The following is a 72,089-nucleotide window of genomic DNA, read 5'->3' on the forward strand; positions in this document are numbered from 1 at the left end:
GATAAATGGTCTACTGAGTTACAAGAACAAGCAAAGAAATATCTACTTCCTAGGTTTAATGATGAACTAAAAGCAGATTTTAAACCTAGGGTAAAAGTGGATAGAAGCAGATTGTCGGAAGTTGGTTCAATAAATAGTCAGGGAAGAAGAGAGGCGCCCATACACAAGGAAGGTTTGGAGAAAGTTATAATTGCTGGAAAAAATTTAGGTATGGGCGAACAAACCACGCCGCTAATTTCAGGGTTATCGAGAACTATTAGACTTCCATTAGGGAGAGTGGATTCGTTAACTGACACCAACCAGCTAGACGAGGATACTATTACAGAGGTTGTTGTTACACAGCTTTCTCGCAATCCACAGCTAACTACTATGGAGGACACAATTATTTCATTGAATAACAACAAGGAGGCTCTAATGTATAATAATGTTGGTCGTGAGAGGGAACATGTACAACAAAAGAAAAATGTCCATATGAGGGTGGAAAACTCTATAGTCAAACCAATAGATCCTATCTTGATGGATGTTACTGATGATGAAGAAGTTGGAAGGCAGGAGAAGAGTTTGGTAATAGATCCTTCAACAAGACTAGAGCAAATAATAGTTGAACACAAATATGACAAACATGCAGTAAACACTAATCAACTAACAAAAGGGATAGAGGAGATGGTGTTTGATATGGGTATGACATCGACAAGCGAAGGTAAAAAAAGGGTTAACTATGGCCTTAAAGCTTCTTCAGGTTCGATGAAAAAGCTAGTAAGAGGAAGTAGTAAATTAGCTAATCCAGCTGGTAGTTCTACCAATAATAAGAGAAGCAGAGAGTTGAGTCTAATGGATGAAGATATATATTAAATTGAAGGAGGAACAAGAGATATAATTATCAAAGGTAATTTCATTGATAGACTTGGGTACATATTTATAGAGATTACAATAGGGTTTGTAGAGAAATAATAAATAAGGAAATATTACAAAGAGGAAACAATTAAAATTACAATTGCTATATTATGTATTTCTTTCTATCTTGGGGAGATATCTTCAAGATATCTTCCTTTTCTTCAATATACTTCAATACCCCCCCGCAAGTTGGAGCAGGGGAAGGAATCCGAATCAAGCCCAACTTGGAGAGTAACCGATGAAATGGATCTGAACCAAGTGGTTTCGTAAAGATGTCAGCTATCTGATCGGCAGAGCGAAGGTGAGTCGTTTTAATAAGACCAGATTCAATTTTCTCCCGAACGAAATGGCAATCGATCTCGATATGCTTTGTACGTTCGTGAAAGACAGGATTGGCGGCAATGTGCATAGCCGCCATATTGTCACAGAAGACCTGAAAGGGTTCTGGAATTGAGACACGAAGGTCTTGAAACAAATATTTCAGCCACTGCAGTTCCGCAGTGAGTGTAGCTAGAGCCCGATATTCTGCCTCAGCCGAGGATCGGGAAACAGTCGGTTGTTTCTTGGACTTCCAAGACAACGGACTTGAACCAAGCATAGTGAAGTAGCCGGTGGTCGAGCGACGGGTGATGGGACAACTAGCCCAATCAGAGTCGGTAAAACCAGAAATAGTTAGAGTGCTGGACGAAGAGAGAAGGATGCCATGATTCATGGTGCCTTTCAAATAACGAACAACTCGAGTAGCCGCATCCATATGATTGGAGTGGGGATTTTGCATGAATTGACTAAGGTAATTCACAGAAAATGAAATGTCAGGACGAGTCACCGTGACATATAAAAGTCGACCAATAAGACGCCGAAACGAAGTTGGATCGTCTAATGGCGTACCATCAGTAGGTAATAACTTTAAGTGTTGTTCCATAGGAAAAAGACTTGGTTTAGCTCCGAGGAGACCCGAGTCGCGAAGAATGTCCAACGTGTATTTGCGTTGACAAAGGAAAATGCCTTTTGGGGAACGAGATACTTCGATTCCAAGAAAGTATTGAAGTCGTCCAAGGTTTTTAAGAGAAAAACGTTTCTCGAGACGTAATTGAAGAGATGAAATTTCCGAGGCATTATTGCCGGTGATAATGATGTCATCTACGTAAACTAAGACGTAAATGGCAGTCGGACCATCAAAAAAACAAAACAGTGAATGATCAGAAGATGACTGTTTAAAACCTTCAGCTTGTAAGCCGGTAGAAAATTTGGCAAACCACTGTCGAGAAGCTTGTTTTAATCCGTAAAGGGATTTGTGCAAGCGACATACTTTGTGGTCACCAGTCCTGGAAAACCCAGGTGGAATAGTCATGTAGACTTCTTCATCCAAGTCACCTTGGAGAAAAGCATTATTCACATCCAACTGATGGAGGGGCCAATCTTTAATGGCAGCAACGGAAAGAAGTGCACGAACAGTGACCAATTTGGCGACTGGGGCGAAAGTATCATGATAATCGATGCCTTCTACTTGGGTATAACCCTTGGCAACGAGTCGCGCTTTATGACGTTCAATTGATCCGTCAGAGCGGTATTTGATTTTGTACACCCATTTACAACCAATTGGTTTCTTTCCAGGGGGTAAGGGAGTTAATGACCAAGTTTGATTTTGTTCAAGAGCTTGAATTTCCTTATCCATTGCAGCACGCCATTCTGGAAAAGCCTTGGCGGCGGAATAGGATGTGGGTTCTTCCGTATTGACAACAGAAGTAAGAAATGCTCGATGGGAAGGGGTGAATTTTTCAAAACTGACATAGTCAGTTAAGGGATATTTGGTGGAAGTCGTAGGTGTAGTAGTACAAGAACAAAGATAGTCAGCCAGATGGGCAGGACGTCTCGTTGTACGGACTGGTCTAGAAGAAGGTAAAGGTTCTTCGGGAGAAGTAGCTGAAACCGGGGTGGTGTCAGAATTCGAAGGTGAAGGTTCTTTCGAAGGAGAAGCACCTTGCAGAGGGGAAATACCTTGCGAGGGAATAACAGAGTCAGAAGGAAGCTCGGGAGATTCCTCCGAGGAAGAAGCAGCGGAAGATGAGGAGTCTAACACAATAGGTGGGATGGGGGTCGCGTCAGTGGAAGAGTGTGAATGGTCGTCGACCAAAGACGGGAGAGTATACAAGTCCGGATGAGGCGAGTGGGTATCGTCGATGGGACTGAAGTAATAGGCGTCCGATGAAAGCGGAGTGAAGGAGGTAGGTTCAGAGAATGTCGATTGACGTTCAGCGAAAGGGAACTTATCCTCAAAAAAACGCACGTTCCGGGAATCATAGAGATTGTGTGTCTCTAAATCGTAAATGGTGTATCCTTTCTTCCCAGGCGGATAACCAACAAATATTCCAGGTTTAGCTCGATGATCGAACTTATTTTGGATGTTGGTATTGGTTGCAAAACATAAACAACCGAAAACTCGGAGAGCTAAGTAGTCCGGTGGAGAATCATATAACATTTCATAAGGAGATTTGTATGAAAGTATTGGAGTCGGCATTCTATTGATTAAATAGGTTGCCGTTTTTAAACATTCCCCCCAAAATTTTAAAGGGAGATGTGCTTGAAAACGCAAAGCGCGAGCAACATCGAGTAAATGACGATGTTTACGTTCGACGACACCATTTTGTTCGGGTGTGGAGACGCAACTGCGTTGATGGAGAATTCCATGAGAATGGAACCAAGTTTGGAGATCATTGGATAAGAACTCGGCTCCATTATCAGAACGAAATGTTTCAATCGGGTTTGAAAATGTATTTTCAGGACTCGAGGATATAGATTTAATCTTCTTATGATATTGCTTAGAAACAAACTGAAAAAAGAAGTTTAAATGTGTTTTAGTCTCAGACTTGGTTTGCATAAGGAATGTCCAAGTAAATCTGGAGAAGTCATCAACAAGTGTGAGGAAATAACGCTTGTTGGTTAAAGATGGAACCGGAAAGGGTCCCCAAATATCAGCATGAATAAGTTGAAAAGCAAAAGTACTAAAACTACTACTTTTATTAAAAACCAACTTAGATTGTTTTGCCATAGGGCATACAACGCATTCATGCGACTTATTAAAGGAAATAAACGGGAAACGTTCTGATAAAGTACGTAAACGGCCTAAATTAGGATGTCCAAGTCGACGGTGCCAGACGTCGATTGACTTATTCAAAGCAAGTGCAGTAAAATTCCTACGGAGAATGTAGAGTCCATCAATAGCATCAGCCCGACCAATCTCCTGATGATTTGAGATCGTCTGAAAAAGGCAATGAGTTGAATCAAAATAAATACCAGATTTCAAAGATTTACAAGTCTGATTTACAGACATCAAATTAAATTTGAAATTAGGAATGTAATAAACTTGGTCAATAGAGAGAGAGTCGGAAAAGACGACTCTGCCAATGTATTTGACTAAGTAAGTCGCTCCATCAGGAATTTGAACATAACAAGATGGTGGTGCTAAAGCATAAGAGCTAAAAGCATCTAGAGAGAAGCAAACATGGTTTGAAGCACCACTATCAACAATCCAAACAGAAGGGTGAGATAGGGAAGTACCTGACATCATAGCAGAACTGGAAGGAGTTTGTGCATTGATAACTGCCATAATGCGGTCATAGTCTTCTCTGGTAAGAGTTGGAGCTGCAGAAGAGCTGGAACCCTGAGAAGTGCTACGGGCACCACCTGGACGAGGGGGGCGACCATGTAGGAGATAACATCGATCAACAGAATGACCGAGACGTTTGCAATGAGTGCACATTACATCTCTGTTACAAGTGTCAGCAATGTGTCCATGAAGGTTGCACTTAGTACAATAAGGACGAACTCGCTTATTTTTCGGGCGAGGTAAATCACTTTCTTTCAACTTGTTAGCAGCCGTGATCTTAGCGTTGAAAGCGTGAAAGTCAAAAGGAGCATTGATCTTATTTTTCTGCTCTTCTTGAATGACCAAATTATATACCTTGGCCAGAGAAGGTAGTGGTTCCATGAGAAGTATGTTATTGCAAGTTGCAGAATAACGTTCATGAAGACCCATGAGAAATTCAATCGTACGCGAGGTAAGATGATATTCAATAGTTGTTTTGCCAACAGGGCAAGCACATGAAGTGGGTGGGATGATAGCATCCAATTCGTCCCAATAAGACTTCAACTGAGAATAATAAGCTGAAATAGTCTGGTGCTCCTGAGTAAGGGCAGAAATCTTTTTCTTCAGCTGATAAATGTAGGTAGCGTTAGACGTAGCAAAACGCTCCTTCAAATTCTTCCAAAGATCAAAAGCAGAAGCCGAACGTCTCGTGCTACGTCGGATTTCCTCGCTGACAGAATTGGATATCCAAGCAGCCACCATGGTGTCACAACGGGTCCATGCATGAAGTTGCGCAGGATCCGTCGGTTTAGGGAGCGACCCATCGATAAAACCTTGCTTATTTTTAATGATAAGAGCATCGTGCATACTGTGAGCCCATTCAGCATAGTCTGGACCGGTAAGAACGGGATTAACACCAACAGAAGTGGCATTATCCGAAGGATGCACATAATAAGCCTCACATATTTGAAGAGGAGGAGTAGTGTCTGTCATCGGTGGAGTGTCATCTGAATTCGAGTTCAGATCACTGATGTTGGCAGATTGTCCAGAAGTCATTGTTCTGTAAAGAATAGAAAAAAATAATCTATTTTAAAATCAACGTCACAATAATATGTAAGGGACGGTTCAGAATTTGCACAACTAACAGAAGTGTCGGAAAGAAAAAAGGAAGTAGGTGCTGTCTCAAATAGTCCAAACAGAAGTGTTAGGAAATAAAAGGGACAGCCCAGAATGTCACAACTTAACAGAAGTGTTGGGAAGTTAATATGACAGTAGATGCTGTCACAAATAAGCCAAACAGTTTATGGACTGTGGGGAAAAAAAACGTCACAAACGTGAGGTGTCACAAAAAGAAAGTCAAAAGTCTGGGTCAGTCAAAGTCAAAGCTGGGTCGGTCAAGGTCGGCTGACTGTAGTCAAGTCAACAGAAGTAAAGTCACGGGTCAAAGCAACAGGGTTGAGTCAAATTGGTTTGACTCAGTTGCGTCAGTTATCGCCGGCCAAATTAGGGTTCCGATGAAATCTCGCCGGCCAAAATTAGGGTTCCGATCAAGGAACAGGGAGGTTGATTTCCGGCCAAAAATTTAGGGTTCCGAGTAAAAAAACAGGGGCTTTTGTGAGGTGATCGAAGGGACAGGTTTTCGCAAAGAGAGATGGCTGGAAACCGAGATGGTGGGTTGTAATTTTTTTAAAAAAATCCGATCGAGAAAAACTAGGGTTTCCGATCAAGTTTTAATGGTGTAGAGAGAGAAACGTCGGGGGAAATAATATCTCGGTTTAGATGAGGGAAAACCCTTCGCGGTCAGACGTCGGAGACTTTGCTTTCCTTCGTCTGTAACCTAATTCCGGCGGAAAAACAAAAAAACCCTAGAAGTAGTCACCGGAGAAGATGAAGTTGGTGTCGGGAACCAAAAGTGATTTTTTGGTTCCGATCGGGAACAGAGTTTGTTGTGTTCCGGGTTTAGTTTATACACTGGTATTGGAAAATACCAGGTTAAGTCTATTCTGGTATACAAGTATACCAGGTTTTCTCTATTCCGGAGTAAAGATGTACCGGATTAGGTCTGTTCTGTTTTTAGATAAACCAGAACGGAAAAATTCTAATCTGAATCGGAACAGGATTAATTTTAACCTAATTCTGGAACAGAACTATTCATAACCTAAAAATAGGTTAAAAAAATCGAAAAAAATTCGAAAAAATTTGAAAAAATTCAGAAAAATTGTGTTAGTAACTGACCTTTGAAGATGGAGTTGGGATGCTCAAAGTATAACGATAATAAGAATCCGTAGAGCTCCTTAGAATGAATAAAATCCGAATAAACGAAATAATTATTATCGAGTAGAAATCCCAGAAATATCAACTTTGCTCTAATACCATATTAAATTGAAGGAGGAACAAGAGATATAATTATCAAAGGTAATTTCATTGATAGACTTGGGTACATATTTATAGAGATTACAATAGGGTTTGTAGAGAAATAATAAATAAGGAAATATTACAAAGAGGAAACAATTAAAATTACAATTGCTATATTATGTATTTCTTTCTATCTTGGGGAGATATCTTCAAGATATCTTCCTTTTCTTCAATATACTTCAATAAATTGTAAGAAGGCAGTTTCTAAATTTAGAAAGAAGATGGCTGTGGCGGTTTTGTGTACAAAGGCGGTTTCAATTTATTATTTCTGAATGGGTGAAGGCAGCCAACCCTATAAGGCCGCTCCCTCAATGATAATACAAAGTTGGAATTGTCGGGGTGTGGGGAATGACCCGACGATTCTGTCCTTGAATTCATTCCTCCGGGCGATCAAACCTTCTATCGTTTTTTGTCAGAAACTAAGTTATCACAAAGTTCTACGAATAAGTGGATTCAGAAGGTGGTGTATAAGAATTCATTTATTGTTCCGGCTATTGGGTTGAGTGGTGGATTATGGCTCTTATGGGATGATGATGTGAAACTAGAAATTATCTCACATTCGATTAATCACATTCATGTTCGAATTGAGGAAGTAGGGATTTATCACAAATGGAGTTTATTAACAGTATATGGACCTCCAAGTACAAATGATAGAGAGGATTTCTGGAATTTTATGAGAAGATTTAGCACACAAGTGGGGGAACCTTGGTGTGCAATTGGAGACTTTAAGCCCATCTCTATGGAATCTGAAAAATGGGGTGGTTCCGGGTTTAACAAAAAGGCGGCTAAATTATTTCGAAATATGATTATTGATTGTAATTTATTAGATATTGGGTATTCAGGTCCGGCCTATACTTGGGCTAATGGGAGAAGATGTCAAGATCATATTCGTGAGAGATTAGATAGAGTTCTGGCTTGTACCGACTGGAGAGTCAAATTTCCGAATGCTAATGTGAAACACTTACCGAGATTCAATAGTGACCATGCACCCATTATCTTGAATACTGAAAAGATGAAATCACGAGGTAAGATGCCTTTCAGATTTGAGGCCCATTGGACGATACATGAGGATTTTAATCAGATCTTGGAAGAGAGTTGGAATCAAACTCAAGGAAGTTTTACACAAAAACTCCCTCATATTGCGAAGATGCTGAAAGAATGGAGCAAATTAAATGTGGGACAGTTATTTGTTCAAATTAAAACAGTTGAGGAGGAGCTTTTACTTATTCAGAACCGGCAGCCTAATGAAGCTAATATTGCGGCAGAACAGATTGTTCATGATAGATTGGCAAGATTGAGATAGATGGAGGAGGTTTTCTGGACTCAGAGAGCCAAAAAACATTGGGTTACTGATTTGGACAAGAATACAAAATTTTTTCATTTGTCGGTGCTCAATAGAAGACGAAAGAATAATATTAATGTCGTAAGGTTAGCTGACCATTCTTGGTCGGCTGATCCTACAATTATTTCTAACATTTTTGTAGATCATTTTTTCAGGGTTTCAAGGGCTGAACCAATTGAGGCGTTCCCAGAAGATCTAGCACTGACCGATCAACCATTGCTAGATACAGAGAATGAGCTATTGTCCGTTCCTCCTTCGAAAGATGAAATCTGGAATGTCTTAAAAAATATGAAGGCGTGTAAAGCTCCGGGACCAGATGGGTTTTCGACAATTTTCTACAAAAAATGCTGGAATATTATAAGTGATGATGTTACTTCTCAAATTCAGACAATTTTTATGTCAGGTCAGTTACCAGGTAATCTGAATCATACATTTATAGCTCTAATCCCGAAGATTCAGAATCCAGAAACTCCAGTTGATTATCGACCTATCTCATTATGCAATGTATTGTATAGAATTATTACAAAAATTCTGACTTGCAGAATCAGGCTGTTATTGGAAAAATTATTCTCACAAGTACAAAATGCTTTTGTGCCGGGAAGACAAATATCAGATAATATTATCGTGGCACAAGAAATCTTTCATACTATGAATACTATTACCGCAAAAGAGGGAGCCTTTCCTCTTAAGGTTGATATGGCAGAGGCTTATGATCGGGTGGAATGGAATTTCTTACGAGAAATCCTACTTCGATATGGTATTAAAGATAAATCATTACTTCTTATTATGAATTGCGTTACTTCGGCATCTTTCTCTATTTTATTGAATGGAAAACCTAAAGATTTTTTCCATAGTGAGCGGGGGTTAAGACAAGGATGTCCGCTAAGTCCTTACCTTTTCATATTATGTTCCGAGACTCTCACCAAGTTAGTGGTTCGGGCAGAAACTGATGGGTTATATAGTGGCTTAAAACTGAATAGGCATGCTCCGAGTGTCAGTCATTTAATGTTTGCTGACGACTTATTCTTTTTTGGCAAGGCTTCGGAATTTAATGTTGTACAGCTGAAACGGATTATTGATTTTTATGCTTCATGCTCGGGGCAACTTATAAACTATCAGAAATCGTCGGTTAAACTAAGTGGAAATTGTGATTCTATAAAGAAGGAAATGGTTATTCTTGGCCTAGGAGTAAAAGAGATGAAAGATGATGACAAATACTTGGGGAACTTTCTACTTAAACCTAAACACAAGATTAAATCTTATGATTTTATAGTGGGTAGAATCGAGAAGAAGCTTTCGGGTTGGAAAAGAAAGACACTTTCACATGCGGGGAGAACTATTCTTCTCAAGAGTGAATTGTCTTCTATTCCTGTTTATTTCCTCTCTACTAACATTGTTCCTAAAGGGGTGATTGATAATATTGAGAAACACCAAAGGAATTTCTGGTGGGGACATGATACGGATTCCATGAAGATGCACTATTTAAGTTGGAATAACTTACAGGGTAGTCAAAAAGATGGAGGACTAGGTATTCGCAATATGGGATTGGTGAACAAAGCTATGGTTGGGAAATTGGTATGGAGGTTTATTACTGAACCCAATGCATTATGGGTTAGAGTTTTGAGAGCAAAATACCTTAAAAATTCTTACGATTTTTGGTTACATGAGTCTAAAACGTCATGTACTCAAACGTGGAAAGGTATGTTACTAATGAGAGAATTCATCAAAGAAGGTCTATGTTGGTCGGTTGGAGATGGTGCATCTATTCGTATTTGGGATGACCCTTGGGTTCCTAACTTAAGGGGTTTTAAACCAGGAAAAAGATTAGAAAACCAAGACATCCTAAATTTATTTAAAGTCAAGGATTTGATAACCTCTACCGGAGAGTGGAAGAAGGAAATTATAGTATATATTTTTGACGAGTTATCCGCAAGGGCTATACTTCAAATTTAGTTGAATACTAGAGGAGGTGAAGATAGAATCATATGGGTGCATACAGAGAAAGGTAAGTTCTCGACTAAATCACTTTACAAATCTTTAGAGAAATCTTTCCCAACGACGTCACAAAGTGGTAATACAATGTCGAACTTCTCTTGGCAATCTTTTTGGAAAAAATTACATGTGCTGCCAAGAGTTAAGTATTTTATTTGGCGGTTACTTCGGCAAGCTCTTCCTACAAAAGATAGAGCATTGAGATTTAATTTTGTGGTCTCTAAGTTATGCCCTTTCTGTGATAGGGAAGAAGAGACTATTGATCATTTGTTTAGGAAATGTAGAATTGCAATGGAAGTTTGGAGTTGTTCCTTATTGTCCCTTAGACTTGATGGAGATATAGAGTTCAAGGAAGTATTGTTGGAATGGTTAAAAGAAGGAAGCGATGCCAACAAATTGAAGTTGAGAATATACACCATTTGGTGTTTATGGAAGGCTCGAAATAAACGTATCTTTGATAATACCTTACCATGTGTAAATACCATTGTTCAACAGGCAGTCAAAATGTTAAGTGACGAAGAGAATGAAGGTGTGGAAACAACTGGGACTGAGCTACAGTCGGAAGATAATTTGAGCGGTTGGTGTCCTCCTTATGTAGGTGATATTAAAATAAATTTTGACGCGGCATTTAATCAAGGGATGGCAACAATTGCTGTTGTGGCCAGGAATCATGAAGGGTCGTTTTTAGCAGCCAAAACTAAAGTTATGGTGTTATCGGATGCAGTGGTGGCGGAAGCCATGGCAGCGAAAATGGCAGTCCGCTTGGCAACAGAATTGAAGCACCAACAGGTTATTATTGAGGGGGATTCATTGCAAGTTATCTCGGCTTGTATAGCAGTTAATGAACAACCACCGGAGGATAGAACATATAGTTTCGGATGTTCAGTTGGTGGCGCAAAATTTCGATAAACTAGAGTTTGGGTATTGTGCTCGAATCATGAATAATAGTGCACACTTACTTGCAAAATTTGCTTTTATAAATAATGTAACTCAAAGTTGGGTGCATCCGAACATCCCTTCTTGCATTGTAAGTCAATTGGCGACTGATGTAGTCAATATTTCGTCTTGATAAAATGAGGCCAAGGCCTTTTCCCATAAAAAAAAAGGGTTCAAATCATTAAGGATAAAAGAGGAATAACAATTAATTTGAAAATTCATACTTGATTTTAGTAAAGAAATTACATTTTTAATTCAAAAATTTAATGCTTATTATATGCCCTAAGGACACGTGGTAGAAAACCCTAATTTTAATAGGGGGACAACTCTCTCTCTCTCACTCATCATCTCTTTCTCCTTTTATGAACATCAAATTCCTTTAACTCCTCATCCGCTTGAAGATTCAATGGAGTTTCAGATACTTCAAAGTTTTCCAACAATAAATCATCAACTCGATTTTTCAAAAGATTTCAGTGTTTTGAAGATCATTTATTCATATACAGAAATGTTACATACATGGAGGATTGGTAATAACCCTAACATTGAAAACCTAAAAGGCTAAATTAATTTAATTGATACAAAGAACATAGGGTTAATTAGGGTTAATTTAGATCAAGTGTTCAGCTAAGATAGGGTTACCGCTTTCTCTCTCATCATCATCATCATCATCATCTTCATTCCCATGAATCTCCAAACCTTGCATGCCATCAACACAATATCTTCCATCTCCATCAGAAGAACTTTCATTAACATTTGAATCATTTACTTTATCAGACCCCTCCTCACATCCGTTCTTTCCCACTACCAATAACTTCACTTCCATGAATTTCCGGCATAACCCCTCCTTTTCCGTTCGAACATGATCCTAGTCGGTCAAAAATTGGAGCAATTTCGATGAAAACTACCATTGTTAGGATTTTCCTTCAATACAGCTTCCATCATTCAAGAATTTTGACTAATAGATTATAATCTTCTAAATTTTACAACTTCCATCATTCAAGAATTGTGGCTAATAGATCATCATCTTCTTTCCCATCTTCATCATTCAAGAATTTGAATTGGAGAAACCCTAATTTTGTAGATTTTTTGAGTACTGTTCATTATAGTTGTCGTTCTTAAGAAGGATTTGAATAGGAGAAACCCTAATTTTAAGAGAAACCATGATTTTGAATCGCCTCAAACCATGGTTGGATTTTTTCTTTGATTTGTTGTTGTTAAGAAAAGAAAGAGATGATGAGAGATAGAGTTGTCCCCCTATTAAATCGAAGTTAATTAAATCAGAGATTGTTGACTTGTACCGGATCCGAAAATAGTTGTCCGGATAAGATATTTGGTTGTACGTGTATTGGCCACCTTTTCTTTAAGTAAATGGAGGAATTTCGTCAATACATCTCCATCTTTTTAATTGCTTTCATCGAATTACGACTTAATAAAATTTATTTTTGTCAACACTTTTTTATTTTATTGTTCATGAAAGAAAGACAAAACAACCTTAGATGCAGAACACATTTACCTTAAAATTTACAACTACGTAAAGTGTTCCACAAATTTTGTCGTTCTGAAGGCACGGGCTATAGTAATTACACAAAAGCAATTTTCTATAATTCGAGCATATCTTACCAATTGTAAATTTGTAATGCCCAAAGGACGTAGAAAATGTTAAAATTTGTTTTCAAATCTTACTCTTTTTGCATTCTAGCTAAAAGTTATTTCCATCGTGACCTAAATTAACATTAACATTAGAAAGAAAAGTTGAGGATGTTTCTTATATGGCCCACTTATTGGTGATCAAATTCTACCGTGGTATTTCTTTACGAAATATCGAGATGATCTCCTTTATGTTTTTAAGTTCAAGCACAATAAATTTATGATTCAACTGTTCCCCAACCGTGTTAGATAGAAAAATGAAAATATGACCATCTCAGCATTTCTTGATTAATTAGAAGACAACACAAGAATGTTGTCTCAAGTAGGTGTTCAAAGTCTCAACAAAAAAAAAAAGAAAAAGTAGGTGTTCATATGGGAAATAAGCCCCCATTTCAACAAAAAATTAAAAGTAGATGTTCACATGCCACATAACCCAAAATTGCTAACCTGGGAAGATGTATTTCATAGATTGGAGTATACATATGATGTACTAATGATATCTGGTCTCTCTTTTGAGGGTGGAGTCCAATCAGTTGGACCTCTTCCAATAAAAGATGAGCATGCTAAACAATACTATATTATGTAATTCTATGAAAAAAAAATACAATCTTTACAGTAACTATTGAAAGAAAACTAATGAAATGAGAAGTAATAAAGAACTTAGACGAATCGACAAGTCAATAGTTGAGGCGGATGAGTTTCCAATTGAAATCGAAAAATGTTTATCCGCCAAAGAGAGATGTTGGGTTGTTGTGATGGAATTCGGATCTGGTGCCCCACAATAACCAATACCCGTATTAACGGATGAACCGAAATCCTCTTCATGCACATAATTTGTGTCATAACATAGACCCGAATTATTAAAAAGCTTTAACTTTCTACCCATTTTCCAAACCACTTCTCTCTTTAATGGAATAGGACCCATTAATTGGTTATCATTTAGCCTCAACTCACTCATTTCCTTAAGATCTTGAAAAGTTTTTGGGATTGTACCATTAAGACGATTGCGATCTAAATGAAGAACACGTAAATTAGGTAATTTGCCAAGCCAGTTGGGTATTGGTCCATGTAATGCCATATCAGACATGACCAAAATCATCAAACCCTTAAACCCATCGATAGATGGTATTATTGTCGATTCCATCCTATTCCCTTTCAAAATTAAAGCTTGAAGAGTATTCAAACTCCCAATTGTTGTTGGAAATGGACCTGATAATTGATTATAACTAAGATCCAAAAGAATCAAACTCTTAAGACCCTTTATTGATTCGGGTATGGATCCTGAAAACCGGTTCCTGCTCAAATCCATCTTTACAAGTAAAGGGCAATTACCTAGGCTTTTAGGAATGGAACCCGTAAGGTAATTCTGATTCAAATCCAATACATTCAAAACCGGGTATTTTAAACCCGGAATCATTCCGGATAGTTTATTGCAACTCAAGTCTAATGACTTTAGATTCTTAAGCCATCCTAGTGACACAGGAATTGAACCGTTAAGATTGTTCTTGTGAAGATCGAGGACTTTTAAACGGGTGAGATTTCCTAACTCAGTCGGAATAGGGCCCACGAGTCCGTTGTCTCTAAGGACCAATGTTTGAAGTGTGGTTCCCAATTGACCTAAAAAGGACGGTACCGGTTGTGGATTATAACTAAAACAACGGTAAAAGAACAATGTTTTTATGTGAGGAAGTTTAGTAAGCGAATGCGATAAAAAAGAACGCCTCTGATCGCAAGTGGGAAAAGCTGTGTCGTCAGAGAGAGCACCAAATGAGAGTGAGACCACATGGTAGACTTGATTTTTATCTGGCATACACTCAATGCCATGCCATCTGCCACGACAAACATCAGGGATGTCAATAGCCCAATCATTTCCGGTTGCCTTCATAATGTCGTAAACTGCTCGTTGTTCATGGGGATCGGTGTGGATATTGTTCTTGTTCATGCTAAAGCCAGTTTGCGGGGCATCAACTAATGCTGACGGGACACCCGACTCAGACACGACGACAGTGTACGACCAGACATAAGGAACACAAATTAGGGTTAGAATTAGTGTTTGCAGGAGAGAAAGACTGGCGTTCACCATGGTGAGAGATGTAGGAGATCTAGTTTGGGTTCGTTTATATTTTTGGTGGTAGGAAGAAGTATTTATAGGAAAGCATGAGAATGAATAATAAAGGTGTCACAAGAAGAGATAGGGGTTGTATTTAATAGACTGACTTTGTGCATTTATGTGTGTCACGGGAAATTTCATACGAAGTACTAATATAGTTCTTGTTACTAGTTCCTTTCATCATAAAAAGATTCTTGAGTCGGAGTCAATGACTGATTCACTCAGTTCTATGCAGAAGCAATCTTTTTGGGAAATAAGCAAATTCTTATTTTTTCTTTTGCAAAAACAGATGTTTGGTTGGAGTTACCGAAAACTCTACTTTTCTCTGCGTACCTTGTATCGGATATTCGGATTCTCCACACTTTTTTCGACTGGTTCGCAATTTAATAGTCCAATTTAGCATACCAGAATAGTTAAAGTATGTCTAGATGTCAAAGTTATAGTGTTTTTCTATTTATTGATTCTTGTTTTGTTTCATAAATAACGTGTAATTTATTGTTAAAGTTTCATACTTTATTTCATTTTTTTATGTGTCATACATAACACATTATGTATCAACAATGTTTCTTCTAAAAGAGAAAAGAACCAAAATCATTTTTTCTTGGAAGATTGGACCTTAATCCCTTTTTGAATTTTATTTTGGACCTAAGACTCGTGGACCCTTCTTGCTTGGGTTTCAGACTCACTGTGAGTTGGTACTACCTAAGAGTGGAAATCCATATCAAAGGCAAATATAAATAGTTTAACTTGTATTTGGTGAAAATTAGTTCCCAGCTTCAAAAAAAAAAAAAACTTATGTTTGGTAAAATTAGAAGCATATTTTGGACTGGTGAAGGTATTTAGGGTCCTTCAGTAGTTAATTTTTTTTTTACATTATAGTGAAAACTAGAAGCATATCTTAAAATTTGTTTTCGACCTGACTTACTTTGGACCTTAATTTGCAGGTTGGGCATGAAATTTCGAAGGCCCGAAACGAGTTTGAAAAATGGGGCTCACACGCGTTTCACAAGAAAAAAAATTGTATATCGAAATTTTCTACATTTTCTTTGCACGTAATGTGAGGTATCGACTCGGGTTCTAGGAGAGCCCTCGTCGGTCCTTAGACCTTCCGATCAAGTGGTTAGCGTATTCAAAACTTGGCGAGTCAGTAGCTTGTTCCGTTTCTTCTTCTTTTTATACCAAAAAAAAAAATATTAGAAAATATTTTTTAGAGAAAATAACGTAAAGAAATTCAACCTTCTCTTATTTGGTGCTTATGGTGACAGTGTTGATTGTGGTTTGATGGTGATTGCAGTGTGGAGGTGTATTGATGGTTGTGGTTCGAGGTTTAGTAATTGTGGTGGTACTAGAGGTACAATGCTAGAAGAGTAATGGCGGTGGTGGTAAAAGTGTCAGATCCAAGTAAAGTAATTCAAAAAAATACATTTTAATAAGAAAAAAATGTTTATGCTTGAGATTGAACCTGGGTAATTGGATAAAAAAAAATTGTTTTGTTTTCACATTGTAAGAACTCGTTGTTCAGAAAAAGAGCGACACTAATTTAATCGAGATATATTTGCAAAAAACGAACTAATCTTCATCCGAATTTTGCAGTTAGAAATTCTATTTGATTTAGACTTGTTTCATTTCTTGCTCTGATTTACTTACAAATTTACCAAAAAGATAAACTTAGTAATTATACTATTTTATAGTAATACTTTTTTAACAGATATTCATTGTATTGTTTAGATGTTATTTCATTTTAACATAATAGAAAATGGTAGTAAGAAAATAAAATTATGTAAGTGCCCTAGCTTTTTTTTTTTTTTTGACGAGGAAACATTGCATTAATGAAAAACGAGCGTACAATATACAAACAAGACAACTAAAGTAGAACAGAAACAAAAGAAGGTACATAATTCCACACTTTTCGATCCTCATTTCTTCCTCCCCATTTTGCAAGCGCATCTGCTGGAGCATTACAGTCTCTAGGTACAAAGGTGAACATGATGCCCTCGAATTTATCTATCATGGATCTAACTTGTTGCATAATCTTTAAGGATTGCCAATGTAGTCCTACACTTTGACCATTGATGAATTTGACAAGAGCTTGATTATCGCTTTCTATGTGAGCGTGAGTGATGTTCAATTGTAACGCCCATTGTATACTTGAAAGGATGGCTAGTCCTTCACATTCTTCCACGTTTTGGAACCGCACCGAGTCTGCTGCTGCTATAATGAAATTCGACTCTTCATCTCTAATGATACATCCTATTCCGGCCGGATCTGTAGCGTTGGTAAAAGAGGCGTCGACGTTCAACTTTAAGTATGGTGTCGATGGAGGTCTCCATGTTTGTTGCTTAGTGTTTTTCCTGCATTTGTTAGTGAGAACAGTCTCAATCTTGAGAGGAGTGATAGACGCATTATTAATTCTGTCGATTATTTGTCGCGGGTTTTGTTTGTTCGTGTTAAAACAATTTTCACATCGGGCTTTCCATATGAACCAAAGGATATATTGATTGGTGATATCCTCATTTAGCTCTCTCCATTGTTTAATCCATTGATTAGTAGAGCTAATTTGATCCGTTCTCACCTGAAAATGAAACCATATTGCTTTTGCAAACGTGCAATGAAGCATCACATGATCTAAAGTTTCGTTTTCATCACAGTTAATACAAGAGAATTGGTCTCCAATGAACTTGCCGATTTTAGCTTTTACAGGTAAGCTATTAGTGCAACACTTCCAAAGAAATAGTTTCACTCGCGGGATAGTATTCATGTTCCAGATAAAGAGCCAGTCGTTTTGATCCTGCATGTTGTCCGTGCTTCCTGTTCTTAAATAGTTATACATAGATTTTTTGGAAAACTACCGGATTTAGTTAACGTCCACAACGGTTTATCCTCTTGATTATTTTGGATGTTGATGCTCAGGATAGATCTGCATATCTCATTATTAAAGCACTGCTGTAAAATCTGCAAATTCCAGCTGTTATTAGTAATAAGTTGTGATACCCATTTAAGGTTAGACCCAGTTTGGTTAGTTATGAAGTGCCCTAGCTTTATACATTTCAATCAGTGAAGAAATATGATAAACAAACAAAAACACAAAACTCAGAAAATGATTGCAACCCATTATCAATATCAACTCTTTTTAAGAAACGTTTGAATCATGAGTGCTAAACATAAGAAAAAAGATTTAAAAAAATCAGACATTTGATGATCTTAACTATTTGACCTAAATTATAATATATGATGTGAACTATAATATTTGGTGTAGTGCTGAAATGAAGTCTTAATGTAAAATGAAGAAAATGTTAAAGATTGTGAATTAAAAAAAAAATGTGAAAGAACTTTAATAGTGTTGTTGGAGTAACTAGTAAGGAGGTGTGGGGACTTGAACACTGTCTTTTAGGACATTGAACAAGGACTAATCCTCGGTGCTAAACTTTGATGTTTAGATAAAGACCTTTCTTTATACGTATGTTAAGGCTACCACATTCCACCTGTTATAATTAAAAGGTCGCGGAAGCTATCGAACCTATCGTAGAAATTGATCCGATTATGAAGATTAATCGAAAAACTAAGTCAAAATCAAATATGCGAACAGAATTTAACGAGGTTCGGCTTTAAAGCCTACGTCCTCGGGCGAACAAGAAATCTTTATTGAAGGATAGATGAAGACGACTCACACAACCCGCAAGTTCGTCCCAAGATGGTACCGTATAGTAATAACCTTCTATACTAAATCTTCGACGACCGAGAAATTTAACACCGCTCAAAAAACTATGAAAATTTCTCTCACTCTTTAGCTCTCTCTCTCTTTAGCTCTCTCTAAAGAAGAGTTGTTGTTGCTTGTGTTGGTGATTATACATTGGCCCTTAACCCCCTATTTATAATAATATAAGCCGGGTCCAATTTGTGAATCCAATTCACAATTAGAAACTGCCACAATTAGAAACTGCCACAAATTGGCTCCATAAACCGCCATTGGACAAACCGCCATTGGACAAACCGCCACAAGTCACCTAAACCGCCTCTCACAATTCTCCACCTCGTACACAATTTGATACACTTCAAATTTTGGACGAACACCAGGATACTCCTTGTAAGATATATCTGCTTCTTGTAACTTCATCCGACTGCACCATATGACCATGGCTGCCTACGTACCCTTTTACAGGATCAAGCCTACCGTAGTTCTACCAACCCTTCACATAAAGATTACCTTGTCGCCATTACGCCCTTTCGGGCAACTTAACACGAGCCGATTTGCAGCAATTCCAGACAATGCTGAAACTTGCTACACGTCACCACTTTAGTCAACATGTCTGCGGGATTCTCATCTGTGTGTACCTTCATGAGAGAAACATCACCTTCCTCTATGACATCTCGTACAAAGTGATACCTGACATCGATATGCTTAGTGCGAGCATGGTGAACCTGATTCTTCGCCAAGTGGATCGCACTTTGACTATCACACCATACATCCACGCACTCTTGCTTAATCCCTAGATCATCCAGAAGACCCCACAACCACAATGCTTCCTTCACACCCTCGGCCATAGCCATATACTCGGCCTCCGTAGTAGATAACGCAACTGTAGATTGTAACATCGATCGCCAACTAACTGGAGCACCATGTACCTTAAATACATAACCAGTAGTAGATCGCCTTCTATCTAGATTGCCAGCATAATCCGAGTCAACATAACCGCTTACCTGACATGTGTCTCCACCAAAGCACAAACCCGTATCAACGGTACCCTTCAAGTACCTCAAGACCCACTTCACAGCTTCCCAATGTGTCTTCCCCGGGTTTGTCATAAACCTACTAACCACACTGACCGCCTGTGAAATGTCCGGACGAGTACACACCATAGCGTACATCAAACTGCCAACTGCACTAGCATACGGTATACGATCCATATGATCCTTCTCCACCGTAGTAGTGGGAGATTGTTTTCCCGAGAGCCTGAAGTGTGGTGCCAAAGGTGTTGACACCGCCTTCGCATTCTGTATCCCGAACCGAGAAACTACTCGTTCGATGTAACCTTTCTGATTCAAGTACAGTTTCTTACTTGACCGCTCTCTCTTAATCTCCATTCCCAGTATCTTCTTTGCAGCGCCCATGTCTTTCATCTCAAACTCTTGACTGAGTTGAGATTTCAACTTATCTATCTCCACCATGCTTTGAGAAGCAATAAGCATGTCATCCACATACAAAAGGAGATAAATAAAGTCACCTTCGCGAAGCTTCTTGATGTATACACAACAATCATAGTCACTTCTGCGAAAACCATGTTTTATCATGAAAAAATCAAATCGTTTGTACCATTGGCGAGGGGATTGTTTTAATCCGTAAAGAGACTTCCTCAAACGACATACTTGATTTTCTTTGCCCTCAACCTTGTATCCCTCAGGTTGAGCCATGTAAATTTATTCTTCCAAATCTCCGTGCAAGAAGGCGGTTTTAACATCGAGTTGTTCCAGCTCAAGATCCCTGTGAGCAACAATACTCAATAGCACCCGAATAAAAGTATGTTTCACGACCGGTGAGAAAATCTCATTGTAGCCGACCCCTTCTTTCTGTGCATAATCCTTGGCCACTAGTCTTGCCTTATACCTTGTACCATTGATCTGGGAAGAATCCTCTTTCTTCTTGTACACCCATTTACAACCAATAACAGACTTACCTTCGGGCAATGGGACAACCTCCCATGTCTTGTTCTTGTGAAGAAACTCCATCTCTTCTTGCATAACAACCAACCAACTCTCTCTTTCCTCCGCGCTAATAGCTTGTTTGAAGGTGACCGGCTCGTCGTCTTCCACCGAGAGTGCATATTCAACCAGATTTGCCTGCCCGTAATGCCTAAGAGGTTTGTCTGACCCTAACCTCTGTACCGGCTTATATAACCGTTTTGGCCTAGTGTGTACCGAAACATCCTGCTGTTGTTGTTGTAAAACTTGTGTACCTTCCCCTTGAACCTCCTCATGATCGGGTTCATCAATTTCCTCATCCTGAGTATTATCCTGATGCTCCACCGGATCATGATTCCTAGAAACCCGTTGGTCTTCGGCTTCTACTTCCACTACTTGAGCTTTAGTAGACCCAACATCACCACAACTAGGCACCGTAGCTTTCGCCATAGCTACAATAGATGACTCATCAAACACCACATCTCTGCTGATTACAAACTTCTTGTCTTCCGTACACCATAGCCGATAACCCTTGACTCCTGTAGCATATCCTAAGAAAATTGCCTTCTTTGCTCTATTGTCAAGTTTGTTACCTTTAACATGGTAATAGGCCGTACAACCGAAAACCTTAAGTCTCCCGTAATCTGCATGTTCACCTGACCACACCTCGTAAGGTATGCCGCCATCTAAAGAAGAATGTGGAGACCTATTCACAATATAACAAGCTGTAGCAACAGATTCTGCCCACCATACTACGCCTAATCCCGAATTGGAGCGCATACATCTAGCCTTCTCAAGTAGTGTACGGTTCAATCTCTCTGCGACTCCATTCTGCTGAGGTGTGTTTACTACTGTCCAGTGCCTCACAATGCCTTCGTGATTACAAAACTCCTTGAATGCCCCATCCGTGTACTCGGTCCCATTATCCGACCTTAACGTCTTCAGCTTTCGACCAGTTTTGTTCTCAACCATTGCTTTCCACACCAGGAATGTGTTGAATACCTCATTCTTATGCTTCAGAAAATAAAGCCAGACAAATCTCGAATGATCATCAACGAATGTAACAAAATACCTGGAACCACCCTTGGAAGGTAACTTTGCCGGTCCCCAGACATCGGTGTGTACGTAGTCTAACACCTCTTTGCTCCTGTGCTTTCTTGTAGAGAACGTCACCCTGTGTGCCTTCCCGAACACACAATGCTCACAAAACTCCATGCAAGGCTTCTTCATGTCCTTCAACAAGCCTTTCCCGCACATCAAAGATAGACCCTTTTCTGACATATGCCCAAGGCGCATATGCCAAAGCCTCGTACTAGCCGTTGGATCCCTTCCACTGATTCCTACTGCTACATCTCCCGTAATTGTTGTCCCCAAAAGTTTGTATAAATTACCGTAACGAGTACCTCTCATTACCACCAAAGAACCCTTACCGACTTTTATGGAGCCATTCTCTATAATTATCTTACAGCCGTTCCGCTCCAACACACCAAGGGAAATTAGATTTTTCCGCAAATCGGGTATGTGTCTTACGTCCGTCAATGTTCTCACCACTCCATCGTGCATCTTGATCCATATTGTTCCGAGTCCCACAGTTTTACATATACTATCATCACCCAGTATAACTGTACCACCATCTATACTCCTATAGGTAGTAAACCACTCCCTATTTGGGCACATATAGTGTGACGCCCCTGAATCAAGCTTCCACTTATCGAAGATCTTCTCAAACACCTCTGTCACCGAGAAACATTCGTCCGCCTCTTCTGACACATATCCCGCCTCTTGCATCTCTTTTTTCTCCTTGTAGCCTTCGTTCTTTTGCTTCAACTTTCTCTTTGGACAAGCCGCTTTAAAGTGGCCAAGCTCACCACAACTAAAGCACGTTTTCTTGAAAGAGCCTCTAGATTTGGATCAAGATTTCCCGCCCTTTCCCTTTCCCCTTTCATTACTCCTCCCCCTCGTTACAAACAACCCTAGTGCTTGATCCTTGTCTACTCCACCCGACGCCATACTGCTAGTAGCAACCTTACGAAGGTCATCCGCTAATAGCGAATTTCTCGTCTCTTCCATGCTTAGACTATCACCAACAAGAATCAAAGTTTGAACAAGGGTTTCATAGGATTTTGGCAATGAAAGTAACAATATGAGGACTTGGTCCTCATCCTCAACCTTAACATCAATATCCTTCAAATCTGAGATAATCCTGTCAAACCTATTCACATATTCCTCAATAGAAGAACCCTCTTCCATTCTACATGTGAATAATTTGGATTTTAAGTAGACCCGATTCGTTAAAGTTTTCGTCATGAAACTGCTTTCTAGTTTTAACCACACACCCGCCGCCGTTGTTTCTTCGTCTACTAGGAACGCCACGTCCCTCTCAAGACACAACATAATGGTAGCCCGTGCTTCGAGATCTAATTCTTCCCAATCCTCATCTGACATATCTCCTGGTTTCTTTCCCGTCAACGTCTTGTGTAATTTCTGCGAGATTAACAGATTCTTCATCTGCATCCGCCAATAAGAAAAATCGTTTTTCCTATTGAACTTCTCTATCTCATATTTCCCTGCTTTGACCGTACCACTTCTCGATCCCATCTTCTCTTCGTTCAATCTCAACAAGGCTCTGGTACCAATTGTTAAAACTAAAAGTCGCGGAAGCTATCGAACCTATCCTAAAAATTGATCCGACTATGAAGATTAATCGTAAAGCTAAGCCAAAATCTAAATATGCGAACAGAATTTAACGAGGTTCGGCTTTAAAGCCTACGTCCTCGGGCGAACAAGAAATCTTTATTGAAGGATAGATGAAGACGACTCACACAACCCGCAAGTTCGTCCCAAGATGGTAACGTATAATAATAACCTTCTATACTAAATCTTCGACGACCGAGAAATTTAACACCGCTCAAAAAACTATGAAAACCACCCTTCTAAGCACCTTCTGAATTTGGTCTGCTTTGGGCTAGGGGCGGCCCTCTAAGATACAAGTCTTATCTCTCAGATATTCAGGTGGTTTTCGAAGCTTAAACTCCATATCTTTTTAAAGACAAGATGTCAGATTTACAAGCTACAAAATAAAGAAAACTTCACGAATCAAAGGTTTACTATGCAAATCTTCATTACTGTAATTTTAATTTATATCCTGTAATGTTAACTATTTGCTGTTTAAGGCCTCATTTGGGAACACGTATAGCTTAATTCAATAGCTTTTTTTTCAGCGCTTAAACAAAAGTGCTCTATAAAAAGCTATCATGGTTGTTTGGTATGACGAACAAAAGCGTTTTTTCATCTGCAAAAGCTATTGCGTAGCGTTTGGTATAAAATAGCTTAACTATATGATATTTACTTAACTGAAACTTACAATAAGATTGTGTTGGAATCGGAGCCAATTTTGGCTCGACCCGACTCGTCAAACTCAAAAACGAAACGTGCCATCGCGTTCGTCTCGTCGAGCTCTTCAAGTTAGAGCCAAGAATTACTCACATCCGATTCCGGATGAATGAGAAATTCAAGTTTAAAGTTTAGAAGAAAATCGGTTAATTTAGGGGCCAAATCATCAAACGGGACAAGTTAGATCAGGGGTCGTTTGAGCGAACCACGCGCGTCCAAATCTGGACGGCTGGCGTTCAGTCCGCGCGAATTCCCCAGATTTGACGGTCGCGCATTTGGGATTGCAGGACGAGTTCAGTATTTGTCCCGAAGCGTTGGATCTGAGCGATCCGACGGCGCACGTCACCTCCGTGTCGGGCAGGATTCGGGACTTCCCGAGATCTTAATCTAACGGCCACGTTTTCCATCTGTTTGGCATGCTTCGGTATCCATCTAACGCTGGGCGTTCCACCCGAGTGTTTGAGGTAAATCCGACGCCCCAAATTATAACCGACTTCAACAATTCAGTTATACTTCATGTTTGGTCCCTAGTTCCGAACAGATATGTCCTTATAACCCAACAGACACATGTATCCATTCAACTCCTATATAAACAACCCGAAACCATTCCATTTGAAATCAATTCAATTCATTCTCTTCTTCTCTTCCCTTCTAACAATTAGAGGTTCTGGTTTGTCTAGAATATCTAATTAGGAAGTACTTCTAGAGGTTCTGATTTGACTAGAATATCTAGAAAAGGAAGAAAGAAGTTTCGAGTGAAGTTTGAATTTCCGAAGCATCTAGAAGATCATCCGCATTAGTCCAAGAGCTCATAATACTTACAAAGGTTCGTCCGCTTTCAGAATAAAGAAGTACCATCTTAAAACTCTGAAAGGAAAGTCGTAGTATCCCGAAGGCATACACCCTAACGTTTGGTACTGTTATGGGGGTGTAAAATGTCTTAAGGAAAGAGAATTTATTCTTGCCTCGACTACATTAACATCTATCTCGGTTAGTCCGAAAGAAGGAATATTGATAAATCACTATTCTTTAATAGTTTATCTCTCTATAAGTTATAGAAAGGAAACTCTGTCTAAATCAAGCCAAGACAGAGAGAAATCGACCTATCGATTGATAACCAGAGAAACAACAGATTGAATTTAAAGTCCATTACCTTAAACACCCAAAAATGAGTATTGCCCCGAACAAAAATATGTCGCACTCAGACGAGTCAAATTCAAATAATTATAAAAGAAAGTTTTTAGGTGATGATTATTAAAATTAAAACGAATTTTAGGACGGTATTGCTTTGATTCGATAGATAAAGAGTTAACTTCTTTGATTTTAATGACCTAATTGAACTGCAAATACAGGTTAACAAGGGTGAACTCTCAAGTCTCACCCATACTGAACTATTGGCTATGTTCTAGAAAACAAAACTAAATTAATGTTGCCCAATTTTAAATCTTGATTGTGGCTTAAAAACCTAAATTAAATGAGTGCTGTCCAATTTTTTTCTATTACTGCTAGTAATACCATTAATCTAAATTCTAAGTGGGTGACCACCAAAATGGAGAATCCCTTGCTCTTTGATTTGGATAAATCATCAATTTTGTTCAAGCCCTCTATGAAATTAAATCATCCTTCCTATCTCTCTCTCTTTAGATCCAGTGGGAAGAGGGTATTCGAAACTTCTTATTAATGTAGTTTAATTTTACTTGAATTTCAAGAACCTAAAAAAGCAAATGTGATTTAATAGTAGTATAATCTATTACTATAGTTCAAAAAAAAAAATATCTATTACTATAGCAGCATAATCTTCTTCTCCTTCAGTAGTAGTATAATCTATTACTATAGCAATCCTCTTAAACAAAATTATATTAATCTATTACTATAGCGATCCGTTCTCTTTTTAAAAATTGATTTCTCTCTAAAAATAGGTATCGGGCCGGCCCTGTCTTTAAGATAAAACAACATAAAGATTCTTAACGCCATTCTATGATCTATGGAATACATGGTGACTGTAGGATGGGCGTCCAACCACTGCACTACAAAGTAGTTGGATTTATTTGTGGGTATAAAAGACAACACCTTAAACAACCGTCATAACCTTGAAATAAAAAGATTAGGTCAAATCTAAACGTTTATGTCTTTGATTAGATACCACTTTACCAATTAATTTCTCAAACAACTACTATATTAAAAATACATGCGAGATCTCTAATCAAAAGGTTAGGATATATTTGTGGGTCAATCGTCAATGAGACAAAAACCTAACAAACGTACCATTATAGTCACAATTTTGTAGAAGGTTTCTAATGAAGTTATGAACTTTCTCAGATAGGGGTATTCTCACTCACTATGTCAGTAAAATAATGAGGTCACAAATTCACACGTAAAAAGTCCATACTAAATCACAATAATCACAGTTATCATGTTATGCCGGCCATTCTCCTGATTGAGTTCTGGCCTGGTGATGTGGCCGGTCAAGATCTTAAAAAGACACTAGATTTTGTATGGCCAACCTGACTGTTATTTGACTACTAATGGTAAGAAATAATCACATTATTATTACCATTATTACTGAAGAGTGAAAAAAGTATTTTCTTAATGATAATAAAACATTAATCATTTTAAATACAATCTATTCACGATCTTAAAAGACACTAGATTTTTTCTGGCCAACCTAACTGTTATTTGACTAATAATGGTAAGAATAATCACATTATTATTACCTTTATTATTGAAGAGTGAAAAAAGTATTTTCTTAATGATAATAAAACATTAATCATTTTAAATACAATCTATTCACGAGGACATAATTACTTTCCCTGTATGAATCAAAACATTAATTTTCTTGCAATAATAGGCCCATCAATCAAGGAACTAATCATTTTAAATACAATCTCTTCCCCCTTCGAAAAATGGCAAAACAAAAACTTAGAACATTTTTAGATTGAAGATGGAAACCTTGAGTACTTACAATAACCTAGTTCGAGACATGGAGAGCTCGAGGAAGGAACCATTGAAATTCATTGAAGATGTAACTAACAAGGCAGATGAGGTTCAGAAACGAGTACTTAGAGAAATCCTGAGTGATAGTGCTAATACTGAGTACTTGCAGAGATATGGATTAGCAGAGCGTACTGATCCTGAAAATTTTAAGAAGTTGATACCTATAATCAGTTATGAAGATATCAAAGAAGATATTAATCGTATTATTAATGGTGATAATTCACAAATCCTTTGTGGAAACCCTATTTCACAGTTTTATACTAGGTAAATGAGTCTTAACCATTAGATTTCATTTTGTTTATGAAAAATGATAGATTTACAATTAAAAGTCTGAAAAAAATGTCTAGATCTAGGTGGTAGTCTTGAAGATGTAAATTGAGATAGTCGTGTTTAATGCTACTCCATATTCCCAAGACTGCCACATAGAATCTGGATACTATTTCCAGACTTTTAATTGTACATATGGCATTTCTCTTTATTTGTTTAATTTTTCTAATCTCTTATCTTTTTAATCCAATTACATGTTATATACCCTCCAACTAGAGTGAGGTTTTGCCTTTTATATATATATATATATATATATATATATATATTGTTTTATATAATATTATATACAGAGAGAGAGACTTTGCTGGATCCAGATTTTGTGTCGGCTCCAAAATTTTTTGACATTGTTTGTTTGTCTGGAGATTGATCCACTTGATCGAAGTAGAAAGAAAAATGTAAACAAAAAGAAAAATAATTATTTGAGTTATTTCTATTTGGCCCCCTACTTGGTGAGCAGCTTCGTTCTTGACCCCCTATTTCTTATAAATTTAAATTTGACCCCCTTTTTTAAAGTAAATTCCTTAACTACCCTTCCTATAAATATTTTAAAAAAAAGTCACTTTAGTGACACAAGGTAACAAAGCTATTTAACAACTTAAAGGTACAAATATCATTGTGACACCACAAAGGTAAAAATGTCATTTTGATACCACGAGGTAAAATGTAATTTTGACCACGTAATGATGAAAATGTCATTTTAACTATACAAGGAGTAACCAAAAGCTTTTAATTGTAAATTATATTCTTCGAAAGTTAGTAGTTAACCCAACAACACAATTTCTAATTCCACGAAATAATAAATGACAACATCCACCAACCTTTGGCGCAACGAATGGACACTCCTCGTAAGCCCAGGTCGTAAGACCAAGTTTCGGTGGAAGCAGTTTGCCATTAAGATTTATCCCATGTGATTTAAGTTGTATATTAAGTAAATAATGTAATAATTTGTCGGACTTTAGGCTTCTTTCATTCATGGTTTGAATTAGGCGGTTATCGTGCCGATCACATCTTCATGATGTATCAATGCCTTGTAACGACTAACGTAGATCGTAGTTGAATTCTGAAAAAAACAAAAAAAATAATAATAGTAAATGACAATCAAATGAAAGAACTCTTATTTCTACAGAATATATTCCATGGAAAACTTTCCATAAAAATAAATTTCATGGAGATATTTCTCAGATATCAAACAAAACCTAAAAAATATATTAATATACAAGTTCAACCAATGTAAAAGAAAATAGGGAGAAAACTAGATTTGATGGGTTTCTTTTTATGTAATTGCAGTTCTGGGACAACTGCCAAAGGAGGAGAAAGCAAACTGATACCAACTGTGAAAGATGAGATGGCACGCAACGAAATATGGGCAAGCCTTCTGATGCCAATAATGAACCAATATGTCCCTGGTTTAGACAAAGGCAAAGGAATGTATTTCATGTTTGTGAAACCTGAAGCTAGGACACCAGGAGGATTATTAGTTGGATCAATTCTCACTAGAATCTGCAAAAGTTCCAATTTCAAGAATAAGTGTCAAGACCCATTATATAACTGTACTAGCCCACTTGAAGCAATTCTGTGTGAGGATTCTTACCAGAGTATGTATTCTCAGTTGCTTTGTGGACTCTATCAAAACAGGGAAGTTCTTCGTCTTGGATCCATCTTCGCACATACTTTCGTTGGAGTTATACGGTTTCTGCAGAAGCATTGGACTCTTCTCTGTAACGATATTCGTGACGGGACTATTGACGCTCGAATAACTAGCCCATCTGTAAGAGAAGCTGTCCAAAAAGTTGTAGTTAAGCCCAATCCAGAACTTGCTGAATTTATCAAAACTGAGTGTAGTAGAGACTCGTCTTGGCGAGGGATTTTAACAAGGTTATGGCCCAATGCTAAGTACGTCGAAAGTGTTGTAACAGGGAGTATGTCTCAGTATATTCCAATTCTTGATCATTACAGCAATGGACTCCCAATTTCCTCGTCACTTTATGCGTCTTCCGAATGTTCTTTTGGCCTGAATCTTGAGCCTCTATCTAGCAGAGAAGTATCTTACTTGTTATTGCCTACCATGGCTTATTTCGAGTTCATGCCAATTGAAAGGAGTGATACTGATTTGATCAAAGAACAACGAGATCTAGTTGATCTTGTCGATGTTAAGCTCGGACAAGAATATGAGATTGTTGTAACCACTTATGCAGGACTTTACCGCTATCGAGTTGGAGATATACTTCGAGTTGCAGGATTTAAGAACAAAGCTCCACAGTTCACCTTTGTATCTCGAAAGAATGTGTTCTTGAGCATTGATTACGATAAGACTACCGATATTGAGCTTCAAGATGCTATCAAGAAAGCGGTCGATCATCTTATACCATTCTCTGCATTTCTTGACGAGTACACATGTTATGCTGATACATCGACTCTTCCAGGCCATTACGTACTATATTGGGAGCTTCAATACACGGATTGTACAACCAAGATTCCTCCATCAATATTTGAGAACTGTTGTCTCACAATTGAAGAATCAATCAACATTGTATATCGCCAACTTCGTAATTCAGGCAACACAATTGGTCCTTTAGAGATAAAGATAGTCAAAGATGGAACCTTTGAGAAGTTGATGAATCTAGCAGTCAGCCGAGGAGCGGCAATTAGCCAGTACAAGACACCTAGATGTGTGAAAGATCCTACTATTGTCGATCTTTTGAACTCGAGGGTTGTATCGAACTACTTCAGTCCAAAAGCCCCAAAATGTCTTCCTGGTAATGCATGGTATGATGATCGTCAAAATGGAAACGAAGGAGACACCAAATTAGCATGAGTATGAATATGGCTGGTATCTGTAGTCAGTAGTGTTATATTGAATAATCCTAGATTCTAAATAAGTGAACAAATTCTTGCTAATTAAGTGAGAAATATTTTGGAGGGATTTTGTTTACAAATAAGTTTCTGGTCGAAACACAAACTTTCTATTATGATTTTTCAACAGTAATTTATTTCTATTTCAACTACAGACTTTTAAATCTGATTATTCAACAGTAGTTTATTTTTACTTCAACTACGGAACTTCAAATCTGATTCTTCAACAAAACTTTTTCTATGGAGTTTTGTGAAAGTTCATGTTAGTTGGTAGATTATAAGACATAAAATTAAAATAAAGAACACAATAGTTTACGTGGTCCGATCGGAGGATCACGACCTAAATCCACGGAGAAAGCCAATAATGGCTACTTTATATTAACTCCACAATCGTGGGATTGATTGGTCACAGACTCGAAGACTCAATGCAACTCAATGAATAAAATACATAGAGGTCACTTGTATTTATAGAGTAACTTGGGTATCTTAGTTTCTTAGGACTCTATCTAGGATAAATACAAGATAATATCTTCCAAATCTTCATATATCTTGACGGTTGATATTTGATATCTTCGGATCTCGTTCTTAATACTCTAATAAGTTTTAAATCCGAATTTTCTACAACAATTGTAACGGTCAATTTTTGAGTTAATCTTTGGCTTTAATGCATTAGCTACAAAAGTGGATAGTCCAAAGAATATGCTTTACTGTCTAGTTTGACTGGAATAAATTCAGAATTTAATTTATTCCTTTCAATGCTAATCCGTAGATCATTAGTTTCAAACAATTGAGAATCATTGGATCTTTGGGCAGTTAGATTGTGAGCCTTTAAATAGGACTCTTACTCTTAGAAGAAAAATATAGAAAAAATCTATTTCTCTCTACTTGTCTTCTGCATTCTCTCTATCTCTCTGTCAAGATCAGTAGATCAAGAACGAAATTTGCTTCTTTAATTCTTGATATAGAACAGTTGAATCCTAGGGGACTTCGCTCAGATACTGCAAAGCAATACCTAATTCACCGGTAGCAAGGGTGTTTTAAGACTTCAAGACAACGAGTGATACTCGTGTCTCTGTTCCACCATCCTTGTTTCTTCATCTATTGAAGGTTCATTATCTCTAGTGGTCGTCTTGCCGGTTCATTATCTCTTTTTTATGTGTTTTTTTTACAGCTTACTCGAGAAAGTCGTCAGAAACTGTTAGTTTCGACGTAGACTGGTCGTCGAAAAATTATTTGCTACGCCTCTTTTAGCAACCATTTTACGACGACTTCTATTCGTCGTTATAACACTTTTACGACTGAGTATCTTGTATTTTTGACGGATTTCTACCGTCATCAATAGTCTTCATTTTTGTAGTGCTTACAACATGTTTACACTTCTTATACGAATTTACAATAAAACTAGCCTGTTCCTATGGGATCTGATGTAATAATTGTGAGGATAATGCGAGAATGGTACTCTAGTAACTAGCAAAAAATAATACTATTTGGCGTGATGAAAAATGGTTCAGATGGCCCAACAAGTCCAAATTGCTGACGTCATGTGCGAATTTGGCCTTTTGGGCCACTTCTAGTATGGCCAAGTAACATTGTTGAAATAATATCTAGGTACTCTCTGATTTGGGTCAAATGACCTTTGACCCAAATGACCTTGGTGGAATAACTCTTATTCTTCAAGTTCCCTCAAATGACCTCTTTTTTGCAATTTCTTTTAAATTTGTCCCTTAACATAAAACCGAGTCTAGATTTTTTAGACAACTAATTTCGGGCCAATTTGCAAAAACAGAAAAATCGCCCCCCTCTGTCTCTAAAATGATTCACCACAGTTCCAACAAATCTCAAAGTCATTCAACCCATCTTGATCTTCCAAACCCATAGAAATAAATTTAATTGAGTTCCAAATCCAAGACTGTTAGTACTAAAAGTCGCGGAAGCTATCGAACCTATCATAGAAATTGATCCGATTATGAAAATTAATCGAAAAGCAATACCAAAACTAAATATGCAAACAGAATTAACGAGGTTCGGCTTAAAGCCTACGTCATCGAGCGAACAAGAAATTTTTATTGAAGGATAGATGAAGACGACTCAAACAACCCGCAAGTTCGTCCCAAGATGGTACTGTATAGAAATTAACCTTCTATACTAGATCTTCGACGACCGAGAAATTAAACAACGCTCAAAACAATGAATAAATTTTCTCTCTCACTTGCTCTCACTCTATGTTGAATAGTTGTTGTGTTTGTGTTGTTGTGTATTTTACCAATACTCAAACCCCCTATATATAGCATTGAAAACTGACTTTAATCCTGAGTTTTGAGCAGTTTCCAAATTTTGAGCAGTTTCCAAAGTTTGAGTAGTTTCCAATTCTAAGTCCAATTTGGAATTGGATTCTCACCAAACCGACTTCCAATTGGAGTCTCACCACCGACTCTCACAATTCTCCACCTCGTACACAATTTGATATACTTCAAATTTTGGACGAACACCAACTCTACTCCTTGTAAGATATATATATATATCTGCTTCTTGTAACTTCATCCGACTGCACCATTTGACCATGGCTGCCTACGTACCCTTTTATAGGATCAAGCATACCGTAGTTCTACCAACCCTTCACATAAAGTTTACCTTGTCGCCATTACGCCCTTTCGGGCAACTTAACACGAGCCGATTTGTAGCAATTTCAGGCAATGCTGAAACTTGCTACATGTCACCACTTTAGTCAACATGTCCGCGGGATTCTCATATGTGTGAACGATTCATGAGAGAAATATCACCTTCCTCTATGACATCTCGTACGAAGTGATACCTGACATCGATATGCTTCGTACGAGCATGATGAACCTGATTCTTCGCCAAGTGGATCGCACTTTGACTAGCACACCATACATCTAGGCACTCCTGCTTAACCCCTAGATCATCCAGAAGACCCCACAACCACAATGCTTCCTTCACACCCTCGACCATAGCCATATAGTCGGCCTCTGTAGTAGATAACGCAACTGTAGATTGTAACATCGATCGCCAACTAATTGGGGCACCATGTACCCTAAATACATAACCAGTAGTAGATCGTCTTCTATCTAGACCGCCAGCATAATCTGAGTCAACATAACCGCTTACCTGACATGTGTCTCTACCAAAGCACAAACTCGTATCAGCGGTACCCTTCAAGTACCTCAAGACCCACTTCACAGCTTCCCAATGTGTCTTCCCCGAATTTGCCATAAACCTACTAACCACACTGTCCGCCTGTGAAATATCCGGACGAGTACACACCATAGCGTACATCAAACTGCGAACCACACTAGCATACGGTACACGATCCATATGATCCTTCTCCACCGTAGTAGTGGGAAATTGTTTTCCCGAGAGCCTAAAGTGTGGTGCCAACGGTGTTAACACCGCCTTCGCATTCTACATCCCGAATCGAGAAACTACTCGTTCAATGTAACCTTTCTGACTCAAGTAAAATTTCTTACTTGACCGCTCTCTCTTAATCTTCACTCTCAATATCTTCTTTGCAACGCCTATGTCTTTCATCTCAAACTCTTGACGGAGTTGAGATTTCAACTTATCTATCTCCACCATGCTTCGAGAAGCAATAAGCATGTCATCCACGTACAAAAGGAGATAAATAAAGTCACCTTTGCGAAGCTTCTTGATGTACACACAACAATCATAGTCACTTCTGCGAAAACCATGCTTTAGCATGAAAAAATCAAATCATTTGTACCATTGGCGAGGGGATTGTTTCAATCCGTAAAGAGACATCCTCAAACGACATACTTGATTTTCTTTACCCTCAACCGTGTATCCCTCAGGTTGAGCCATATAAGTTTCTTCTTCCAAATCTCCGTGCAAGAAGGCGGTTTTGACATCGAGTTATTCCAGCTCAAGATCACTATGAGCAACAATACTCAATAGCACCCGAATAGAAGTATGTTTTACGACCGGGGAGAAAATCTCATTGTAGTCGACCCCTTCTTTCTGTGCATAACCCTTGGCCACTAGTCTTGCCTTATACCTTGTACCATTGATCTCGGAAGAATCCTCTTTCTTCTTGTACACCCATTTACAACCAATAACAGACTTACCTTCGGGAAATGGGATAACCTCCCATGTCTTGTTCTTGTGAAGAGACTCCATCTCTTCTTGCATAGCAACAAACCAATTCTCTCTTTCCTCCGCGGTAATAGCTCGTTTGAAGGTGACCGACTCGTCGTCTTCCACCGAGAGTGCATATTCAACTACAATGAGATTTCTCTGACCCTAACCTCTGTATCGGCTTATATAACCGTTTCGGCCTAGTGTGTACTGAAACATCCTGCTGTTGTTGTTGTAAAGCTTGTGTACCTACTCCTTGAACCTCCTCATGATCGTGTCCATCAATTTTCTCATCTTGAGTACTATCCCGATGCTCCACTTGATCATGATTCCTGGAAACCCGTTGGTCTTCGGCTTCTACTTCCACCACTTGAGCTTTAGTAAACCCAACATAACCACAACCAGGCACCGTAGCTTTCGCCATAGCTACAATAGTTGACTCATCAAACACCAAATCTCTACTGATTACGAACTTCTTGTCTTCCGTACACCATAGCCGATAACCCTTGACTCCTGTAGCATATTCTAAGAAAATTACCTTCTTTGCTCTATTATCAAGTCTATTACCTTTAACATGGTAATAGGTCGTACAACCGAAAACCTTAAATCTCCCGCAATCTGCATGTTCACCTGACCACACCTCGTAAGGTATGTCGCCATCTAAAGAAGAATGTGGAGACCTGTTCACAATATAACAAACTGTAGTAACAGATTCTGCCCACCATTCTACGCCTAATCCCGAATTAGAGCGCATACATCTAGCCTTCTCAAGTAGTGTACGGTTCAATCTCTCTGCGACTCCATTCTGCTGAGGTGTGTTTACTACTGTCTAGTGCATCACAATGCCTTCCCGATTACAAAACTCCTTGAATGCCCCATCCGTGTACTCGGTCCCATTATCCGATCTTAACTTCTTCAGCTTTCGACCAGTTTTGTTCTCAACCATTGTTTTCCATACCAGGAATGTGCTCATTCTTATGCTTCAGAAAATAAAGCCAGACAAATCTCGAATGATCATCAACGAATGTAACAAAATGCCTGAAACCACCCTTGGAAGCTAACTTTGCCGGTCCCCAGACATCGGTATGCACGTAGTCTAATACCTCTTTGCTCATGTGCTTGCTTGAAGAAAACGTCACCCTGTGTGCCATCCTGAACATACAATGCTCACAAAACTCCATGCAAGGCTTCTTCATGCCCTTAAACAAGTCTTTCCCGCAAATCAAAGATAAACCCTTTTCCGGCATATGCCCAAGGCGCATATGCCAAAGCCTCGTACAAACCGTTGGATCCCTTCCACTGATTCCTACTGCTACATCTCTCGTAATTGTTGTCCCCAAAAGTTTGTATAAATTAACGTAACGAGTACCTCTCATCACCACCAAAGAACCCTTAACGACTTTTATGGAGCCATTCTCTATAATTATCTTACAGTTGTTCCGCTCTAACACACCGAGCGAAATTAGATTTTTCCGCAAATCGGATATGTGTCTTACGTCTGTCAATGTTCTCACCACTCCATCGTGCATCTTGATACGTATTGTTTCGAGTCCCACAGTTTTACATATATTATCATTACCCATTATAACTGTACCACCATTTATATTCATATAGGTAGTAAACTACTTCCTATTTGGACACATATGGTGTGTCGCCCCTGAATCAAGCATCCACTTATCGGAGATCTTCTTAGACACCTCTGTCACCGAGAAACATTCGTCAGGGTCTTCTGACACATATCCCGCCTCTTGCATCTCTTGTTTCTCCTTGTAGCCTTCGTTCTTTTGCTTCAATTTTCTCTTTTGGACAAGCCGCTTTAAAGTGACCAAACTCACCACAACTAAAGCACGTTTTCTTGAAGAGCCTCTAGATTTGGATTTAGATATCCCGCTCTTTCCCTTTCCTCTTTCATTACTCCTCCACCTTGTTGCAAACAACCCTTGTGCTTGATCCTTGTTTACTCCACCCGACGTCATACTGCTAGTAGCAACCTTACGAAGGTCATCCGCTAATAATGAATTTCTCGTCTCTTCCATGCTTAGACTATCACCAACAAGCATCAAAGTTTGAACAAGGTTCTCATAGGATTTAGGTAATGAAAGTAACAATATGAGGGCTTGGTCCTCATCCTCAACCAATATCCTTCAAATCTGAGATAATCTTGTCAAACCTGTTCACATATTCCTGAATAGAAGAACCATCTTCCATTCTACAGGTGAATAATTTGGATTTTAAGTAGACCTGATTCGTTAAAGGTTTTGTTATAAAATTTCTTTCTAGCTTTAACCACACACTCGCTGCCGTTGTTTCTCCGTCTACTAGGAACGCCCCTCTCAAGACACAACATGATGGTTGCCCGTGCTTCGAAATCTAACTCTTCCCAATCCTCATCTGACATATCTCATGGTTTCTTTCCCGTCAACGTCTTGTGTAATTTCTGCGAGATTAACAGATTCTTCATCTGCATCCGTCAATAAGAAAAATCATTTTTCCCATTGAACTTCTCTATCTCATATTTCTTTGATTTGACCGTACCACTTCTCGATCCCATCTCCTCTTCGTTCAATCTCAACAAGGCTCTGATACCAATTGTTAGTACTAAAAGTCGCGGAAGCTATCGAACTTAGAAATTGATCCGATTATGAAAATTAATCGAAAAGCTACGCCAAAACTAAAAATGCAAACAGAATTAGCGAGGTTCGGCTTAAAGCCTACGTCATCGAGCGAACAAGAAATTTTTATTGAAAGATAGATGAAGACGACTCAAACAACCCGCAAGTTCGTCCCAAGATGGTACCGTATAGAAATTAACCTTCTATACTGGATCTTCAACGACCGAGAAATTAAACAACGCTCAAAACAATGAATAAATTTTCTCTCTCACTTGCTCTCACTCTATGTTGAATAGTTGTTGTGTTTGTGTTGTTGTGTATTTTACCAATACTCAAACCCCCTATATATAACATTGAAAACTGACTCCAATCTTGAGTTTTGAGCAGTTTCCAAAGTTTGAGCAGTTTCCAATTTTGAGTCCAATTTGGAAATCCAATTTGGGATTGGATTCTCACCAAACCGACTTCCAATTGCAGTCTCACCACCGACTCTCACAAAGACTCATCTTCATCTTTACTGAATCTTTTCAAGTTTTTAGAGAGAGAAGTTGGTTGAACACTTCATTTTTGCTCACTCGTTAGATGTTTACTAAAAAACAAAAGTAAGTGTATCTTCTTGAATTTCTTCTTGAACTGACCAAACCTTTTAGGATTTTTTCATGTTTTGTTTCAATAAAGCTGAGATTGGAAAACAAGGATTGCATTTTTAGGTTTTAGGGATGTCTAAAAATTGAACTTGTTATTCCTTTTAGGGGGTTGAAATTGATTTATCTGTTCATAAGTTGAGATTGATAGGTTTTGGATTGATTTGTCCTGGTTTCAAATTGATTTGCTTGACATTGTTGTTTTAGGTTTATTAATACTCTTTTTCTGTATTACAAGTTACTGTGTAACATACATAGTAAGATATGGATATAATCTCTTTTCGAAAACTATTTGTTATTATTATTATTCTCATCTCTTTTGTTACTTGTAAGAGTCTTATATATCAGTGGTTCTTGGACTAACGGCCGTTGGGGAGGCAACATTAGTTCAAGAACAAGATGATTAAGGTGGATCCAAATCTAGTCGTGGAAACAACAACTATAATAACGAAAACTTTTGGCGATCGCTTTCCCTTTGTTCAATAAAATGGTATTAGCAATGCACTTAAGTTTTTCAAAAATCTGTGCTTGAAGATCAAAATACTTACATTTGGTTATAATATTATTAGTCAATGGTGATTGCGGACGAGATGGTTCTAGTTCATGAATCACCTTAGATTGAAGAAAGGGTATATCTCAAACCAAACATTACAACTCGGTCGAAGAACTCTCCCACCTTCCCTCACATCGCAATATCTTGGTATAATGGTGATTGATTTTTGGAGACACAAATTGCAATTACTCAAGAATATATCAGGATTAAATTGTACTAACCCATATACCTTATCAACAGAGTTTGTAAAATTTCTTTCGCCAATAGCAAACTTAGTAGAAGAAGAACCATTAGAAATAACTATTCCAAGACGTAAATTTATGTTCTTTTATAGTTGTATATAATTTAGACGATCAAAATAATTACAAGACTACAGGAGTCTAAACTCAAACTGCAAGAGTCTAGAGTCATAGTGCAGGAATCTAGACTCAAGACTGCAGGAGTTTAGACTCAAGACTAGAGCAGTCTAGACTGGAGACTCCAGGAGTCAAGACTCAGACTGTCTCGTGGAGGCTTTCGATTATCAGTACACTCACACTGTGTGGACAAGTGACCAAATCTATAAGAAATTTAAACATTTGTCATTAATATTACTAAATTGTAATAGATATAAAAGTCTTAACTAGTCGAAGTATTCAATAATTGCGAATCAAAACTACAAATTAATTCACCATGTATCGAGAAATCGTGACATACTATTAAAATTGTAGTACTTTCACTCCAAACTATTTGATCAAAGAAGTTCCTTTAAGTGCCCAACCTGCATCGCTAAAGAGGAAAGGTCTCTGAGTGTTGTCCCGTCTGATAGAATTATTCCGACTTGATTACCACTAATGTATTTTATTTCGTTAGTCACATTTTCCAATCTACCACCATGAAATAACCAAATCCTCATGGATTCCATTAGAAATTACCCTACAAAAAAAGATGAATTCATTATTTGTAAGTACTAAAATTACTAAAAACTTGCAAAATACATACAGTACATAAGATGAATTCAACATGTAAATTGACAATCAAACAATACATAAGATAAATGATCTTAATAATGAAGATGAAATGAGAAGCCAAGATTGACAATTAACAACGTATAAGATGAATTCAACATGTAAATTGACAATCAAGCAATATATAAGTTGTTATAATGAAGATGAAGTAAGAATAAACTTCAAGAAACATGAACAATACTTACATCAATTGAGGACTATTAACAAACCCATGGTGAACATTGTCAAGCAAAGTAACTTATGTATAAGATTAAGGTAAAACCCAAGCCAAATTAAAAATAAGCAACACATAAGATGCATTTAACATCAAACAATAGATAAACAACCAAAACATAACATAAAACAATGTAATCATGAAGTTATAACAAGATAAAATCCTAGGAAGATGAACAATACCTAACAAATCAAAAACCCATACAAAACCAAACAAAACAACATATAATATGAAACAAATTAACAATGAAGATGAAATAAGGTAAAACCACAACAAATATGAACTTACCTCAATAAATCGACTACACCCTAACCGAGAAAAAATTTGGGCGAAATTCCCGATGAAGAAGAAGAAGAGATTTAAGATTGAAACCCTAGATGAGAGAGAAGATTCAAGATATTCCAAAATTGAGACTCAATTGCATTGATTAATGCCATACAAATCGAAGAGGGAAAGGTGAAATGATTTTGAGAACTCTAGGAACTCATCAAATTTCGTTCTAGATGGGGTTGGGGTTCTCGGTGTGGGGAGAAATTGGTTGTCTAGAAAATCTAGACTCGGTTTTGTATTAAGGGGCAGATTTCGAAGAAAATGGCAAAACGAAAGTCATTTCAAGGAACTTGAAAAAATTCCCCCCACTAAATAGGATTTAGTTTTTCGCTAGATTGCCACACACTTAACAATGATAAGGTAAGGTTGTGGTCTCAGTAGTGTTTTTGTTTTCATAGCTCATATTAATCCTTCAAATTTACTTAGACAATGATATGTTAGCAGTCAGAGATTCAACTACTTCTAAGCTTGATATACGTATGTTTTTATTTTTTTTTATACAGAACTGGTCGATAGAAGAGAAGAATCATTGTTTTGAGGAAACTAAAAAATCATTTAAGTACACGGGTGAGATCCTGCGATTGATACTATCATAATGGATGATCAAGTCCAGGTCTTCACTCTCAATCACTGGCTCATACGGTGTGTTTGTTATTTGTTTCTGCAAAACATTATAAGTTATGCAAATATGTAAACTGTCATTTAGTCAAGGTTTTCGCGACTTTGATCACAAAACGTGTATGTAAATGTCATTATGTTTATCGATTTTCTGCAAAACAAAATATTCTTGTTACCTAATGGTGTAATCAAAATCTTACTCTTATTCATATTATATTTGATCTAAAAGAAAGAATGAAAAGAAAAACAAAATCAGCAAAGAAAGTTTAAAAAATGCCCCCAACGTTTGCTAAAGGCGCTGCCCTGAAAATTGACTAATGAATCTCCTCCGAAATTAATCTGTTGGGAGGCGCATATAGAAGTTTCCATAGATGTTACCTAGTTTATGTCTTAATGAATAGAAATTAGAAAGAGCTGGTCCCAAACTCACTAGGAAAGGGTTTTCTAAATTCAATTAGTATTAGGATTATAATGTTTGTATAAATACCAAACTCTCCTCTCCTGTTCCATTCATTCACTTCTAGACAGAAAGAGAGAAAGAGAGACTCAAGAGCTAGAGAAAAACAAAGAGATTCGAGGGAAAAAGAACAAGAGATGGCTTGTCGGATGAGTATTCTGTTCGGGTATTTGATCTTTGTAGCAGCTTTGGTGCAATGTGGAATTGGGCATACACATACAGTAGGAGAGGAGATGGGATGGACTATACCTTCAACATCAGATGCTTATTCTACTTGGGCTTCCTCCAAGACCTTCGTCGTCGGAGACACTCTTCTATTCAACTTTCCAGGAGTCCACACTGTTGCTGAAGTTTCAAAGGCTGCTTATGATGCTTGCGACACTAAGTCTGTCCCAATCGGTGGTTCGATTTTAAGTACAAGTCCTTCAACTATTCGTCTCAACACAGCCGGTGCTCACTTCTATATCTGTACTGTTGGTGAACATTGTATGTTTGGCCAAAAGCTATTCGTTAATGTTAATGGTACTAACCGCACCACTACTTCCACTCCTCCACCCACCACCGTCGCTCCTCTATCCACCATCGCTACTCCACCTTCCTCCATGCAAACTCCACCTTCCTCCACGACAACTCCACATGGGAATTCTGGATCATTATCATCATCACTTGCCGCTGCTACAATTTCTCTGACTTTATTATTTAGTGCAACATTAGTTTTGTTTCTATAGATTTTTATTTTGTTTTCTTGTTTTAGATTCAGAGGCCGATCAATGGCTCTTATTTGTGTACGTTTTTTTATCAATGATTTGCTAGTAATGGAATAAAATTTGTTTTGATTGATTAAATTTCTAGTGTAATTAGAATAACCAATAAACATTTTTGTTCCTAGATGTATTCCAGCCTCATATGGAGCAGATAGATGAGAGGAGGTTTTTATCATGAGCCTTCCTTGACTTTGGACCAAGTTTTTTTTTAGCCTTAGATCAATGATGAACCGTCACCTGAGAAAGGTTTTTGCCACAGATGCTCATCACGTATGGGGTATAAAGAGAGTAAGAGAACTGGTATTCGAGAGGGAAAGAATTAGCGAGAGAGATATTTACTTTCACGCTTGGTTGTGGCCGCACGTGTCCCCAGACCTTAACGAAGGTGTGCACCTTCGTATCTCCAAAACCACCCGTTAAATGATTTTAAACAAACACAAAAACGAATAACATTGTTCTGTTGTCGAAGTAAAACAATGATGAATTTAGCACATACACTCGTACATGTAAGCTTTAGAATTCGCTTAATCGTATCTGTTTGGGCTCAAGTTGTGTTTTTTATCTTGATTTTATACTTGTGTATGTTTTGTTTTGGGTGAATTTTAATTGTAGAGTTGAGATGAAAAAAATATGATTTTAATTACTGTTTTCTTATTGGAGTTGGGTTTTTATTGAAATCTGATTGTTTCTATGGATATTAATCTGTTTTTTTCTCTTCGAAGAATTAATTTATTACATATTAATCTAATGAATATATTGATGATATTCATGATTTTTAGTTGAATGACATTTTAATTAGTACTTGTTTTTGCTAGTTTAGTCTGTCTTGGTAAGAATATCTAGATCTGACTCAATACGTGATAAGAAACTAACGAATCTTATACCTTCACATAAAAATTAACATAAACTAGGAGTTGATATGTTAGATTTTTGGGGTCAATCACAGGTGATTCTAGCTTCTAGAGAGGTCAAAGGGTAGTTTTATTGGTGTTAGAATGGCTTGTGTAGTTGTGTTAGAAGAAGTAAGGTGAAAACTACCACTTTTTGGAGTTCAAAGATATTTTTGGAGGCGTCTACAAAAATTTAAAGAAGCGCATATCCCTTCTTCTAAAGAAAAACGTAGAGATCCCAAAACTTAGAGTTTCTTATATGCAAAAAAAACCTAGAGATCCCAAAGCCCAGAGATGGGTTATTTCTCAAATGGCCCCCTACTTTATGACCAGCTTCTCGTGTAGCCCCCTACTTTATCGAAAATACCCAGATGACTCTTTTTTCCCGTTATCGTTCACATGTCAAAATTCTTTTTCTCTCTCCCAAAACTACATTTCCGCGTTGCCAACCACTCTCTTCTCCATATTATCACCTCTCTCTGCCACGTCATCTCTCTCGCCATCTCATCATCTTGTCCGATAAGGTCGCCGACCGTCCAAAATTTCTGGCGACCTTCATACCTTAAAAAAAACTTTTTTTCCTCTCTCTCCACTAGAGTTTGGGGAAACCCAAACCCTAGATCTGGTTTGGGGAGAACCCAAACCCTAGATCTGGTTTGGTTTTCCAGATCTATTGAAGCTTCAACAATGGTAAGTCAGAAAAAACCCAAACCTTAGGGTTGAAATTGGTAACAAGTTTTAATGAAACTTGGGGTTTCTTAATTCTTCTATTCTGTGTTTTTGCTTCATCAAATTTGATACAATTGATGTTAGGTTTTTCTAGTTGCATACCAAACGAACAATGAGAATCGAGCTTTTCGATCTTTATAGGATCTAACAATTTAGGTGACCTGTTCTTCTAAAACACAGTTCTTACTACTGATGTTTTGGATGTTGTTAGGATTTAGGGTTGTTGTTAAGAGATGATGAAGTTGATTCCATAGAACGAGTGATGTTGTTGTTTTGTTGATGAGGTTCTTCATTACTGGAAGCCATAAAGATCGAAATCGATGGAAGAAGAAGAGATGATTGATTATAAATACATTGAAAGATTGAAACTACATTGAAAGATTGAAACTTTCTCTCTCTAGAGTTGTTTGTAATGGGTGTCTCTAAAGTACTAAATAAGATCGAGTCTTTTGAGGTTTCTTTAATTAGAGCATCCCAATGCAACACTCAGTCTTGGAAACTCTGAGTGCCACATATGACTTTTAGACTTTTTCTTAAAAACTCTCTCCAATGCAACACTCTGTTTGAATCTCTAAGATGACGTGTCGAGCGTGGTACAGAGATATCTCAAGAGGATGCTCTATTTCTAGAGTGTCCTCTGGAGATATCTCTAATTGTCCAACTCATCAATATTTGATTTTCAACCAATAGAAATCTAGTCTTCTATATTTTCTAAATAACTAATTATTTATTTACAAAAATAACTATGTCACATAAGTAAATAAGATAAGTTTAGAGTTTTGCATTGGAGACACAACAAAATTGAGGGTATCTATTTTCGCTACATAGAAGTGAGAATCTCAATTGGAACTTCACACATAGGATGAATAGAGATTTTTTTGAGTTTTGCATTGGAGATGCTCTTAGTGAAGTCTTTTCACATTTCAAACTTTGGACTGGTTAAAGAAGCACCCATTGCTTTTTGTTTAATGGATCTCAGACCTTCCCCATTGACTGGATTACAAAATAGTCCTACTATAAACCCCCCAATTTCATCATTTTCTAATCTAAGCACACAAAAAATCCTTATTTTTAAGTATGCCGATCGATGACTTTATCAGAGAAGATGATGAGGTGGCGCGAGGGATGACGTGACAGAGAGAGGTGATGAGATGGAGGAGAGAGATGACAACATGGAAGGGTAGTTTTGGGAGAGGGAAAAAGAATTTAAAGGATATGTTAACGGTAACGGAAAAGGGGATTATCTGAGTATTTTCAATAAAGTAGAGGGCTATGCGGAAAGCTGGTCATAAAGTAGGGGTCGTTTGGGAAATAACCTCCCAAGGATTCGCCGACCAACGCCGAAGCATTCCTGCACCGACGTGTTCCGTATACCTTCACCGACCACCAGCTTTATAATCCTAGATTGTGTGAATCGTCTTCGAAGTTGAAAAAAACGATGGAGGAAAAAGGAAATTTCAAAAAATTTGGGTATATAAGTAGTGGGACTTCTCCACCTATTTCTAAAGCACGGATTCATCAAAAAGAGGTATACAAACTTTCAATTGTCACTTAATGAATTTCCAATATGTTTTGTACATCCATTTACCTTTTTAGAAAAAGTTCGGTCTGGTCGAACCAAACAAAACCGTTGTGCTTGTTAATAAGGCGGTTTGACCCCACCGAATGAATTCAGTCATGACCGTCTGTGTAGGCTTTTATCCGGTTGGATCATCTGGTCTGAATCAGTAGTGTTTCTCATTTTTCCTAATTTTTTGGCTGGTCTTTGATTTAAATAAAAGTTCGTGTCTTGCACCACTTTCTGTAGACCCTTGGGATTTTGGAGGCCCCCATAGGGTGGATGAGTGGCATGCCGAAGTAGATGGTACACTCCCGTATTTTTTGAACGAAGGCTCATCTCGCTGCACGAACGAGAACAACCGTAAACTGAATGAGTCAAGTGACAATGTACACTCAAATGATAACGTAGATTCGAAAGAGGGGTAAACACATTAGTATTGATGTTGGTGAGCATTTTGTGACCGAAAATTTATTTGAAACTCGAGACAAGCTAGTCGAATGGGCAAAGGAAATTGGAAGAAAGCATAAATTAGTGATTTCGATAGGCAAATCACAAAATGGAATTGGTGGCAATAAACCAAAATTACATCTAAAATGTGAAAGAAGCGGTGAGTACCTAGCACAAAAAAGTGTAACTGTTCATTCTATCTCAAAGGGATATTGGGTGATGGTGATACATGGATGGAGGAAGTTATGTCTGGAATTGATAACCACGACCTAGCTGAAAGTCTTCTTGGTCATGCATATGCCAATAGGTTGAGTTGTGAAGAAAAAGATGTAGTTGAAAAGCTATTGAAAATTGATACAAAACCGCATCAAATTCTTTCACAAGTGCGTTCACAATTTAATTTAATATATACTTATGAAAATCATATTAGGCGAAGATACGTAGTTTGAATCAAGAAGGAAGAAGTCCAATGCAACAATTGATCAAGTTGTTAGTGGAAAACAACTATGTTTATTATTTCTCAATTAAACTATTGAAATGCTTCTATACTGTATTGATGCTTAATTGTACCTATAAAACAAACCGTTTTAAGAAGCCATTGCTTAAGATGGTTGAGATTACGTCTACTATGAAATCTGTCACAACGACGCTTGTTTTTATGGATGGAGAGGTGACAAACCAATACACATGGGGCTCTTAATCGTCTGAGAACATTGTTTCCTCCTGATTCAATGCCAAAAGTGTTTGTAACCAACCGTGAACATGCTCTCGTTAATGCCATTGGTGAAGTATTTCACATGCTAACTGATTGTTGTGCTTGCCATATTGAGAAGTGTGTGGTAGCAAAAGGTAACTTCAAACGTATAGAGTTCAAAAGTTTCATGATAATGTTTCAGATGATTATGTATGCAGAGACAGTATCTGACTATAATCAAGCAGTGAAAGCATTTGTGAACACATTGTCACAGACTAAGCTAGATGATGTAACTTATGTCCAGAAGACTTGGTTGATACTTAAAGATATATTTGTCATCGCATGGACAAATGAGGTTATGCACATGGGTAATAATACAACCAACCGAGTTGAGGGGGTTCAAGCAAAGTTGAAAAGAAATTTAGGCAACTCCGAAGGTACCTATGTTACATGTTGGGAATCTATACATGCCATGACCGAGACAGATATTCGAGAGATTAAAACTTCATTTGAGTATAGTCTTACACAGGTGAATGGCCCTCACCAAAGCAAGTTTATGAGAGATCTTAGAGGTATGTTTCACATGCTGGCTTAGACCTAATGGTAGATGAGATACACCATGCAGATGGTATTACCATTAACGTCAATAATTGTGAATGTATTCTTCGATCCATTTATGGGTTCCTTGTGCACATTGAGATTATTAATTTAATGAAACAAGAAAAGATATTTCCATTAGATATCATTCACAATCAATGGACTCAGTTATCAATTAATCTCACTCCGGAGATTTACAGTGATCTTTACACATCACATGAAATGGAACAACTTTATATGTTTTAGGTTAGGTCGACCGGTCCTGAGAGGAAAGCAATACTTGAAAGGTGGAGGGACGTTGTTTCGCCGACTATGACCAACTTGTGTGAGCATTTCAAAAGACCATAACTAAAGGTGGTCCGAAGAATAACAAAATGAGCAAAAAAGAGGATGAAGCCGCAAAATCAACGAAAAAGAACTTACCTGCTTTCGAATATGCCAAATGCATTGATAAAGATCTTCCATCACCTCCCATCATACGGAAATGTAATATTCAGGTTTTTTGAGGGAGTGGACACGGTTATTTATGTCAAAGGTTGGTTATTTTTTATCCATTTATAAATGGTATAACTGACGTGCTGGGTGATGGTCATTGTGGGTTCCATGCTATAGCTTAAGGACTTGGCTTTCCTCTGGATACAGGCTGAAAAGAGATTCGAAAGATCGTCGTTTATTAATCACACAACATTTTAGGAAGAGATGTTTAATGATGACTACTATTCCGCCTAAGCGAAACTAACAACTTTAATCCATCTTTTGAGAGAGATTGGTTCTACCAGCACTCTTCTACTAATTATGTCGTTTCCACTCATTACAATTGTATATTTGTTCATCTCACTTAAGCAGGTTCAACAACTTTATTACCCTTACGTAATGGTACCAGTTTCACCGTCCGACTACTTGTCTCAAAATTATGAAATGATATGCATTGTGTATGTAAACAATTGTCATTTTGATTAATACATATAATTTTGTTATTAATTTTTTAATAAGACCCAAAGTCTTCATATAAAAGATTTTGTTATTAATTTTGTCATTTTGATGTAAACAATAGTAAATTTATGAGAGTTTTCTTCAGATTTCACGTAAAAGGTTTTTTTTTTTTGAAAATAAAGATTTTTCTACAGATTTCAAATAAAAGATTTGATATGTTAGTGATTTCATATATAAAAGGATTTGATATGTTAGTGATTTCATATATAAAAGGATTTCATATGTTACTGATTTCATATATAAAATGATTTCATATGTTACTGATTTCATATATAAAAGGATTTCATATGTTACTGATTTCATATACAAAAGGATTTCATATAATAAAGGTTGGGAACAAAGATTGTTCCTTTAGCTAAAGATGAAGTCAGATTTGGTTATATAAGTAGAAGATGTGTCATTTTCTCATATTTGGTTCCCAATTGAATTTCTCCATGTGATATTGATTTCTTCATGTATTATTGATCATCGATAGGAGAATTTCAAATATAGCTTGTTCGTGTGGTGTTGGAAACATGGAAATAAAAGTATCGGCATCAAGAGCAAATCCATTAAGAAAGTATTATAAGTGCCCTTTAGGTAGTGATCACCCGAAGGCTTTCATGTGGGCCGAACCTCCAAGATGTGAGGATTCTCAATCTTCAATTCCGGCCAATTCAACATCACTCAAAGATGAAGTCGTAACATCTCAACCAAAGATAGGGGCAAAAGTTGAAGATCTTCCAGCTACTTTAGTTTTTTATGTACAAATTTTGATAATTATTTCTATTGCACATCTTTACCATGATTGGTGAATATCGTTTTGTCTATTTTGTTGTTATTTGTATAAAACTAAATGACGAACTTGTAACCGTATTTTGTATTATGACTAAATGTTGATGTTTGTTCTTTAATTAAAATTAAAATTAGGTTGTTCAATATCACATGATCACAAGGATATAAGTTCAAAAAACATAGATCCAAAGTAACAAAAAACTTCTTCAATTTCACATGAATATAAGTTCAAAATACATAGATCCAAAGTAACAAAAAAGACATGGATATAAGTTCAAAATACATAGATCCAAAGTAACAAAAACTTCTTCAATATCACATTGATATAAGTTCAAAAAACATGAAAGGTTAACAAAAAAAAAAACAACTTCAATATCATTACTTCTAGAGCCATAAACTTCACAACTTCAAGAAACATCCTATTAACCCGCATAATGTGGAAAAATCCTATAAACCTTCGTGTCAAAAAAATTCAAAATATTATAAAAGTTACAGAAATGTAAACTATAAATTCACCGTATATCTTGGCTCTACTCGATTTAGTAACTCCCGAAAGTTAAAGAACTGAGATGCATAATCTGATTGTTGATTCATATCGACCTACATTACACAAGATTTAAAATTTAATACAAAATCATAGACGATAACAGGTATAATAGAAAGTGTGGTGAATACATACACTTCGATAAGGATTATAATGACCGTAAAAGGATTGTTGTGTTTGCTCAAAAGTGTTGCTTTCTTAGGTGAGCGGGGCATCATTAAGATTGTTCTCTTCGGTAAATTTAGCATCCTGTGAATAAAAAAATTATTAACATGCCCAAATGGTTAGTAACAATAAAATACTTTCACGACATTGAATTTTGACCTTGTTCTTCTTTTTACTCGAGGGTTTGAAATTTTTAGCATATAACCGTGTAAAACGAGGTCATCACTTAATTGCCAATTTTCATCCCCAATTTTCATTTTTGTGTGCGATCTCTTAACATCTTATCTCCATCTACGTAAAATATATGTATCCGGAAGAGAGTCACAACCGTTGTGTATCATCGCCATCAAAGTATGCCTACATAATAAACCTTTAAACTCGAATAAACGAAACTACACTTAACCAACTGATTTGATTGACTAAAAGATACTGTATATACCATTCTTTTCAACCCGTTTTCTCCGATGTGTATATCCTCTTGTATGTCGTGGTCTGTATACATGTGCATTTGACGAACACCTAGAGGATAAAGGTATAATAATGAAATCAACTCATTTTGAAATGCTCTGAAAATATTATTAGTGTAGACTGCTTGAGCTTCAAACTCAATCCGATATCGAGTCACACATGGTATCATTTGTGAATAAGACCCAAAGTCTGCTTGTGCCTCCTTCGCAGAGTTGCTAGGCTTCTTTCCTTCACGAGCACATGAGAAAGTAACGTATCTAAGAATACCATAAGACACCTTTTTACTAGATCGCTTCCGGATCGGAAATCCTGTCAAAGCCCCATATCTCTTAAAACATTCATATATCTCTTTACTCATGGTAAATTTGGATCCAACCTTTAGTAACTCTTGTAAATTTTCTATACTATTTTCTGACCCATCATGGTTTTTTTTTTTCACTTTCTTTCCCCTTCATTGTCATTGTCCATTTCTTGATTATCCTCATCACTGTCTATCTCTAGATCGTCGTCTTCCACCTCTACTACTTTTTGTTTACAAGGTCTCCCTTCCATTTATGCTACAAACATTATCCGAAAAAATGATAAAACTATAAATTTTTCCCAAAATAAATCTATAAATGATGAAAAAGAAAATAATGTAAATATTAGCATTATTGGAAAGAAAAAAATAAAAAATTTGAGATCGAAAATTACCTCAACCAATTGAAATCTTGAAATGAACCAATTGAATACTTAAAAATAAAAATTCCAATAAGCTTTTATCCACACCTAGTTTGCTTCCATCTTTAGCTCACAATTACAGACAGTATCCTTAACGAAAAAAAATTACACACAGTAAGATTGAGTTGGTTTATTTAAAGATCAAGGTTATTATATAGGAAGGTTATAGTTGGGTTCTTATTAATTAGATGGGTACTTTTATTGACGGGTTATTAAGTCTCCAACTGCCAACAAGAAAGAAGGAAGCACCATCCTGATCAATTACGTTTTTTCAAATTTAATTGTCAAAAGACAAAACAGTCCTTCCTTCACTCCGTTACCAACCTTTACTCCGTTAACTCCCCTCATCTTTACTTTTTCAAACATTTCCAACATGTTTCCTGTCTCCAAGAGAAAAGTGACTTTTTCCTGGACACGTCAGCAAGACGGTAAGGAAGGAAGTAGGGTTGACGGGTCCCCTATCACGATTGAATTTACAGAGCCCCTGATTTATATAACATTTATATGTATATATAATATTATTATATGTATTTTGTTTATGCATATATATATCACATTTGTTTGGGCAGTAGAGTTGGTCGAGTAATTGATTAGGGATCCTAAGGTCTAAGGTTTGAATCTTGTGAGTTACATCATCTTTCAAATATTGTTTCCTTTAAAATTACACTAAAAGAAAAATTGTAGACATGCAAATTCTAATTTGTTGTTTAGTGACACCAACAATTAAAGTGTTAAAATTAGCAGGAAGTTTAAAAGACCAAAACATAATAACTAAACTTAATTGACTACTCATATAAGCTTAAAAGACACATAAATAACAGAAGAATAAAAATCGAATTAAATACATATTCTTATAATTTCTTTTCTTTTTCAATTTCTCTTCAAACTTCAATCTCACATTTCCATTTCATTCTTTACAAGGATTTATTACACAATTACATAGAGGTAATCTTCTTGATTCTTTAATTTTTCTTTGTTTTCTATTTTTTGTTTTTGTGTTTTTTTAGATTCTTATTGCTACTCCTAGAAAGTTAAAATATTTATGTTAATTATAATATAATTTTGTTATTATCTCATTAGATTGTTATGGCTCCAAAAAAGTATTTATGTGGCTCCTGATAAAGGAAGAATTCGATCAAGATTTGGTTAAATCACAAAAGGGAACTATATATAGATAAATTTGTTAAGAAAAAATAAACACGTTGGTTGATGAATCGTTTTTTCAACTTAAAGTGTAAAGGCCCTGGTGATATGTTCGCCTAGGGCCCCCGAAAAGTTAGGGCCGGTACTGTCCTTCAAGTGTTTCGAACACCAAATTAGAAGATTTCGTGCATGAATTAGTGAAGAAGAAACGAAGTTAAAATCCTAACAAGGATTTCCTCCATGAAATTAGAGTGGAGAGAAGGAAAACTTGTTGATGTAGAATCGTTCGTGCCCTAGAGGGAGAGAGAGAGAGAAGGAAAACTTGTTGATGTAGAATCGTTTCGTGCCCTAGAGAGAGAGAGAGAGAGAGAGAGAGAGAAGAGTTAAGGCAAAATTAGAAAATGACTTGAGGGTCAACTGGTCAAGGAGAAGGAGGGGTGATTGGAGGCGCCTAACGCAAAAAACTAGTTCATATGGATGCGCCTATAGAGAGAGGCCCATACAGAAATTTGAGGAGGCGCCTATACACGCTCTCGATTGCCACGAGCCTATTAGTTTTACAGGTGCCAATGTACATGTGCTAACAAAAGTTGTCACCTTTGATGCATGACCCCATTATATGTAACATACTTTCTGTTTGTGTATCACATAATCCAGCTAACATTTTGCATTTTACACTATATATTCCAACAACTCACTGCCATACCTTTAACAAAAAAAAAAAAAAAAAAAAAAAACAACTCACTGCCATAAATGTAATTGACATTTTTTACTGTGAAAATCTTATGCCTGTGCACAGAAGTCATTAAACAAGTTATAAACATCCTACTGAACAAAACTATCTTTCTATTTTGCATCTTTTAAGATGTGATTAGTTATGTGATATCATGTATTTGATATAGACCTATGGCCGCCTGACACTAGCACATCTGTTTGACGCGTATATTACTTTTTGACGCGTGAAATGTTTATTTTCACACCCAAGTCCTACTTTAGCCTGTCCTTTTTGCCCTTTACCTGACTTGTTTGCCGATTTTACTTTCTTTTTTCTTCCTTAGGCCGCTGATTTCACACTTTGGATTGATTCCTCATTTTGCATAATTCTAATGGATGTGTCGATAAAGGAGACGCTTTAAACATAATGAAGTAAATAACACTAGTACATTAGTTCTGTAGTAAAAGTTGTACATAAACTGTGTGACAGAAGATATGAAGAAAATATATAAAAGCTAATTAGAAAGACAAGGCACAGGAGGAGAGGTTTCAGAAGAACTTCCATTCGCATCAGTGCAAGAGGAGCGAGCACTTCCTTTCGTTGATGTTATATCCACGTCCTCCATAAATATGTTTTTACAAGGTACTGTTGGACTGCAACTTAAATTGATAGCTTCCTCACTCGCAGATGTCCCATGAATGTTACTAAACGTAACATTGCTTATTTCCACAGCAGAAGTCTTTCATTTATATCACAAGTAAAGAATTTGAGTTAGCTCGTTTTTGTGATCGAATTAATTGAATGCAGACTCTATTGGGAAATAGAACTAAGTGATACTAAATATGTTTTAAATAATTCGAAGGCAAAGAAATGTACATTTAAAGGGCAAGAAATGGACATTTTTTGGCTACCGAATTTTTCTTTTTCCTTATAAAAGATCTTTCTCGCGAAATTCGTGACATTGAAATTCACAAATTTTTTTGTTACGTATGTTTATAATAATTATATGTTTAACAAATTAATTGTGTAAATGGAAGTTAAATAGGATACAGCTGTATAATTTTTATTTTGAAGTGATAAATTAAGGCCACTGTTTTGAAGAAACAAGAAAAACTTTCGGGATACAAAATTTTCAATCAAATTTTTTTAGACTTTTTTGTTTCCCGTTTGTTTTCCTCAACCCACCCAGCACCGTTTCTTCTCCTAATGCTTGTAGGCACATGACCAATGCTGACGACCTTTAATTTTTTTTTTCAAATCTCTCTTTCTCCTCCAACCACAACCACCACCACTTCTCACCACCATTATTTTTCTCTCCTTTGCTCTACTCTGACTCGGTCCTCATCATCCTAAACGCCCATTGACGCGTTGAAAAACCACGGTTCTTGAAAACGCAAGCGGAAAACTTTTTTTATAGTAGGTTTATGGTTTTTAAATGTATGGATGATGTATGATTTTGTTTGAAAGAGCAGAAAGAATTTTAGTAATTCTTACTTCATTCTTGCAATCATGTTTTCCATTACAATAGAATTGGTCAATGAGGATGGGGTGGTGCACTTCCACTAGTGCAATTTGATCAAATGTTATATTTCTTGCATATCCGGATCCACCCTAACAGAAAAAGAAAAACCAAAGGTTTTGAATCATTAGTGCTAGTTAATTTTAGTCACCAATAAAGAAGGGAGTTGAAATATGTTTTGTGGGAAGTTAGGGTTTGAACTTTGAAGGCCCATAGTTAAGAGCAAACCTGCCATGTCTTGATCCTGACTGCACTGATAGTAGTCTTGGTGAAATTACATCCTTGGACGTGTATCTCTTCAACTGTGGCATGGTCTCCCTTTGCTCCTAAGCTTCCCACACTAAAAATAAAAAGTTTAACAACTTTTTCTCAAAATTACGTCTTAAATTTTCCTTCTGTTAGTTCGAAATTAAGAGTTCTACATTTTTTTTATCATATTAAATCTGTAGTTTTTTCAATTATATTTTTGAGTTGACGTATTTATTGACTAACTTTTTTTTTTTGAGAAATCCTTACATATAACATAGAAGGTTAACATTTTTTATACCATTGACCAATTAAAGAAAACAAACCTTATACCATGGCCAGGGCCGCATTGGACATTAGTAATGTAAATGAAAGAGCTGCCTGTGTTAATAGCAACGCAGTCATCACCTATAATCACATCAGAGATGAAAAATACTTTAGTACATTGAATCATATGTACAAGCAAACTTACACAAAGACACAAATATAGCTATCTATTATAATAAAACAGATTGGTCAGTTGTCCAAGGGATAAGTCTAATCGTCGTGGTCAAGGGTTCGAGGCACGCTGAACAATTCGAAACAAAAAAGTCTTGTTGTTCATTTTTTGTTTGAGATCCGACAGGGTAGAAAATCATCATAGTAAAAAGTATTTGCTCCGCCTCTTTTTATGACGAATTTCCGACGGCCTTGTTCCGTTGAAAAAACCTACTTTCAACGGGTGCAATCCGTCACACATAAGTTTCATTTTTGTAGCGTAGGCTCAACTGATGAAGACGCGCAAGAGGTCTAGGGAGAACCGGCAGAGACTTCAATTTGTGAAGTTCTAAAGTGCTTGGATTTATTACCATGGGCACCCCTTTATGTGTGAAAAAGTGCCAACAACACGGCGCACACTTTTAGACCTTCCCATCAAATATTCTAAAATTTTTGAACTTCTCTTCAAATTTTCTACAAACTTTCGAAACGCTGTAAAATGGATTTCTCCTACAAGAAAAATTCTTTTTTTTACATGATCCAAATGGACCCCAAAATAACAAAGTGAGGTAGGGTCAAAGAATTGAGTTACCAGTCCCAATAGAAGAGTCTTTGATGGTAACATTTGTTGAATGACTAATGTCAAATCCATCAGTGTTAGGGCTATCTCCAGGTGCTGTTATTTGGATGTTGGAAATGATTATGTCCCTTGAATGAGCAATAGAGATATGGTTTTTGGCGCTGTTTATATGTTTCAACCCACTTAATTGAAGACCCTTGCAAGTTTGCAACTTTAGTGCCTATGAAGAATAACCCACTTAACCCATTGATCTCTTTCGGTCTGTTATAAATCCAGACTATTCTAAAAAGAGTCGTGACTTAAAAGAGGATATAATATAAGAATGAAAATTCTATAAACGTTCTTACCGTTGGACGCCCACAATCCTACAAATATAGAAAATGAAAATATTAGAAAATAAATAGTAGAAAATTCAAATTGATTGTTGATTTAAATTATGAAACAAAATGGACAGGAAAAGAAATTCTTTTGACCTCGGAAGTTTTCGGGGAGCAAGAATCTGTCCACCAGGAAGAACCTTTGCCATCTATTTGACCCGAACCATCAATAGTAAGTCCATCCACTCGTACGAATGTAAGCCACGAATTATGTGCATTTAACCCTGTCCATGCTGAGTACTCAGGTGCTACTAAATTCCCTAATACCTATACACACCACATAAATGTAAGCTAGTGTTGGATAATTCAGGAGCATGAATTCAGGGATCCCTCAGTGAGAATAATCTCATATGAACAAATCAAAGTTTCAGACATGCATGAGAATACAATATCTGCATTATCTCGATTATCTCTTCACTTCTAGTTGGTTTCAATTTACATATTAACAAAATTAGATGTAGTATCCGAGTTAGATTAATTGATTAAAAAAATAAAGAAAATCATCTTACAAGACGAACCATGAGAGTGAATATCCCCACAACACAAACGCGTACGAATTTAACAAAAAACATTAAAAATCAGAGACTATGTTTGATATATTTATACCTGTACATTAACGTTAGGGGACTTGCAAGGGCCACTGAATATTACAGGATTCAACAAAAATGTCTTCCCTGAAGGTATTAAGAGGGTTGGAGAAGTTGTAGTTGCTCCACACACATCTGCCCAAGCTTTTAAAAATGCCTATATACATAACAAATTTTAATTAACAAGCATAGTTGTCTTTATAATGATAATTAGAGTAAGTTTTACTAGAGGAGATGTTTTTTTTTTTCTATTAATTAATCAGAAAATTAGGTATTTACGTTGGAGTCGTCAGTTGTGCCATCCCCAACAGCTCCTGCTGCTACGACATCAAAGGTATTTTCCGGTGATGCCGCTAGATTAAATATACCTCTACTATCGCCTCCTTTAGCCATACAAAATAATAGCATTGCCATAATTATGGGCAGCAAATTCTACAATAAAATATAAAAAAGTTTGAAGAATTCTTAAATGAAAATATTACTGGTATGTTCATTTGCCAATTTGATAATCCCAATACAGTTGTTAATTAACTTTAGTTAGGGGTGTAAATCAACCATGGAGGAAGAATATAAAAACATCAGATTTTATTCTGAACTCAAAGCCCAGATACGTTTGTAAAAGTCCAATTTCAGTGTTAGAGATAAGACCCTCCTAATGAAATATTTTGTGTGGAATTGTAAGAGAGGCCATGTTGGCACATTATTTATTAAGGCATCCACTTTGGAAAAAAATAGAACATTTTTGGAAATACAAAATTTAAAAAGAAAATTGTATTATTTTATCAAAATTTTCATTGTACAAAACTCTCACTCGTCCACAAAGGGAGTTCGTTGGCAACCTTTACGACATCTCTCGTGAGTCTCGTCCGCAAAGGGAGTTTGCTGACAACCCTTACGACGTCTACAAGATATGGTTGGGGTGAGGTTGAAAAGGAAAAAGAAATTACCTGAAATTTTGTAAATCGAAAAAAATTAATTGTTTCTAAAAATGAATGGATTTTATCCTTACAAAATTTGTTCCCTCAAAACAAAAAAAAGTATGAGGTATGAAAGAGAACTTAAAAACTAAATACATCATTTCATATCAAAAGGAAACTACTGAGCAAACCATCAATTTAATGCACCATTGAATTCACTACTTTAAAAAGGTTGACCATGATATGAAGTGTTCTTATTGAGTGGTCACTCAAACCCTTGACCTCCAAGTTGAATTTCTCTAACTAGAGGATTGGATCACCTATGAATGGAGTAGCAACTCCCTAAACAAAAATCCTCTTCTACCAATAGTAATCCAGTTGTTAACTAAACCAAAACAAAAAGCAAATGTTTTATGATTTCTAACTTAAAAAAATATATAGTTGACAAAAAAAAAAATTCAGATAAACAGAAGAGTAAAACGAAGTTCTGGATAAAATTCCTACCATTGTTATTGTCGATGAAGAAGTTCACTTAAAAAAAAAAAAATTACACGTACACTTGAAACAAATGGTATGTATTCTGCATGTCCGCACATAACCAGTATATATAGTGATTTTGGATGTAGACAAAATTTATTTTGTATAAAATCCAAACTGTGAATGAAAATCATTGTTGAAATTCTAGACATTTATGAATTGTTTTTTTCTGGATCGTATTCTGTAAACAAAAAATCAACTAAGATCATTAAGATTGTTTAGCACTATAACAGCCCCCAGTAATTAATATTTAGAGATTACTTTGGAGATTTGTCATGTCTCCCTTATGAATAAAAGTGATTTTGTGAAATTCAGTACTTTGGCTCAATTAATATCAAAATATTACTATGAAAAATGACTCTATGTCCTGCCACTATCAAGCTGAATTCTGACCGAAGTATATAACTGGACATGAATTAGAGAGAGAAAATATTGATTGCCCAACATATCTCGGCCGAAGCAGTAGTCGGGCATCGTATAAAGGTTGTATTATCTATAGTACTTAGCTAACAATTTATTGCCCAAAATATTGATTGCCCAAAATATTGATTGCCCAACAATTTAGAAGTATCACAATATAAATAACATTCACGTCGAATAGTAAACTCAAGACGAGTTTCCTTGAGGTGGAGCAGATCGATGTGGGTAGATTTTCAAATGATAGTTTGAGGATCTTAGATATTTAAAATTTAGTAGATTTAAATTTATAGATTAGTAGAAAATTATTATATTTATGGTGCGTTTGTGTTCAAGATTCTTAAGTAGGATTCTACCAAAAATGAAATTTGGTAGAAATCAAGATTTCTTGCTTCGTTTGGCTACAAAAAATCCTCAGGATTCCTAAATCTAAAATTTGCATTGGACCAAAATCCCACCTTATCCCTTAAGATGTGTTAGGATTTTATATTATTAAGTCCAAATTTCAAACTTAAAACAATAAAAAAATTTTAAAAACAAATTTATTTATTTATTTCTGAAAACTGTTTTTATCCGAATTCTTTTTTCACGAAAATCGTTTTTCTTAAGAAACATTTTTTGATTTTTTCGAAAATTTTTTTTTTCACAAAAATAGTTTTTATGTAACCCTTTTTTTTCGAAAAATCATTTCTTTTCCAGAATAACTTTTTTTTTCGAAAAACTGTTTTTTAGCTGGAATCCTTTTTTTTCAGAAACTCTTTTTGAGTCACCCTTTTGTTTTTCCAGAAAATATTATCGTGAAAAAACGCTTTGCGTTAAAAAACGGTTTGCGTGAGAACTCAATTCTCGTGAAAAAAAGAAGGTTTCCGAAAAAACAGTATTCGAAAAAGAAGACAGTTTTCGGGGAGATAAAAATTTCAGAGAAAAAAAAACAGTTTATGATAAAACTGTTTTCGGAAAAATAACGGACCTATTTTCTGGAAAACAGGTTTTCCAAAAAACGATTTCTTAAAAGAAATAGTTTTAAAGATGTTTCAAAAAAAACATCAGATAATTATAATTCGTAGTATTGTTATTAGTTACCAAACAAACTAAGAAAAATTATTTAGAATCATGAATCCATGCATTCATGATTCATTCGTCAAAACTCACCATCAATATTTTTATACGTTTTAAGGAAATTCCTAAGTTTCAGATTTTAATATAATAGATTTATTTAAAAATTGTTAATTCGAATTTGATTAGATTTAAAAAATCCTGATCTATTATATAAAATATATCATCTTTTTGTTGGTTGGACAAACCGCAATGTAAAATTATGGTAGTTCATTTCGCTCAACTCCAATTTTAACCTTTTGATTTTATCTCCCCTCATTAGAATCTTTTCCAATCGCATGGAAACCTTTCCAATCACTCGATCTCATTTGCATGTTTTTCTGCCATGCATCTATATAAACCTCACCACTTTTCTTGTCTTCTTCATCAAGTCGATTATTGTACCTCTCCAACCTAAGCAATTACAAAATGGTATCATCTCATTTCTCATACATTTTTATAGCAATCCTTTTATCGCTGTAAACTAAACAACTACAAATTGATTTCATCTTCTTTCTGATACTTTTATCTTGTTATCTCTCTAAAGTAATATGAATAAAACATGTTTCATCTTCTTTATTTAAATATGCCTTGTTGATTAGTTGATGGGGCAGTTTAAGAATGTTACGCCTACACGAGACAAATTTGATTTTAAAAGAGAGTTCACAAACGAAGTTCGAAAAGAAAAGATGGCACAGTTAAAGGGACATATAACAGTTAGTAGAATGCGAGTGTCGATCAATAATACAATGCCTTCCGAGAAAAATTGTCTTCAATGAAACAAATTAGAGGGATATAGAGATTGAAGACTTGAAATATCTATCAAATACACTTCCTTAGAGCATTGTTTGTCATCTGTCATCTGAGATTACAATGGAAATTGCTTCCTAAGATATGACAGGTCTTTATAAAATTGCATCAAGTAACTAATGAAGATTTCACAGGATGGACTGAAGAAATTTATTAAGGATGACGAAGTATTTTCTAACGAAGGATTTCTAATTTTCAAAAACACATTCTCTACTTGTTTTTCATCTCTTAAAAATTAAATTAATTCTGGCGAACCACTTATTTACTACAGGAATCAAAAGACACCTTTACGAAAATATGTATCTTTTCATAATTAGTGGTGGTCAGAGTTGGTGGCGGTCGATCGTAATTACTGATGGAACGAGGTGGTCAGATTGTGGAAGATGAAGATCGAGGGAATAAAGAACAAACAAGTTGGTTTTGAAAATGTGAAAGGCAAGATGCCCTAATGAGGGCAGAGCAGTTGTATTTATAGGGATAACTTCTCATGTACAAATTACAATAATGGACTGGTAAAAGAAAATAAAGACAACAAAGTATAACATTATATTTACACCCCCCTCAAGCCGAACCACGTTGAACGAGTGAGAGCTTGACACATAATTCTTGAAATCGTGTAGTTGATAAACCTTTTGTGAAGAGATCCGCTATTTGTGATTCGCTCGGGAGATAATGAACACACAATTTTCCATTTTTTACTTGTTCTCTAACGAAATGAAAATCAATGGCGGCATGATGAGTTTTGGAGTGCAAAATAGGGTTAACAGCCAAATAAGTCGTATTAATATTGTCGCAATGGATAATTGGTGATGACGTGTACTTGTAACCCAACTCACCTAACAAATTCTTTAGCCATATGATGTCAGCAGCTGTGTGAGGAACATCCCGATACTCGGCCTCAGTGGAGGATCGGGCCACTGTGGGATGAGTCTTTCAGGTCCACATAATAAGATTTGGGCCAAGAAATATACAGGAGTCAGTAGTGGACCTACGGTCATCGGGTGACCCGGCCCAGTCCGCATCAGAGAACCCTAACAATGGAAGGGATGAAGATGATCGGAGCCGGAGACCTGTTGTGAGAGAACCTTTGAGAAATTAAAGAATTCGTTTTGCTGCTTTCCAACGTACTGTGGAGGGATGATGCATAAATTTAGAGACTTGATTGACGGAATAAGATATATCAGGTCTTGTGAGGGTTAAATACTGTAATGCTCCGGCAAGACTTCAAAATTCTTGAGGATTAGTGAGAGGATCACAATCATACTCAGATAATTTCTTACATGTGATAACTGGAGTAGAAACAGACTTCGAATCTAACAAACCAAAACGCTTTAACAAGTCTAAGGTATACTTTTGTTGTGTAAGAAGAAGAAATGATTTATCACGAGTAGCCTCCATACCCAAAAAATAGCTTAAATCTCCCAAGTCAGTCATATCAAATTGAGATTTCAATTTTGAAATTAGGGTTTGCAAATCCATATTAGAAGAACCCGTAACAATAATGTCATCCACGTAAAGTAATAAGATGGTGATACCTGATGATGATTGAAGAGTGAACATAAAGGGATCAGAGATAGATTGAAGAAAACCCAACCGAAATAGGAAAGAGCTGAAATGGTGATGCCAGGCCCTAGGTGCCTGTTTTAAGCCATAAATGGCTTTCTCCAATTTGCAAACATGATCAGGAAATTGGGGATCTTCAAAACCCTTCGATTGATTCATGAAAACTGTTTCTCTTAAATCCCCATTGAGAAAGGCACTTTTACATCGAGTTGTCGGATTAGCCAATTTCCAGTGATAGCCAACGAAAGAATTGTGCGTATTGTTGTCGGATGAACAACTGGACTGAAAGTTTCGTCGTAATCTATGCCTTGTTTTTTAGTGTACCCACGACCAACTAAACGAGCCTTGTATCGAGCAATTGAACCATCGGAGTTTTGTTTAATACGAAAAACCCACTTACAATCGACAAGATTCATCTTCGGATGTTTAGGAACCAGTGTCCAAGTTTTGTTTTTATGAAGAGCTTGAAGTTCTCCAGCCATTGTTGTGCGCCAGTGCTCATGCTTCGATGCTTGAAGAAAAGTAGAGGATTCTTCAAGCAGTTTTCTTCAAGCAGCGAAGAATTGGCAAAAGAGGAGAAATTAAAGTTACTGTTAGTATATAGAATTTTTGCCTTTCTGGTACCATCCCTGCTACGAGTGATCATGGGGTGTTTGGAAACAGTTGAAGAAGCAGGTTTGTCGATGGTGGTAGAGGGTGGTGGGAAGAGGTACTGTTGACGCGTTTTTTTGAAAAATTTAGACAGAGTTGAGAGAGTAAATCAGAATAGTGGGGAACAGACGATGACACCCGTTGGACCACAGGGACAGGTGGAAGTAAAGTAGTAGAAGGATTAGATGGGCGATTAGGATTAGATGGGTGATTAGGATTAATAGGATTTAATGTAAGACGCTGAGGTGGAGAAGAGGAGGGTTGAATGGGTCCGTGAGTATTGTTAGAGGGACGCGCATGATTGGATAGTGGGACTAACCCTTGATGAGGTGGACAGACACGCTGGGATGAGGTAAGAGGAACAGCTGGGCGTGGGACCATCGGTTGAATTGGATTTGCAGTAACGGTCCAATTTAGGGTTAGAGTATTAGAAGAGGGAGAAGAAGAGGAAATTGGGGATTTCTGATGAAATGAGGAGAACGGAAAAATTGATCCATCGAAAATTACATTGCGAGAGATAAAAACCCTACTGGAATTTTCATCTAAACAGCGATACCCTTTGTGTTCTGGGTTGTAACCGATGAAAATGTAAGACTTGGTTTTCAAATCAAGTTTTGAAGATCTATAGGGAGTGAGAAGAGGTTAGCATCGACACCCAAAGACTCTAAGAAATGAGTCATTAGGTGGTTTGCCTGTGAGCATTTGATAAGGAGAAATGTTCCCAAGAACTGAAGATGAAAGTCGATTGATAGTGTATATGGCAGTGGAAAAAGTATCAGGCCAGAGAGAAGCAGGAACAGAGGCCTGGTAAAGAAGACAAAGAGAAGTTTCAACAAGGTGTCAAATCTTTCTCTCAGCCACCCCATTTTGTTGGGGGGTATGAGGACAAGATTTTCGATGAATAATACCATGATGGAGGAGAAAATTTGAAAGAGATTTGCTTATAAACTCTACACCTCCATCCGTTTGAAATTTTTTCATAGGTTTAGAAAACTGTTTTCAACCATTGCTTTAAAATTTCGAAAGTGAAACTCTACTTCTGATTTGTGTTTTAAAAAGTATAACCATGTGAATCGAGAATAGTCATCGACAAGAATCAGAACAAAACGAAAACCAGAAGTAGAAGAAACAGGGGAAGGTCCCCACAAGTCAGAGTGAATTAATTCATTTGGGGAAGAAGAAAGATGATTAACATTAGCAAAAGGGAATTGATGATGTTTACCATTAATACAACTAGCACACTTGGATTTTGTCACTAATGATTTTGTTAATGGTAACATTTGATTTTTAACTAAGAAATTTAAAATTTGCAGATGAGGATGACCAAGGCGAGTGTGCCATATATCTGCAGACGTACGAACACCAGGAGACAAGCACTGAGCAAACAGAGAGAGTGGAGAAGCAGAAACTGGTGATAACCGAAACAAGCCATCTTCAATTGTTCCTTCGAGGAGTATCTTCCCTGTGGGAAGTTCCTGAATAAAAAAAACATGGCGATGGAAAATGACAAAACAGTTAAAATCATGGTGAAGTTTAGAGATGGAAATTAAGTTCCTTTTAAATGTAGGCACAATTAAAACATTTTTAAGAGTGAGTTGAGGAGTGAGAGGGAAGTTACCAACACCAGAAACTGAAGCAGTGTGTCCATTTCCCACCATTACATGATCAGGGGCTGGAGCATCAGAACGTGAAGCAATGGAAACATTATCAGAAGCTATGCGGGAGGTCGCTCCAGAGTCGACATACCAATTTGGATCAGCATTAACAGAGTCAATGCCTAAGGCAGCAAAGGAATGAGTGAGATCTTGCTGACGGTGGAGAGAGAAACATTGTCTAGCTGAATGGCCTTGACGACCACAATATTCACAAATGATGACATTACGGTTAGGAGGAGGAACTAGAGCCGAGTTTAAGTTGGAGAAGGAGCGTTGGAAGCCTCCTCTGTTTGAGTAAGAACCACGAGAGGAGCCTCTATAACCTCCTTTGTTTCTGTTAGAGTAATAACCACGACCACCTCTTTGAGAAGGAGTAGAAGATCGAGGAGGAGGAGAAGATGTCTGAGTGAGAAGGGCAAAAGGTTGTGGATTTGGAGGGTGAAGAAGTTGTAGACGACATTCATGAGTTAGAAGATGAGAATGAAGTTCAGAGGAGGTGGGAGGAGTAAGATGAGTGGTCATTGAAGTTACAAAACCTTCATAAGAGGGACCAATACCAGAGATAGTGATGAGAACCAGTTCATCATCAGCCACTAGATGACCAATGACAGCAAGAGAGTCGGAGAGAGTTTTGAGACGAAGGAGATATTCAGAGACAGTAAGAGAGTCTTTCTTGGTAGTTTGAAGCTGAAGCTTGAGGTTCATAAGACGAGCAGAGTTAATGGAAGAGAAAGTGTGTTCAAGAGATTCCCAAACAGCACGGGAAGAGGTGAGACCTAGCACTTGAAGAAGAATGGGTTCAATGAGAGTAGCATTAATCCAAGAGAGAAACATCTGATCAACTCGATACCAATAAACAAAATCTGGGTTTGGAATGACGGTAGAAGAGCTTTCAGCAGAAGAGGGTATGAACTCAGTAGGAGGAGCAAAGGTTCCATTAATAAACTTGAAGAGATCTTGAGAATGGAGAATGGGGAGAAGCTAGCTACGCCAGAGAAGATAATTGGAAAAGTCTAGTCGAATGGAGATAAGATTAGAGATGTTAGTGAGAGAAGGAAGAGTAGGGATTGAGCTGGTTGGAAGGGAAGAAGGAGGAGATGTAGGAGTTTGCTGTTGAACCTAATCTGCCATTGAAAAAAAAGATGGAGAAGAAGAAGAATAACACTGAAAACTAGGGTGGGAGGGAGGGAATAAACTTAGGGATTAGAGGATGGCTCTGATACCATGAAAATGTGAAAGGCAAGATGCCCTAATGAGGGCAGAGCAGTTGTATTTATAGGGATAACTTCTCATGTACAAATTACAATAAATGGACTGGTAAAAGAAAATAAAGACAACAAAGTATAACATTATAATTATAGGTTTTCTAACTCAACTAGATTTCTCCTTAGGGCCACCTTCTATTTAAGATGCTCCAACTTTATAAAATCAGTTTTAAAGTCTATCATTAGGGCCACCTTCTGTAATCAAAACAATTACGGTTACTCAAAATGCTGCAAGCTTTCTTCGTATTATTATTTAGATGGTTTACAAGTTAATCATTTTTATTCCTACTACTTAAATTAGATGGGAACATGTTTTTCATACCAACTTCTAGATTAGTCAAAAATAGAAAGTGGTCAATACTACTAATCATAACAAAGCATCTACAATAAAAATCCACATTTTCTTGGACATTGTTGAGTTGTTTAAGTTTCTTAGCTTTACAGGAATGGGCCAAGCTTCTATTCCAAAAATCTACAACTATTCAAATTAATTTATTTCATCCTTAATAATGTGTGTATATGCTATTTGATGAAATTTTAATTGCTTCCCAACCATAAAATATATTAGGGTTAATTTTGCTTTGGCCTTCAATTTGTTACTAATGGGCATACTTGACGCTTAATTGTGTTCGCGCGTTCGAATTGATCCCCTATTTGTCTAAGAGTTCGATTCGACCCCTAAATTTTGTCAAGCCTTCCAGTTCTACTGTCATGACATTCTTGTAATTATAATTTTATTTTTAAATATCCAACCTATGTTTATTCATTTTCTTCCTCATCCTTATATTTCCTCTATTTTATTATCTTCTATAGAAGAAGATCGTCGGGCGACGACTTTTTTCCGACTACCTAATTTTTTTAGAACTCCTTCCGCCACTATCTTCCCGACCTTCTTTCTCTCTCTCTCTCTCTCTCTCTCTCTCTCTCTCTCTCTCTCTCTCTCTCTCTCTCTCTCTCTCTCTCTCTCTCTCTCTCTCTCTCTCTCTCTCTCTCTCTCTCTCTCTCTCTCTCTCTCTCTCTCTCTCTCTCTCTCTCTCTCTCTCTCCCATGTCTCCATCCTTCTTTCTCTCTTCCTCTAAGCCTCCTTTTTCTCCCTCCCTCAATCCCCCCTTTTCTTTGTTCCGGCGGTAAGGGGCACCGCCAAAATTTTGCCCTTTTTGTCTGAGAAATGTCACACGAAGAGGAAGCCTTTACGTCTGAGAAGTCCTAAATGAAGAAGACTTCATCGTATGGATTTGAAAATCTCAGATCCAGACGAAGTTCCTATCCTCTCCGCCTAAACAGAAAAGGGGTAAATGATGCAGCGGAAAAACTGATAAAAGCCTTAGAACTCCGTCTAAAGACTATTGAACCGAAATTGATAACAAGAATACTAAAATACTGAATTTTATTGATTGAATTGAATAAAACAACTCCTAGATCCCCCTTTATATAGACTTAGGGTTTCCTTAACCTAATCAAACTCAAATAACAATTTCTAATAAATAAAATACTACTTTCCAAAACCTTATCAAATTCTAATAACAATTTCTAAATAAATAAAATACTAGAATCTAAAACCTAAAAGGTTTCTTAAAAATATAAAACTGCTAAAAATAATAATTATCTACGAACAAAAATATTATACTACTAAAATAACTAGATTTTAAGATTTCCAAGATACTTGGAATATCTCATGAAAATCTCCCTGTATCAGTCTCCTCCACTTCAAAGAAACTCGCCTCGAGTTTACTGATTGATTGGAAGGTTGTCTTGAATGGTACACCCATGAGAAAACGTTGTCGTGAATTGTGCATGGGAATCACACGACTATCAGATTGGACGGCAGACTTTATTAAGTCACATAAAATTTTCTGACTATAATTGTGATGTGATTCAAACTCCTTTTTTACTCCAAAAATATACTTCTATAGATCTCGAGTATAGTGATTGAAAATTACGTGAATTGTGCATGGGAATCACAGGACTATCAGATTGGACGACAGACTTTATTAAGTCACATAAAATTTTCTGACTATAATTGTGATGTGATTCAAACTCCATTTTTACTCCAAAAATATACTTGTATAGATCTCGAGTATAGTGATTGAAAATTACGAACTTCGATGAAGACTTTTCAATAAAATTACTTATCAATCCATGTGAAACAATTTGAGATTCGCAAAATTCTGAGAACGGATCTTCGTATGAAGGAAATTTAATTGGACTAAAGTCTAAATTGTGAAGCTTCTCACCTTCTTTTGAATCAACTTCCTTTGGCTCAATTTTCTGAACCACTTCAATTTCCTGAACAACGTTCTTTCTCTCAATTTCCTGAACAACTTCCTTTAACTCAATTTTCTTAACAAGTCTCTTTGACTCAATTTCTTGAACAACTTCTTTTATCTCAATTTCCTGAACCAATTCTTCAGAAACAATTTCCTTATTGTGTATATTGATATTAGAAGACTTATCCTTGAACACGATAACGTCGGATTTTGCTTCATAAATAATATTGTTTGAATCGGCTATGGTGACAATTCGTGGTGGTTCGACATTCTCTAATGGTGTTTCTTTTATCCTTTTTGTATTAAAGCGAGGTTGTTCTTCTCTCTGAAATCCAAAGTTCCTATTTTTCCGCTCACTAGCTTCAGCTTTTAAGGCCAAGTTGTATGCGTCTTGAATAGTCCATAAATTAACAAACCTCACCTTTTCTTTCAAACTACATCTCAAGCTAAATTTTAATCCGTTCAGAAATCGATCTATTAAAACATTATCAGGTTCAGTAAAGTTTTCTCTACTGTTTCTTTGAGCCAACTTCGAGAAGTCCTCATAATATTCACCCACTGAACGCAATCCTTGTCTACAGTTCTGGTATATCCTGAACAACTGTTGTTGATAATCAGGAGATAAGAACCTATCTCTCATGTTCTCTTTCATAGAAGGCCAATTCTGGATTGGAGCCATTCTCTGCCCCTTTCTTTGACGTTGTAATTCATCCCACCAAACCGCAACACTTTCTTTGAGTCTACAAGCGATAATGTTTACCATCTGTTCGCCAAGAATAGTATAAGACATATCCACTTGTCGCTCCACCTCATGTAGCCAATCAAGGAACTCTTCGATCGGCAAATAGCCACTGAAGATTGGAACTTCTGCCTTGATTTTGTATTCATCATAATCTCTACGTGGGTAATGTTGTTTAGGATAATAGTTACCATCACGTTCTTGGTTGCCAGCATATTGTTGAAGTATTTGTGATCTGCCTTCGTTTCCATTAACAGCTTGGTTGTGGGCGAATCCCTCAGCACGTTCTCTGTTAATAGGTTGCCTAGGGTTTATGTTGACATTCAGGTTGTTAATCATCTCCATCATCTGATTTAGTTGATGACTCAAACCGTTAACTTTTACCCACAAAGCATCGTTACCTCGTTCACCGTCGAGGTTTGCGTTTCTAGCTTCGTCTTCTGCCATTAAGCCAGGAGAAACCCCGCTCTTGATGCCAACTGACGCAGCGGAAAAACTGATAAAAGCCTTAGAACTCCGTCTAAAGACTATTGAACCGAAATATATTTCTCAGAAATTCTTCATCTCTCTCTTTGGAAATCACGATTCTCATTCTTCATTAATCGTTAATGGGGACATCTTCTCATCAGTTATCCTCTGCAATACCTGACTTCTCATCACCAAATACTTCTATTTTTAGTATTGCAAGTTTCGTATTAGAAACTTGATGGTGCAAATTATCTGATTTGGAATGATCAGTTTGAGACAATACTTTAAGTACTGATATGTTTGGATATGTGATGGATGATGGGCCTAAAAAGTTTTCTAAATAGGTCTCCACCCGCAAGTATACGGGCGTCAAGTAATAACCCGGTAAGACCGGGATCGATCCACAAAGATAGGAAGGTAATACGAATATCGAGAAAGTCTAACCCACCGGTTTAAGTGTCAGTCACTAACTCAGACTAAAAACGAAAAGATAATAAGTTGGGGTTTTGGATTGATTTCAAATAAATAAACAAATAAGGCTAACTAAACTAAAGGTGAGAGATTCGGGAAGAGTCGAGCAAGAATCGAATGAGAGGGATACTTCGATCCACAAAATCGATAGTGACTAGTACTAATGATCTATAAGCATGAAAAGTTAGTTAACTTCACCCATTTACTTAGATTGGTCAACGAACTCTTGGTTTAACTCAGATTCCAGTCCATGAACGGTCTAAAAACCCGGAAGATTTTATCATTAAAAGCAATAAACTCTTTTGTCACATCAAAACATGTTTCACGAGTATCCGACTAAAAAAACTAGCTAGACATGGCGATACAAATAATAAACGGGAAGAAAATAAAGAAAGACACGAGTTAAGATGAGAATCTCCCTATTCCGATGAGGCGCGAGACTAAGATCGACGGGAATATATGTCTTGAAGTGCTATCGATCTCCCTGTAAAAGAATGCAGGAGTCCCTTTAACAGAATACAATAGGTGTCCTCTCAGCCGAACTTGACCTCCCCTTAACAACAGAGTTGTCTTCTTCCTCTTAACCCTAAATCACCATGAAAGCTCAAAGCAAGCTTTCTCTCTCTAGGATTTCTTAGCCAAAACTTCAATCAAACACAAATACATTCAAGGTAAAGATGTTCTAAGTGAAACCCCTATGGTTTCCGGTCAGAAGAGTTGCCGGAACCACCATGAACAAAACCGGCCAGATTCAAGCTTTCCGGGCAAGAAATTCCGGTCCCGAGCTGCTGCCGTTAAATCCCGAGCTGTTGTGTCGAATCCTTTAATCCCGAGCTGGTGTTCTTGCTGTTCCGGTGCCCTAACTTGTTGTTAAAGTGAAACCCGAGCTGCTTCAATGGAAGGAACCCGAGCTGCTGTTCTAGTGACACCGGCTGCTGCTGTTCTTCAAGTTCCCGAGTGGCTGCTGGTGAAGCTCGAATTGGTTCCTCCTTCAAAGTCCCGAGCTGTTCTCTTTCCGGCGACTTTGTTGTGCCGGCACTAGTCCTCTTCTCTCCTCCCTAAACTCTTCTAAACCCTAGCTCTCCTTGAGAAGATGATGTCCCAATCAGCCTTATTCTTTTCTTTTTTTTTTAGTCTTTCTCTACTAAATAGAAACTCTTGACTTGACTTGACTTGGACTACTTAATTAGTCTTTGACTTGAATTCAGGTGCTCATAAAATGTCTCTTTGGTCTTCTTCCTTGGACCCTTGGGCTTTGGGTTTTGAGTTCCATTTTGAAATCAAGGGGTGCCTTCATAATTGTCTCTACTTCATCTAATTTTCAGAAAAGACAAAATTGTCCTTCGGTTTCTTTCTTCCATAACTTTTCCGTCCGACCACCGATTCGACTTCCGTCTTCACCGCCGGACTCACCATTGACTCCACTTTCCATCTAACCTCTGATTTTATCAAAATGACCAAAATACCCCTGATGCTCTTTCCTTCCGGTCTCTTCCACATGAGATGAAAATGTGATAAATGTTCCGTTTTATTCCGAAGGAAGCGTCAAACTCCAAATAAGGTACCTACCAAGAAAAACTTATAAATAATTAGAAATAAAAAACGAAAAGAACTAACTCATCAAAGTTAAGTGATCCAAATGTGGCATTTTAACGCCACATCAATGGATCAGTCTCAATGCTAGTAAAAATGATAGTAGAAGATAATGTTGAAGTGTCAAATCCTCTTTATGGTGAAAGACTGATAGCTTCATTAAATCTTGTATGAAAGCTACTTTCAATCGATATATATGTTCAGATGTTTTAGGTTTATCAACCTCAAAAGAAATTTGGAAATTTCTTGAAACTGTTTATATTGAGGAGTACGAAGCTAAAATTGCTTCCCCACGAGAGCAAATTCAAAATACTAAAAGACGAGAATCTACTGCTACTGAATATCTTCGAAAGATCAAGGTACTTTATTACTCTCTTATTGCTATAAATGAAAGATTATTAGACAAGGAACTAAGTAGAATTGTGTTAAACGACTGAGGAAAATATGATAGGCCTTTTGTTATTTCCATTCACAATAGAGAAAATTCAATTTCATTTGTTGCGTTAAGAATACGAATCAGTCATCATGAGCAAGGGATGAGTGCACAAACTCAAGAAGATGAAACCACAACTTATTACGCAAATAAAGCTCAATTTAAGGATCAAAATCAATCACACATGACATATAAACAAACACAATCTTATCAGCAACAAAGAAACTTTATCATCATGATCAGTAGAGATCAAATAGTCAATATCAGAGAGGTTTTTCCTTAAATAAATAGAAGTCAATTCAGGCAGGTGATAAAACCACTGATTTTGATTTTGCGACAATTCCATGTGGCATATGTCGAAGACGGGGGCATTTAGCTTCTAAATTTCATTTTAGATGTGCTTCTGATGATAACAATAAAAATCAACAACATACAAATGATAATATCAATCACATACAGAAGTATAATTAACAGTATACAACAAATAGAGGAAATTTTGCAGGAATGCATCTTTATGAAACAACAGAAGACAACAAAGAGGATAAAACATAACCTATTTCTCATTCAGAATAGGATATTTATGAGAGAAATTATGATTATAAGTCCGAAGAGTTTCTGTGCGAAGAAGTGAAAATGGTTTTAGTCCTTCATTCCTAACAGAATGAGTCCAACTAAATCCACAACAACAGAGAAAATTTAACTGGCTGATACTGGTGCTACCAGCCATATGACAAATGATGCATCTGCCATTATAAATCAACAAGACTATAAAGGATCAGATTCTGTAATGGTTGGAAGTGGTTTATGCATACCAATTACCGGAACAGGTAATGCGAAACTCAATACTTCATCATATAGCTTTGACTTGTTCAATGTTCTTTTTGTACGTAAACTCAAAAGGAATTTATTGTCAATCTCAAAGTTTACAAATCACAATCAGTGTTCAGTGAAGTTTACTCCTTGGGGCTATCAAATTAAAGATCTTTGGCCTGATAATATTCTGAATGAAGGTTCAGTTGTTAATCACCTATATCCAATCACTTTTGCTATAGAAGACACTGATGATCAATGTTATTCAATAACCTTCTATAGTAATAACCTTCTATACTAAATCTTCGAAGACCGAGAAATTAAACAACTCAACCCCTATTTATATATATTATAAGCCGGTTCCACCGACTTCTATTTCCCAAATCAAAGCCAATTCTAATTAGATGGCCACCGACCTGCCTCAATTTGAAAACCACCGACCTGCCTTGATTTGGAAACCACCATCCAATTTCAAAAGCAAACCGCCTCTCACAGTTAGGTCATACATCTGATGCTATTTTGCATCTTCTAGCTAGAAACAAATGTATTACAGTCCAAGACAGACCAAGAAAGACTTTGTATAACTATTGCTCCATTGCTAAGAGCAAAGCTCTTCCAGTTTCTATCTCTGAAAGCTTTACTGGATCTCATTTTACTTAGTTCATTGTAATGTCTGGGGCTTTCTCCTCAACTTACTC

The 72,089-nt window shown here is 36.9% G+C and overlaps 5 protein-coding genes across 5 annotated transcripts; 3 read left to right on the forward strand and 2 right to left on the reverse strand.

Moving 5' to 3' along the window:
• Positions 1 to 7,697: 7,697 nt before the first annotated feature.
• LOC147539050 (uncharacterized) lies at positions 7,698 to 8,198 on the forward strand. Its single transcript, XM_086643060.1, has one exon. It carries the CDS (start codon positions 7,698 to 7,700, stop codon positions 8,196 to 8,198), a length of 501 nt encoding a protein of 166 aa, XP_086499186.1.
• A 5,024-nt stretch (positions 8,199 to 13,222) lies between these two features.
• Positions 13,223 to 14,925, reverse strand: TMM (Leucine-rich repeat (LRR) family protein). The gene has a single exon (XM_086641903.1). The coding sequence runs from the start codon at positions 14,893 to 14,895 to the stop codon at positions 13,432 to 13,434; it is 1,464 nt and encodes a 487-aa protein (XP_086498029.1). The 5' UTR covers positions 14,896 to 14,925; the 3' UTR covers positions 13,223 to 13,431.
• Positions 14,926 to 26,896: 11,971 nt separating this feature from the next.
• LOC147539052 (indole-3-acetic acid-amido synthetase GH3.6-like) lies at positions 26,897 to 30,314 on the forward strand. The gene is made up of 2 exons (XM_086642508.1): positions 26,897 to 27,249; positions 28,600 to 30,314. The coding sequence occupies exons 1-2, from the start codon at positions 26,933 to 26,935 to the stop codon at positions 30,125 to 30,127; spliced, it is 1,845 nt and encodes a 614-aa protein (XP_086498634.1). The 5' UTR covers positions 26,897 to 26,932; the 3' UTR covers positions 30,128 to 30,314.
• Positions 30,315 to 45,334: 15,020 nt separating this feature from the next.
• LOC147539053 (uncharacterized) lies at positions 45,335 to 45,801 on the forward strand. Its single transcript, XM_086643061.1, has 2 exons — positions 45,335 to 45,484; positions 45,532 to 45,801. Exons 1-2 carry the CDS (start codon positions 45,335 to 45,337, stop codon positions 45,799 to 45,801), a joined length of 420 nt encoding a protein of 139 aa, XP_086499187.1.
• A 6,627-nt stretch (positions 45,802 to 52,428) lies between these two features.
• On the reverse strand, positions 52,429 to 56,126 carry LOC147539054 (putative polygalacturonase At3g15720). The gene is made up of 9 exons (XM_086643062.1): positions 55,980 to 56,126; positions 55,720 to 55,857; positions 55,210 to 55,380; positions 55,084 to 55,101; positions 54,749 to 54,956; positions 54,006 to 54,087; positions 53,662 to 53,773; positions 53,409 to 53,525; positions 52,429 to 52,653 (listed from the first exon to the last, which is right to left on the reverse strand). The coding sequence occupies exons 1-9, from the start codon at positions 56,112 to 56,114 to the stop codon at positions 52,429 to 52,431; spliced, it is 1,206 nt and encodes a 401-aa protein (XP_086499188.1). The 5' UTR covers positions 56,115 to 56,126.
• Positions 56,127 to 72,089: the final 15,963 nt, after the last annotated feature.

The sequence above is a fragment of the Eschscholzia californica genome, unplaced genomic scaffold (genome assembly GCF_041429995.1).
Source record: "Eschscholzia californica isolate CP2 unplaced genomic scaffold, dmEscCali1.0.p SCAF_5, whole genome shotgun sequence".
Taxonomy (NCBI): Eukaryota; Viridiplantae; Streptophyta; class Magnoliopsida; order Ranunculales; family Papaveraceae; genus Eschscholzia; species Eschscholzia californica.

Bases quoted from the DNA above. Each gene is read 5' to 3' on its own strand.
- LOC147539050 (XM_086643060.1), top strand. From the start codon at position 7,698: ATGATTATTGATTGTAATTTATTAGATATTGGGTATTCAGGTCCGGCC.
- TMM (XM_086641903.1), bottom strand. From the start codon at position 14,895: ATGGTGAACGCCAGTCTTTCTCTCCTGCAAACACTAATTCTAACCCTA.
- LOC147539052 (XM_086642508.1), top strand. From the start codon at position 26,933: ATGGAAACCTTGAGTACTTACAATAACCTAGTTCGAGACATGGAGAGC. The intron at 27,250-28,599 runs GTAAATGAGTCT...ATGTAATTGCAG, and splicing joins ATTTCACAGTTTTATACTAG to TTCTGGGACAACTGCCAAAG.
- LOC147539053 (XM_086643061.1), top strand. From the start codon at position 45,335: ATGGAGGAAGTTATGTCTGGAATTGATAACCACGACCTAGCTGAAAGT. The intron at 45,485-45,531 runs GTGCGTTCACAA...AAATCATATTAG, and splicing joins CGCATCAAATTCTTTCACAA to GCGAAGATACGTAGTTTGAA.
- LOC147539054 (XM_086643062.1), bottom strand. From the start codon at position 56,114: ATGGCAATGCTATTATTTTGTATGGCTAAAGGAGGCGATAGTAGAGGT. The intron at 55,858-55,979 runs GTAAATACCTAA...TTATGTATATAG, and splicing joins GCACAACTGACGACTCCAAC to GCATTTTTAAAAGCTTGGGC. The intron at 52,654-53,408 runs GTAAGAATTACT...TATAAATGAAAG, and splicing joins AACATGATTGCAAGAATGAA to ACTTCTGCTGTGGAAATAAG.